The sequence below is a fragment of the Glycine soja genome, chromosome 4 (assembly GCF_004193775.1).
Source record: "Glycine soja cultivar W05 chromosome 4, ASM419377v2, whole genome shotgun sequence".
NCBI lineage: Eukaryota > Viridiplantae > Streptophyta > Magnoliopsida > Fabales > Fabaceae > Glycine > Glycine soja.
In genome coordinates this window covers 3,564,636-3,623,744 of record NC_041005.1, presented here as the reverse complement: position 1 = coordinate 3,623,744, position 59,109 = coordinate 3,564,636, and the positions used below count along the sequence as shown (strand labels likewise).

The 59,109-nt window shown below is 32.2% G+C and overlaps 6 protein-coding genes across 11 annotated transcripts; 1 reads left to right on the top strand and 5 right to left on the bottom strand.

The window, feature by feature from the left end:
• Window positions 1–13,434: 13,434 nt before the first annotated feature.
• On the top strand, window positions 13,435–16,029 carry LOC114408768 (cyclin-D5-1-like). The gene is made up of 5 exons (XM_028371929.1): window positions 13,435–14,020; window positions 14,140–14,226; window positions 14,346–14,637; window positions 14,760–14,893; window positions 14,998–16,029. The coding sequence occupies exons 1-5, from the start codon at window positions 13,781–13,783 to the stop codon at window positions 15,181–15,183; spliced, it is 939 nt and encodes a 312-aa protein (XP_028227730.1). The 5' UTR covers window positions 13,435–13,780; the 3' UTR covers window positions 15,184–16,029.
• Window positions 16,030–17,834: 1,805 nt separating this feature from the next.
• LOC114408767 (calcium-transporting ATPase 1-like) lies at window positions 17,835–28,071 on the bottom strand. 4 transcript variants are annotated; one of them, XR_003665933.1, is made up of 9 exons: window positions 27,584–28,071; window positions 26,446–26,500; window positions 24,415–26,363; window positions 23,833–23,991; window positions 23,215–23,386; window positions 22,801–23,099; window positions 22,026–22,294; window positions 18,783–18,898; window positions 17,835–18,222 (listed from the first exon to the last, which is right to left on the bottom strand). XR_003665933.1 is itself a non-coding variant. In XM_028371928.1 (8 exons), the coding sequence occupies exons 1-7, from the start codon at window positions 27,758–27,760 to the stop codon at window positions 22,046–22,048; spliced, it is 3,060 nt and encodes a 1,019-aa protein (XP_028227729.1). In that variant the 5' UTR covers window positions 27,761–28,070; the 3' UTR covers window positions 17,835–18,222; window positions 22,026–22,045. The 4 variants fall into 4 exon arrangements, 1 of the variants encoding a protein (XP_028227729.1); XR_003665932.1 differs by having other exon boundaries at window positions 18,783–18,882; XR_003665934.1 differs by lacking the exon at window positions 17,835–18,222 and adding an exon at window positions 18,508–18,645 and having other exon boundaries at window positions 18,783–18,882.
• Window positions 28,072–32,453: 4,382 nt separating this feature from the next.
• On the bottom strand, window positions 32,454–34,204 carry LOC114408065 (transcription factor bHLH85-like). Its single transcript, XM_028371191.1, has 5 exons — window positions 33,567–34,204; window positions 33,290–33,478; window positions 33,124–33,189; window positions 32,947–33,012; window positions 32,454–32,833 (listed from the first exon to the last, which is right to left on the bottom strand). The coding sequence occupies exons 1-5, from the start codon at window positions 34,140–34,142 to the stop codon at window positions 32,735–32,737; spliced, it is 996 nt and encodes a 331-aa protein (XP_028226992.1). The 5' UTR covers window positions 34,143–34,204; the 3' UTR covers window positions 32,454–32,734.
• A 5,174-nt stretch (window positions 34,205–39,378) lies between these two features.
• LOC114408766 (F-box/kelch-repeat protein At5g43190-like) lies at window positions 39,379–40,946 on the bottom strand. Its single transcript, XM_028371927.1, has one exon. The coding sequence runs from the start codon at window positions 40,813–40,815 to the stop codon at window positions 39,736–39,738; it is 1,080 nt and encodes a 359-aa protein (XP_028227728.1). The 5' UTR covers window positions 40,816–40,946; the 3' UTR covers window positions 39,379–39,735.
• A 1,353-nt stretch (window positions 40,947–42,299) lies between these two features.
• On the bottom strand, window positions 42,300–50,001 carry LOC114408765 (activating signal cointegrator 1 complex subunit 2-like). 3 transcript variants are annotated; one of them, XM_028371924.1, is made up of 9 exons: window positions 49,527–50,001; window positions 49,230–49,389; window positions 49,080–49,141; window positions 48,337–48,431; window positions 46,827–46,940; window positions 45,742–45,807; window positions 44,791–44,888; window positions 44,166–44,584; window positions 42,300–43,896 (listed from the first exon to the last, which is right to left on the bottom strand). In XM_028371924.1, the coding sequence occupies exons 1-9, from the start codon at window positions 49,864–49,866 to the stop codon at window positions 42,719–42,721; spliced, it is 2,532 nt and encodes an 843-aa protein (XP_028227725.1). In that variant the 5' UTR covers window positions 49,867–50,001; the 3' UTR covers window positions 42,300–42,718. The 3 variants fall into 3 exon arrangements, with proteins under 3 accessions (XP_028227725.1, XP_028227727.1, XP_028227726.1); XM_028371926.1 differs by lacking the exon at window positions 49,527–50,001 and having other exon boundaries at window positions 48,337–48,420; window positions 49,244–49,376; XM_028371925.1 differs by lacking the exon at window positions 49,527–50,001 and having other exon boundaries at window positions 48,337–48,420; window positions 49,230–49,302.
• Window positions 50,002–51,368: 1,367 nt separating this feature from the next.
• On the bottom strand, window positions 51,369–55,972 carry LOC114408764 (adenine phosphoribosyltransferase 1-like). The gene is made up of 7 exons (XM_028371923.1): window positions 55,783–55,972; window positions 55,578–55,679; window positions 55,390–55,500; window positions 54,580–54,672; window positions 54,201–54,350; window positions 53,564–53,622; window positions 51,369–51,721 (listed from the first exon to the last, which is right to left on the bottom strand). Exons 1-7 carry the CDS (start codon window positions 55,919–55,921, stop codon window positions 51,665–51,667), a joined length of 711 nt encoding a protein of 236 aa, XP_028227724.1. The 5' UTR covers window positions 55,922–55,972; the 3' UTR covers window positions 51,369–51,664.
• Window positions 55,973–59,109: the final 3,137 nt, after the last annotated feature.

Genomic DNA, 59,109 nt, shown 5'->3' with positions numbered 1-59,109 from the left:
TAAAATTAAAATTAAATAAAAAAATATTTTAAAAATAATAACATTAAATAAAATAAAATTAGTTAGATTTGTAATATATAAGATTAACTCTTTCCTTAAATATGAGTTCCAAGGGAATAATATGCAATTCTTCTCAATAAAAAAAAGTATGCAATTTTTGTATGACAATAATACTTAAAAGGTTATTAAATACTAATTTGAATTCGCATTTATCTTTATGTGAGTGGCTTGGTGGGATAAGTTCTTAATTTCATTTTAGAGCTCTAGATTCATTCTGGATAATTTTTTTAGAGAGTGTGTTTATGTGTATAAATTTATTTAGTGGAACAATAAATTTATAATAATCTAACCGTAGATAAAAATCTCTTAATGAACTATTTAATATTATCATAATCCCATTCTCATTTAAATATTTGTATTTTATATATATATGACAATGATCATATTTTTACCTCTAAAAAATGATCACATCTTTAATTCTCAATTGATAATATAAAAGATAATATAATAATTATTAATTGATATTAATCTACAACAAACATTGGTAAACATATATAAATAAATAAAAAACTACTTATTGTTGTACAAAAGTAGTTGGACATGTGTTATTTAATACTATGTTTAAATGTTTAGAGCAAATTCAAACTTCAAGTACTCGTAGCTCTAGTTTAAATATTAGAACCGGTTTGGACAAAAATATATATAGAATATCATATAAGATGTCAGATATGGACCCAAAAAATTGCTATCAGAATATATAGTGTGTACTGTACGCCTTTTGTTATTGGGCTTTTTGCTCTCTTGCTTTGGGCCTCTTTGTATTTTCCTCGTTGGGTTGTCCAATACATTTTCCTCGTCAATTGGGTGCATGGGCATGCCTCTTGGAGCCTCTGGGTGATCCGTCCCTGATGCTTGTGGACATTCCACGTGGCAAAAGGAAAATGACTGACCCAAAACAAGAAATTGGAGTGCTTGGCAATGGCAACGTAAGGAGTGGAACATGTACTGTCCATGTCTATAAGGGAGGACTTGCGTTTGTGTTTTTGCCAATTGAGAATATGCATGTCATTTGATTATTCAATTTTCATCAACAATTTAAATTAAGCACACATAGCCGCAGAACATCTTCGCGCATCACATCTTTAGGTAGGAGAGAAATTTTTTAAGTGTGTTTAAGTTTGAAATTGATAATTAGTCTCATAACCTACCAAAAAACCAATGTTAGTAGGGATATATTGAGACCTCAACGGAACGATGGTTTAAAGATAATTAAAATTACTAGTTTGATCCTTTAAAGGGTTAAATTCTCGTGTTAGTGTAAATCTATTAATTTGAAGTGGAAAGGGGAGAAACATATATTATTTTTTATTTTGTTTATATTATTGTGATGATTTAGTGAAATGCATAAAATAACAAGATGTTATAATATTCAACATTTCTTTCAAAACCAAAAAAAAATTAAAAGTAAAAAGTTAAACAAAAATACGGGGGTGACTTTTTATGACGCATATCAACTCAACATAAAAAAAAAAAAAAAAAAAAAAAACTTGCACACCTTAATTACATTTTCTCACTATATTATATATTTTGATTGAATGAAGAAAGTAACACTTGGACGGAAAAAGAGTTGTAGCCCGTAGGTACAGAAACAATGATGGTGATACGGGTCCATGAATGATAAGTAAATCATATGGTATGGGGTTTGCTCATCTTATCTGTGTTCAATAAGCCCTAAGCGTTTGGGAGGGATGCTGTTGTCACAAAGTTGTTGTTTTGTGGTGCTACAACACATGCAAACACGTTAAAATGTGAAGGCCCGGGTGTTGGATTTGAAGGGGGAAGTAATGGTGGTTGCAAAATAGGCATGTGAGCACACTGCCCGGTGGGAAATTTGAATAGCAAGAGAAAAGGAATAGTGACAGTCAAAGCATTGGCATTTGGGAATGAATATACCAAACTCCCATAGTATACCCTCTTCTCCTCTGAGTTCCCTGTGAAAACATATACAAGGTAATTTGAACAGCCACTTTTCTTGATAGAATCGGTATGGGAGTTAGTAGCTGTGGGGTTTGCGTGTCAGAAAATTTATAAGGCACCCACCACCACAACACAATCATCCCACCCCTTCTCCCTCCCCTCACAGCCCTAAAAATACGTACACATACATCATTCAATTTTTTTTTAAAAAATTAAATTATATTAAACCTAAAATGATATAATAATAAACGGGACATACGCAGCTAGAGAAAATAAAAAAGTCTCTCTAATACAAGAAGACTTATATCAAGATGCTAAAACAAATGTAATAAATGTGTTTGTCTATACATAAGAAACTTAATCTTGCTAATAACCTCTATTACAGAAAATTGATAATCTTCAAAAATCAGCTTGTTCCTAGACAGCTAGATGCAGTAGACTGTAATTGCTATAATCAGATAACGTAATTTTTCTTGAACACCTGATGTGGATCTGTCCCTACTTAAAGAGTTAGTAGTAATGCACTGTAAAGAAGTGAAACGCCTGCGGAAAGGAGTCAAATCACGGATGTGAACCCAAACTTGGATAAATTTCCTGCAAGAAAAGAACAAATGAGCATTTGACTCAGCCTAATTTGAACATAAAGGGCAGATGAAACCTTTGTTCAAAAAAACAACTTTGCCAAGAGTAAGCAGCCGGTTCCTTTTAGCAAGTCACAGAATCAAAGAGGGGGGATTGTTGGGTTCCATATAACAGAACACCAACCAATAATAGGCTTGACACCTCTAATGTATTCATAGACTTTGCCAACAAGCAATTGTTAATTGGTGCTCTAAGATTAAATCATTTTTTTGACCTCTACCAATAAAGTCACTACATCATTCCGTCTTACTTTTACCCGTGCATCACACCTCTTTCCACCTTCAATTCGACATCCCTAATTCACCAACCTCCATATATGTACCTTTAATCTTAATTTACCCTCTATTAATTTTTATATTTTCTTTCCCCATGCTAATAATTTATTTTTTGTGCAATAATTTGGTGACATTAATATTGGTATTGTCATCGATGTAACTTAATTTGGACGTATAAAATCAGTTGTAGGAACCACCCGACTCATGTGTATATAAATGTGTTAAACATTGAATGAGAATTTTATCACTCATAACAATTTTACATGATTTGTATAAAATTGTCTAGAACATACTCGCAATCTAGACAAGAAAAAAATAGTTAGAAGAATAACTTCTCTCTCCCTATATATATATATATATGTCATTATCTGTTTTATTTTTTTATAAAATAGTACAACCAGTGTCATTGACCAGACAATGAGGGCAAATTAATGTGTATTTTCTGCAAGGTGCAGCTTTCAGCAGGAGAGTAGTTCCAAATTGAGTTGTTTGTTCTGGGCTCCTGATCCTCTTTTTGTGCAGGGTTCAATACATGAATATCTACTCGAAATCTAAGTATACTTCTGGAAAATAATTAATTTCAATAAAAAGGAGAATTCTTTTATTGCACGACAAACATATTCAAATAAAAAAAGAAATAGAAGAGGGGCATGTAGCCACTTCACATAATTTCCCTTCCGAGTTCTGTTTACTATGATTTCCCCCCCTTATTGTACATATAAGCGATACGTCTGCTAATCTCTGCCTCATCATCAACCAGATAGCTACGTAGATGATTAGCTCAGCTATGCATGTAATCCTTCAATTCTCTAGCTTAATTTCTAAAAATTCCCTACACCATTGTTTTTTTACCCACCAACATCAATTATTAATTTGTTAATTTTTATTAATAAAAAAATCTGAATTTATGATTTCTTTCTCCTCGATCTTTTTTAACCTTTTAATCAATTTTATAACTTATAACTTGTATGTCTAGCATAATTAGGTAAGACAATGAAACTAGCTTATCCTGATTTTGACGAAAAATACCCGAGTTGATCGGGTACGGGTTTGGATTCACTTTTTAATCGGGATTGGAGTCGGAGACAAGAATGTTACTACCTGTCCCATACTCATTCTTGTATCCGTCCCGATGATGAAATTATTAAAATTTTATTAATTACTTGTTAATTTGTTTATAATTTTTATATAATTTAAGATTCTTTTATTGATGATTTTTGTAGATAAATGCGTTGCAAATACAAGTAGTTAAAAATAAATGTGTAACAATCAATTTTTTTAATTCAGATTTTCAATTAATATCCGATAGGTACGAAAATGAAATAACAAATTTTAACTCATTCAAAAATGAGTACCAGTAAATGTGAAAGAGTCAGGATAAGAAACTGAAAAAATAATGTCTATCCTCATCTTATCCGATTGTCATGTCTAATTATAGTGAAACGGTTTATCTTTTTCCGGGATCCCTTCTTGAGATCAATTAATTTACTCTGCCAACAATGAAAGAATATGATGAATTATTTAGTTTTTCTAATCAAAGATTAGCAATATGTAGCATGAGATAATTGAAGAAAAAAAGGTGAAATGAATGAGCTGAAAAAGCGTAATAATTTGAGTAAATGAAATGAAAGGGAAAGTTGGATGGGCCAGGGAGGTAAGGATGGGAAGTCTATATATGTTGCCCCATGGATCCGTACCTAACATGTCCTTTTATAAGGGTGACTTACATACATGTCATGAGTCCCATGATATATATGTCCCAAGAGTTTTGCGCCAGCCTTTCCTTTTCAATGCGTAAGTAAATCTTCTCAGCTTCGCTATCCATCGATACTGCCATATCACCTCTATGCTCAGCCTAATCGCGATCACTTCATATTTAATATTATATCAGGCTAGGCATTGATATGACCTACTTGAATGTGATGTTGCTTCACTACTCAGTGTCTTCGCTAAATTATGATTTGTGATTTCTATCATTCACTTTTTACTCGTTAACATCAAGTGTGACACGACATCACATCATTTTTGTTAAATACTTCTTGGTGTTGAGAACAAAAATGTATGGAACTTGGTTATTTTTTTTATAGAAAAATATGGCATTCCAAATGTTTAAGGTTCAAATTTTCTTAAAAAGAGAAATATAACATGTCTTGACCAAGATTTTCTTCAAACAATATACTTGTTAAAAAAAGAATAATTAGTAATTTAATTCCTTTTTTAACATATTAATCAAGCTATCACTAAGAAAGTCCACAAGGATAAAAAATTGGGACAATTAGAACAACCAGTCCTTGTTCTAGTTAGGGCAATGAGAATAATTTGTACTAAAAATTAGACCTAAATCTATACAATTAGAATTAAAGTTAGAAGAGAGATCAAAATCAAGCATAAATTAAAGTAAGGAGAATAAAAGTGTACATGTCATTAATAATTTATGTCTTGTCCAAAACTTGTCCAGCTAGGTTACTGGCAAATATCTACTTATTGCAACAGTCTATCGACCAATGGAAACATGTTAAGTTATATACATTGCAAACACCTGTCCATATATATCCAGATCTCGGCAGGTGACCATCATTAAGGATTTTAATTATTCTTGTTGAGTATTGAATAAAAACGTACTATGTGGACTTATTAGACGTTGACTTATAGATTAGCATTCTTCATCGTATTATATATCGAGCAGAAATTTGTTAACTAGTTAAAGAAGTAAAGGTTTCGAGAATAGACTAATTAAATTTAATGTAGACAAATCTGTTTACACTTTAGACGGATTCAAAGAGTAAATTAACATTTAGCCGCAATTTTCTTAATTACTATAAGCACCAAAAACGACGAAATTTGATCACAAAACTAGGTTAATTAATTAAGAAAAGGTTGGAGGAAAAAAAAACACCTATATAAAACAAAGACTATACGACAATAATGCTAGGCTATTATTCATAATACAAATGGGATCAGAATTCAGAAAGAATAATGCGCGTGACATATACATAATATGACTTAACTGTCCCCTTCTCTGCTCTTTGAAGCTATTTTTGCCTCCACAAGTTTCTTCAAAGACTTCAAACACATCAGTTGCCTGTCTTAATTAGTCTTCACTTTTGCTCAAATTATTATAGTCCAAAATGCAACATCATTGAATTGTACCGTTGATTAAGTATCACATTCGTTGGTGAAATGATCCCTATGAGAGAGATTTGTGAACAACTAGAGATATATTATAAGAAGTTAATATTTGCGCTACTTTAGGTGTTTTGGGGATCTTAGTTATTAAAAATAGTGTATTTAGGATGTATTATAAAAATAAGTAAATAATAAATTAAGTTGATGTAGCTTTTCTTAGCCAGTTACCTCACACTACGTGTGTGCATTCAGTAACGTTAATAAGTTATAATTATAAATTATTTTAAAATATATAAATGATGCAGTTTACTAACCTATTTATACAAAAAAAAGGATATATATATATATATATATATATATATATATATATATATATTCTGAACAAAATTAAAATGTTACTATAAGCATTCCGTATCAATATTAAAACTATAACAGATTATATTGATAAATAAATATTGATATAAAAATTCAATATGCTATTAATACACCATATTATTAATATATTACACCGCACTATAAACATAAATTTATAATCACCATATTAACAGTCCCAATTCTATTATAATTCTAAATTTTAACATTTTTTATTTGCAGTGTACAATTAAAACGTCAGTTTTTTTAAAAAAATTACACGGACTTTCAGTGAAGTTTGTTCTTATTATATACGATAATCCTCATTTTTTTTATATTACTTTGAGTTTCATTAAAGGGGTTGGTTAACCATTTCTATGCCTACGAGAGGAGGTCGATGTAACGAAAGTCCAAAAATTAAGAGATTTTCTGATTTAAAAATAGATGAATATTTAGAGTAATAAGGATAAACCTCAATAGGAAGTCGGTATAATTTACTTTTTTTCCAAATAATTACAATAACTCTCTCTATGTATATATTTAATTATCCATTTAATTTTTATAGTTTTCATATCTTTTTTTTATTTTTTATAGAAAATAAGTGAAATTTTTAATTCATGAAATTTATATTTTAATTCTCAAAAGTATTTGTCATTAAAATTCTTCAATTAACGAAATTAAAATATTTTAATGTAAAGACCTTTTGAGGAAGTAAAATATAAATATCAGGAATTAAAAAATATATTTATTAGCTATAAGGACCAAAAAAATAAGTTTAGAAATTATAAAAACTAAATAAATTATTATATATATATATATATATATATATATATATATATATTAATTATCCGCATATTTGGTAAAACGTTTATTATTGATGAATCCACGTTTAGCAGAAGCTATTAAGAGTAGTTTTTGCATTTTTTTTCTAATATGACTAGAAAAATTTGGCAAGACTGTTGGCATACACTATCTGTGAGGTTGAGACTTGAGAGGCCATCGTGTTGAATGTAAAAGTACTATTTAATTTTGCACACATATATACATGATATGCCTCCATTTTGGACTTATTTAGTTTCCAGCTGTGTATTTGAAAAAAGAACAAAGAAAAGTAAAGGCACGTTAAATATTGCAGATAGACTTTATTGTCATTAACTGCAGAAAAAGCTTATCATATAACACAACATCAATGGGTACCCAACCATCCTAGCTGTGTTGAAAATAAATAAATTGAAATAAAAAGGAATACTTTCAATTTATCGTTTTCTTTGCACTGCTTCCGGGCTGGGAACAAAATGCATGTGGACGTTGATAATTTCATTTTTGCGGTAAGAATGGGAAAGAGACGAAAGAGGGATAGCAACATTACATAGCATGAGCAGAGCGTTCTACGTTGGGTGGAAATAGGCCAACCAGCCTGTCATGGACTCACGGTTTGATCTGATAAAGGTCTAACTTGGTCTGATCTTATGATGAAATTTAAGTTTTTTTTTAAATAATTAAAAAGTTCAAGCCATAAATTTTTTTAAAAACTTTATAAATAATGGATCTGTCTAAACTAAATACATCCATATTTTCACTTATAAGTTATTTCACGTGGTCTATCAAAAATTTATCTATAAAATACATGTGATCCACAAAAGTCAAATGATACTTAAGTTTAGAACGGATTCATCATTTTCATTCTTATTTCCATATTCTTACAGCCTTAATACATTTTTACTTCCTTAATTTCATTCTTTTAATAATGAGTCTTTTTTAGACTTTTGATTGGTCACATAACTTATGCAAACTTTCAAATTTTTTGTATTTAATTAGATCAGACATTATATATAAGCTTTCCAAAATTAAACTTATACCATAATAAATTATTTTTAACATATAACATGTCAAACTAACATTTAATGATACTGATGTGAGTTAGATTTACCTATTTCCCCTAGCTGTACGTTTTGCGCAGAGGGGGAAGACTTGCATAATTAAGTTTTGTAGTTAAGTGAACTAAGCCCCACTCACGGGGACACAAACTTAGCTATCACATTCACAAAGTTCGGTATTATGGGAATGCATGGACCATTCTCCCTGGTAGTTTCTCTTCAATGAATTATTCTTCCAACCTCAGTGTAACAATTTTAACTCATGGATCCAGTTGCATTGCATGCGCGACTCCTCTAACATTTCTCTCAATGTATATAAGATACATGTGCATTTTTTTTTCTTTTTACATACCATGGATACATAACATAATTTTACTTGAATCAAATTATTGAAATATAAATATAAAATAAAGTCTCATTTTAGATATAAATAAAAAAGTTAAAAATTATATAAGTAAAGAGAAGATTTATAAATCTAAATAAAATTTTAAATTAAATTATGATGTCAATTCGTTTGTGTGATGACTCGAGATCTATTAGTGAAAATTTATCCAATATTTAATTTTCTTAATTTTTTAACTATTGATATCAAAGTTCATGTTTGAATCTTTTTAGTGTTTACTTCCTTATATGTGCATAACACAAAACTATTATAAATAATAGTATTTAGTTTTTCACATTAATACATACATAAGAATAACAACATTGCAATGTGACAGGTTAAAAGTTAATTAACTAATTAACTAATTGTTTGAAAATTAAATTTTAGTCCTTTATTTGTTTGAAAATTAAACACGAAGGATGGACTAAGGAAGGAAGGAAGAAAAACTCTCAAAACTTTAGTCCTTTATTTGTTTGGTTGAAAGATTCAAAAGAAGAAGAGATTGTTGCAAGGAATGGAAGGAAGAGTGTTTTATTTTAATACAATAACAAAAATATCCCTAGTTATATTATATTTCATCCTTCATTTGAAGTATTTTTGTTATTTTATATATTTTTTATTTTCTTCTCACTTTCTGCACAATCAAATAAAAGGAAAAAAATATTTTTCCTTTCTTTCATTTTCTTTCTTATAAAAACAATCTTAAAAAATCATCAGATTTTCTATTTTCTACTCCTTTTCCTTCCTTACTATTTTGTTTCACTTTCTTTCTTAAAAGAAATATACCATAAAATTTCCTCTTTATGCATTTCTCTATAAACTTTATTTCCCTTTTTATTCAGCAAAGAAGTAAATATTAGTAAATATAAATCGTAGGCAGCAAACTGCTTTGTTGATATGATGTATTAGTTGGGCAATATAAAGTTCGTTTAGTTTCAAAAAAAAATTCTTAACTATATGATATGGGATTATGTATGAAGAAAATTTTCTCCAATTACCAAAATGACTACAATTTGTACTCTGTGAATTAACTTTTTTAAAAAAAAAAAAATAGAATGTGTTTAGCAGCTTTGTTGATATGATGTATTAGTTGGCTTGTATTTACCCGCTCAAAAAGCAAGTTGAGTTGAACTCATTTTCAAAGTGAATTAAAAAATTTAACTCAATTTAATGTGTTTAGCACGTTAAACAAGCCAAATCAATTGATTCAATTCATTTTTCAATCGATATTAAGAATGTTTAATTGAAAGATTGATTTATTTTTTAATGAATAATTAAAATTTTACCCTTTCAATTTCAATCATACTTAAGAATGTTTAATTGAAAGAGTGAAAACTTCCCCCCGCTTAATATAGGTTTACCTGACATTACGGTAAATTCGTAGTAAGGTGCGTACCACGGATGTGGCATGGAAACTTGTGTTAGGCACTGGACCGGGTTTTTATTTTATTTTATGTTGGCTTTTTTCAATGATTTTTTTTTTCTCGTAAGATAGGTTAGTATAGAATATGTATATATTATGTGATAATTAATTTTCATCATAAAATTTAACTATTTTATTTTTAAAGATTTTTTTAATTATATTTTCTTTTATTTACATGATTCAAATCTTATTTAAAAAATCGAATATAATATTTCAGATTAATTTCTTTTTAAGAATTTGTTTTCTTATTTTAAATGAATATCTCAAGCATAAAAGGGATGAGGGTTTACTTGATACCATTTTTATCTGAATATTTTTATTTTAATAATTAACAACTAATTTTTAGACTTGGTAAACTTTGCTAGTCAATCTTTCACAATATATGTAACCTAACTGAAATAAAAATACAGAATTTTTAATTTATAAGTTCTTGGATTTTATAATTTTAATTATTATAAATTTTCAAAAACTAAATCGAATAATTAAAAAATATATGAATAAAAATTGTATAAACATAAACATATGTATGTAAGTTATTTACATAAAAAAAGTGAGTAAATATTCGTCATAAATTATTCAAGTTGGGATACCACGTGCCTAACAAAAACAAAACTTCATTTTATTCCTTAAAAAATATTATTTATGAATTAAGTCATCCAAATACTAGTTTATCAATCCAGTCACTAAAACTTGAAATTCCTTCATACATTAGGTTTAACGTTATGATCATTTTTTTTTTCTGTAAAAAAAAAACGTTATCAATTTTTTAAATTTGTTCCATAATGCTAAACTGACAATATATCATATACAACTCAATTAATTTGATTAAAATAACACTCTCTGAATCGTATATACATCACTAGGGCATGTGTGAGTAACTTTGAGTTTTCTTTAACGTATGCGAAAAATATTAAAATAGTTCCTTAAATAAGATTTTAATTCATATAAATAAGCGTGTTTTTTAAAATTTTTCCCTCATCAATATTTGTTTGTTAGTCTCTATCAATATTTTTTCGTTTTAATTTTTTATATTATTTTTTTAGTTTTTATAAATATTGTATTTTTTTATACAGACGTCTCTCATATTATAGATCGAAGAAGAGTTTTATTTTAACCTCTAATATTTTTTTTTACAGGAACCTCCAATAATTATTTAGGAAGCATAGATTAAACCTTATGAATATAATTACAACTAGGTGCTCACAAATATTGATTTTTTTTTACTTGTAAGCCTTAACTTTAAAAGTTATGTATTTTGAGGAGTTAATCCTTATTTTATAATAAACTAGTTGATTAAGAGTTTGTATAATTTTCACTCTCGTTTATTTTTAAATAAAAATTGAATTTAAATATGAGACATGGAAAGCCTTTGTTTTCAGTCCGGCATATAAGTAAAAAAAATATTATTCAATAATTTTTTTGGTGAATAATTATTATAAAAATATTATTTGAATTTTTTTATCATACAAATTATATTTCATTAAATTTATAAAAATATTTTATTGATGATAATTTATTAAATACTCATTAATATTGCATTATTAACATTAACAAGATATATAGTTGAAATATATAAAAAAACCATTCAGTTATATTTTATTGGTATTTGAATTTTATAAAATTTAATGGATATTTTACCATATTCAATTTTATTTCCATAATATTAAATCGATAAAATTACAAACGAGATAAATTTGTTTTTGTACTTATAACGATGTTAATCAATTTCTTGTATCAAATTATTCATAAACCTTCGCATATTTTTTCCATGTATTTTTTTTAAAGAGTAATCTTATTTGAAACAAGCCGACTGCATACTGAACAATGGCTGAGGTAGAAAAAAAAAGTGCTCAAGGAAAGGAACATATTTCCAGAAATATCTTTTTTAGTCTTTCAATTTTTTTTAAAAATTCTTCAAATTCGTAAAATATTTTTTAGTTCCATTACAGTAAAATTGAAACCGCAAAAAATCAGTCAGTTGAAACTAAAAAATTATTTCACGAATTCGATGACAAAAAAATTTATAATTTGGAAGCCTAAAAATGACAGATCCCAAAATTTAAGAGATTAAAAATACTTAAAAAAAACAACCAGTTTTAAAAATAGATAACTATTTTTTGAAAAAGGTTAAATTAATACGAATATATTTGATATTTTTAATTGAGTGATTCATCTGTAATCTTGTATTAGTTTTTTAATTGGCTATTTCTGTTTAACTATTGTTACGAGAAATAAATTAATTATATGTGTCAATTGTGTGATACTGCAGTAAGATTGTTGTGGGATGGAGTTTGGACAGATTTATGAAAAAGTACTTGAGTCTACTGGATTCATAAAGATGAAAATATTGATTGAAGAATCTAATTGATAATACTGAATTAAAAACTTGCAAATGTAAGAATATTGACCTTACATTGAAAAATGTGAATACTTATTACAAATTTACAAAGATGACAGTATCAGATTAAGGAAATAAGCAAGTTAGTGTCATTAATTTTCCATAACGATAATTGGACAGAAAAGTTCAATTAAAAATTGAATATAAGTTGATAAATCTAATTAAAAAAGCAGTTTAGAAACTTAATTAAAAACTATTAAATAATTCATGAACTTACAAATAAATTAAACCTTTTTGAAATTGATAAACAAAAATAGCCTTTATTTTCTCCATTAATTTTTGCTTGTAAGTTAAAAATAAAACCCTAAAATTCAAAGATTTATTAAATATCTTTTTTCCAATATAATAAAATGAGAAAAAAATTTATGTATTGATAATATAAAAACTTTTTATATAGTTATTCAATCACAATCATAATTTATTATATATGATAAATTTATTAATTTTAAAATAATTTAAATAGTAATTATGATAATATAAAATTATTTTACATAATATATATATATATATTAAACTCATACGTGTAAAAAAAGTTACTAGTTAAATAAAACATTTAAAGGTAGTTAAACTTTCTTTGACCATCATCTTTTACTAGGATGGATTATCTCAGTGTATGTATTTTAAAATTTTGGGTGAATCATAAGAACATGCGTATACTGTACGAAATTTGGCACTTTATGAGGCTGTTGCTATGGATGGATCTCACGGAACATCGAAAGTTGTTATGAATGAACAAGTTTTCTCATTTTATTTGTTGAAACAGAAATGGCCATGTTTGACTGGTCAACCGATCATGGTCACGATTTCCGGACCCTCCGGCATGCTATGTATTAAAAGCCCGGCCCGATTCACAGACTTCAGGTTAAGGAATGGCCCACTTACCCGACCCGCAATGGGCTTTTCTCCACGCGCCGCAAAGCTCGCGTGGCTGAGACAGTAGCACTCAAAACCCAAAGACTTTATGGGTCAAACTGAAATCAAAACATGATCCTCCTCAACACTCACCCAAGCCAACATCACACCTTGAACACCGAAACATAACAACAACAACACACTCACTCACTCACTTCCTCGGAACTAAAATCTCGCCTTTTCTCACTAATCCAAGACAACATAATCAATGTTCCCAAATGGTAACCGCTACAACAGCTCTAAGATCTCCACCTAAACTCTTCATAGCCTCATCTTCCTTAATTCTAAACTCTCCTTAGGTAAAGTGGCTTAATCACTCAATCTTATAAAACACTTCAGAGACGACTTTTTCCGCATTGTTGTTCAATTGGGTACCCGAATCTCTTTTCAAAAAAACTTTTTTTCTTCTTCTTTCAAATGGATGATCTTTCATCCAGCCTTCTGTGCCAAGAAAACGAAACGTGTTTGGAAGAAGGAGGTGAAGAATTAGAATACCAATTCGTTGGATCACAGCATGATTGTGGGGTTTCAGAGGATGAACATGTGGGAATTTTGATTGAGAGAGAGATCGTTCTTGGGTTCAAAAAGGATGAAACTATGGTGATTGGGGACTGGGTGAAACGTGCACGCATGGAAGCAATCAATTGGGTTCTCAAAGTTAGTCCAACGACCCATTTTTTCTTGTACTTTCCATTGAGCTTCATTAATGAAACTGCATTAGGAAAATCGATCTTGATTTTCTTATTTTTTTCCTTTTTAATTTTGTTGTTCATTAGACAAGAGCAACACTGGGTTTTCGCTTCGAAACGGCTTATTTGTCAGTCACATACTTCGATCGATTTCTTTTCAGACGGTCCATTGATGTAAGCCAAAATATTATGCTAATCTTACAATTAATGCCAACATTGAATCTTTGATCACTCTTCATTGATCTTAATTATTCCTTACTTACCCTTTTGGTTGAATGCCACATTTTGTGCAGAGTGAAAAGAGTTGGGCAATTCGGTTGCTATCAATTGCATGTCTCTCTCTGGCTGCAAAGATGGAGGAGTGCATTGTGCCGGGGCTATCAGAGTTCAAATTGGATGATTATTCCTTTGAGGGAAAAGTGATTCAGAAAATGGAGCTTTTGGTGCTCAGCACATTGGAGTGGAAAATGGGAATCATCACTCCATTTGATTTCCTTTCCTATTTCATCAGAAAAATCTGCAAAGAATCCCCACCAAGTCCTATTTTTTCCAAGACCATGCAACTCATCTTCACCACAATGAAAGGTGAACCCTGAGCACTGGAATTTCCTTTCAATCTTTTTTGTCTTTTAAGTGAACTTTTTGACCAATTTTTTCAATGTGTCATATTTCCACATGCATTTAGCAATATTTGTCCCCTTGTGCAGAGGTCAATTTAATGGATCACAAGCCATCAGTTATTGCTGCGGCAGCTACTTTGGTGGCAATGGATCAGCAATTAACGATAGATGCGGTGGAGTTGAAGATGAGTTCAATTCCACAACATAGGCTTCTAGAATCTGTAAGTTCTGTGTTTATTTTTTTTAACTTACACCAAAACATATTTTAGCTAATATGATACTGTGAATTAATTTTAGCCTTTTTTTGTTTTTTTCTTCTTAATAGAAAGATGTATTTGAGTACTACAATCTAATTCAAAGATTATACGAGGAGAATACCAAAAGCGACACGCATACGCCAATTGAGATGACAGAGAGCTCCCGAGTTACTTCTTCTGCAGCAATGGCAAAGAGAAGAAGACTCGCATTCAGTGATGATGAAGGAAGTAGTCATGGGAAGGGACCGGGCTAGCAAAAAATCCAAAATTTTGAATTTTTTTAGGGTCTAATTATTTTTGTGACGATTATGTATTGATATTCTTGATTACTTCTAGCACTAATCTCACCCAGAGATAGAGGGAGTGAAAAGTGAAACGCACATGTATTAGCATTGATTGTGACTGCAAGAAAAATTGTTTAGCATTGATTTGATGTCTTCCTCAGAAAGCAGCAAGGAAAAGAGGAACAAAGGGAGGAAGCAAGAATAAAAATACATGTATTAGTTGAGATGTTCAAATCAAATCACAACAAAAGCCAGGTGCTGATCTAGAAAGCTGCAGAATCAGAAACAGCAAGTTAGGACTTAGGCCATTGTTTTTCCTTTTTACCCCTATATTTTCTTGTGATTTTTCTCCATTCTTACTGTTATTATTATTTTTTTTGTTGTTGTTTCGGTTAATCTTTTTAACCTTCATTGCCTATTCGCAACGGATTTTGTTTTGTCATATCTCTTGCAACCTACCTTTTGATGGATGCTTGGGAAGTTTAGTAATGTCTTCAAAAAGGCTGAAAGGGGGGCGAGAAAACTCTGTTGGTGTGTTTGGGTGCATGCATGGTCTGTGTTGCATAATGGCCATCACAAAAGTTTTGTAAGGATGAATGTGATTGGATTTGTTTGAATGTCTGAGACTACCTTTAAGGCGGGACCTACCCTTTTGCCTGCAAATTTTACATGGCTTCGTTGTGTTCTTGGGTCATGAAACCCGAGATAATAGTGTTTGTGGAACCAAAAGCATTCCTATGTTGATTATGCTTTAAAGCAATGGACTTTTGTATCCTGCCAGTTTTATTCTATAACATCCTAAATTTGGTGTAGCGAGTGTTTGATTTCAAAGTTCAAAAATTGATTGAGTCTAGAACTGATTTTTTTGAATAAATTTATATATGTTTTAGTTTTACGTTGGTGAAAAATTCAAAATTAATTCTGAATTAAAATAACTTTAGAACAATTTTTTATATTAGATCTAAAATTTTATATTAAATTTTCCTCTTAATTTGATTTTATATTAAAAATATCCAAACACAAACTAAGTACATATTTGGATTGATGCTGTCAATTCACATACTCATTTTTTCGGGTAAAAAGGAGTAAAAGACATAGAAGTTACTCTTTTACGTCCTTGAGCTACAAACATGTTATCAAACACTTTATGAATCACTTTAAAATCAATTTTAATCAAAATTAATTTTATAAAATCAATTTCATTTTAAAAAAAAAGTTTTGTAACTCTAATCCAAACACACTTTTAGGATTTTACGACGGCATTTATAATGAAAAGAAGAAAATACTGAACTTAAAGAGTGTTTTGTCCAAAACAAGTTCTTTTACTTGGTTGAGATAGAGAAGAATATCAATGCATTCGGTCGCTTGCATACCTGTAATATTTGCAAATTCGACCACTTATTTTTTGGGAAAGACATAGGACGCTTGCATACAGAAGTTTGTTTGTTTATTTCATTTATTTGATTACGAGTGAGGAAGACATTTTGTCACACTTGAAATTGACTCTTCCACGAGTTTGATATGACTGTAAGCCCAGGGTCAGATACCTAGTTGCTCCTTACTCCATAGTATTGGAACAAACAAAGAATGATGAATTTAGAAATGTTGAAGGGTCAACTTGAAGTCCGTGAGAAATGATTGGTGTCAGCGGTCAAAGTAGTACTTCTACTGAACAAGCTGCATAGGAGAAGCATCTTCGATGTAGATGGTTCGTGGTTGAGCCAAAAAAATAACTATTTATCATGGCTTATTTTACTAACTCAACCAGAGGTTGGTTTGAGATGACACATGATCTTGGTATATACAAACGAAGAACCCGTCTAATGCGGCTTCAGTGTGATATGACTGTAAGTACACTCAAAACCGTGCCCACATGAAATTAACCGCCAAAACATCACAGACACCGATACGGTCAACAAGTTAATAATAGTAACAATAAACCAAATACAGTGCTCCCATTTTAGAAACAATAAAAATTTACTGCCTAATATTCAGCGTAGAAGACAAAAAATATGGTCACCAGAGAGAGAAGTTCAGCTTATCCTTTTTTTTTTCTTTCATTACATTATACCTCCTGAACTCATAAACAAAAAAATAATATTATATTAAATTTAAATATAAACAAATTCATTAATTTTATTTTATTTAATATTACTATTCTTAAAACATTTTTCATTTAATTTTACTTTTATTTTCAATAATTTTTTATCCATAATATCAAGTTCTAATGAAAGATATTTTACAAATAACTTAATTTTTTTATTTAAGATTAATAAAATTAAATAATGTCAACTAACTTTTTTAATTAGTGTGAAATTAATAATTATATATATATAATTATTTATTATTTTGTTTCTTATTAAGGGTGTTTGACTATCATATTCATGTTCTTATAGTTTACGTTAACTCTTCTCATTAACCATCCATCAAAGTAGATTTGCTAATTTAATAAATAAAGTTAATTTGTTAATAGCAAGAGATAATCATTAACCCCATGTACTAAGAATGAAGTTAAAGTAGGAAAGAAAGGGTAGGGACATTAAAATTTGCATTTGAAGTTATCTTTTAACCTGTTTGTAGCCTAGCCTGGTAAAAGCACAAACAAGTTAAGGTAGATCTTGTAAGCTTATCCAAAGAAAAAAGGCAGATCTTGTAATGAGCTGTGTAGAAATCCTTTTAACGGCTTTGTATTTTAGTTAGTTCAAGATTAAAATCTTGACCTGCTACTAATTCCAAACAATCAAATAATTTTGTTCCAACGGCCTCAGCACTGAAAATTTTGAGTGCCGAAGAAAAAATATTAAACCAGATATACTAGCGGTAGCTGCCCAATTCATAGAACAATGTACATTGTGCTGAACTAGAGCGAATGCAATTCTCTCGCAGACCTAATGAACTCCCATCCATTGAGTATCTTACACTCTGAGAAGCCAAAGTTTGCGTCCATAGCCACTGCTCTTCTGGTCTTCACCAACAAAATAATAGGCATCCACGAATTTTCCTGGCTAACTGCATAATCAAAATTATCTTCAATCATACAAGGGAACCAGCCTGCCAGGGAAGAATTCTGATAACGATACGGCAAAGCACGCACACTAAATAGAAAGACCTTCACTTAAACATATCCATGTTCATTTTCCATCATAGTAGATGCCTACCCAATACCTCGAAGCACAAGAACTTTCCCAGTTATAATTGCGCAGTGGTAACTCAAGCAAGTATATTACTCTAGTCTAAAATCCCTAGAAATACGAGTTGCTTTCGCAATTACTACGAGCTACGAGGAGGAAAATGTTGCATTAATTATCTTTATCATTTTAGTTTTGATACATGGTCATCCACAAAGAGTTCAGCGTGAGCTGAAAATCCTAATTGGCATTATCAGAAGTTTTGGTATCCAATCTCAGTTCCTAGAAGAATCCAGCATGGATCCTACATTAAATACCAGAAGCAACCAACGATTGAACAAAGATTCAAAAAAGAATATACACAATAAGCCTTTTCATAAATAACTCTTCTATTCTATGATTTGGACAATTAGGAACATTACAAATGATATCAGAACATACCTTTCTCCCAATACAGTGTGATTCGAGGACGAATCAAGCGAAAGTTGGTGAGCATGTAATACTCCGAACGAATCACATCGGAATGAGAGAGATCCAGAGACTGTACACGTGTGCGACTATATAGTTGAGGATGACTTAAAGAAATTAATTGATATTATCTATACTGATAAGATATATATACTTTTTGTTAGCATATCACTTAAAAATTCCATAGTTAAGCGTGTTTGACTTAGAGTAGTTATGAGATGGGTGACCAGGAAGTTTCTCAGAAAGCGTGTGAATAAGAACAAAACATGCTAAAAATTCTTGTGTTAGTTTATGAGAACAGTCGATCATCCTGAAAGAAGTCGAGTGGTGTCAGAGTTGGTCGTCAATGTCTCAAAAAGAACTACCTACAAAGGATTTTGACTAATGGAGGGTTCTGACCAATGAGGAGTTAAGTGAAGTGTCATCGTATGAAATATCGTAATATGTGAGTCGTCGAGAAGTTGACAATGAGGGATGTTACAAATGGTATTAGAGCAAACTTTTCTCCCAGTACGTTGTGGTTCGAGAACAAATAAGACAGGAAGTTGGTGGGCATATAACACCCCATACGAATCACACCAGAATGATAGGGATCCAGAGTCTGTGCAAGTATGAGACAGTACGGTTGAGGATGACTAAAAGGAATTAATTGATATTACCTATGCCAACAAGATACATCTATTTTAGTAATTTATCACTTAAGAACTTCACAGTTAAGCGTGTTTAGCTTGAAGTAGTTATAAGATGAGTGACTTTTTGGAAAGTTTCTCGGAAAGCGTATGAATGAGGACAAAACATGCTGAAAAGTTTGGTATTAGTTTGTGGGAACAATCATGGATCCTGAAAGCAGCCGAAACAAATTGTCGAGATCTCGAAAAGGACTACTAGATAGCCGAGGTCTTCGAAAAGGCTACCCACAAAGGGTTCTGATTGGTGAAGGATTTTGATCAACGAGAATGTTGAGTAAAATGTCAACGTGTTAAGTGTCATAGTGTGCAAGTTGTCAAGACATCAACAAGCAAAGATGTTACACTTGACGAGGCCACTACTGCCAATGTGGTATATATATATATATTGAAACAAACTGAAATTACAATCTGTATACTTCAAACTCACCTCCTTATATCAAAGGGTTTAATTTAAAGAATATAAATTATTTTGGCTGTGTTTGATTTAGAGGAGATAAATAGAGAAGATAAAAATAGAAAAGGGATAATTTGAAAAAGGAGAAATAGAGTAGAAATAAAATTCAGAGTTGAATTGTTTGGTTGAAGAGAAATAGTGAAAATAGAATGCTAAATATATGAAATTGTTGATTCACCCTTTACAAAGTAGGAACGCACAACCCTCTCAATTATTAGGTAGTGGAAGACCTTTACCGGACTACAAACATCCCCCGGTGTGAGGATAAGGAATTAATGATCTTTTGGATTTTTACGAAGTAGTGGCATGAGGATAAAGCCGCAACTTTTGACAATCACCAGGCACCGGCAGCACCATTGTTATGTGCTCAAAACTGATTCTGGCTTCGAGGGCCAGTGCCTCCTAATAGAATAAAGAAGAAGTTTTGAAGGTAATTTCTCATTGATACTGCCTTATTACAACATTCCTATATTTATACTGATAATGGAATAACAAAATTTGTAATTTTGTGGTAGCAAAATCCTAACAGAATGAAAATGCAATAAGGAAATGGCAGACAAAGCAAAGGTGGGAGCCGACAAGGGTGCCAGCTTAGCAACATTCAGTTAAACGAAATTAGTGAGATAACGTGGGCGAATTATTTGTCGTTTGGGTCATGTAGTGCTTGGTAAGGTACCCAACTGATTCTTCTCTCTCCTAACATTCCCTGACCCATCAAAAACACCTTGTCCTCAAGGTGTTGGGGCTTCAAACCATGGCTTCAAAAGTCAAACCATGATCCCAAATTAAAATGGGTGAAGGAATGAGTGAATGAAGATTAGTGTTGTGGAAGTAGAGTCATTTGGTGGAGTCGATAATGGCGTAGAAGGTGAGGTGGAAAGGGTGGTCAAGTTCCTTGTCTCTTACCTTGGCGGCGAACATGACGGAAGGGGATAAGCGGAGGTCCGAGGAGAGGATGCGGCGGCTTGAAAACTCTGCGCGGATCCGGTGGATGGAAGCCCAAAGGTGGCCGTTGGACAGGCGAAGCTTGCTGTTAGCGAGGAGGTGGATGACAGCAATGGTAAGCGGAGTCGGCAAGGGTGCGGGATGTTGCTGCATGAGTGCAGGGCGTGGAGGTGGAATCGGCATAGGAGGCGGAGTCGGTATGGGGGTGGCTGGTGTCGGTGACTGCACAGGGGAGGAGGATGGAAAGTGTGGAGTAGGATTGCAAAGGTTCAATCGCTGAAGAAGGTCATCCAATTTGGTGGCCATGGTATCTATGTAACGGCGAGTTTGAGTTGACTGGAGGTGAGTTCCGCGATGGCTGCTTCAATGCGGTCCATAGCGGAGTCAGCCATTGATGCTCTCAACGAAAGCACCAAATTGTTATGTGCTCAAAATTGATTCTGGCTTCGAGGGCCAGCACCTTCTAACAGAATAAAGAAGTTTAGAAGGTAATTTCTCATTGATACTAATATTGGAATAACAGAATTTGTAATTTTGTGATAGCAAAATCTTAACAGAATGAAAATGCAACAAGGAAATGGCAGACAAAGCAAAGGTGGGAGCTGACAAGGGTGCCAGCTCAGCAACATTCGGTTAAACGAAATTAGCAAGATAACGTGAGGGAATTATCTGCCGTTTGGGTCGTGTAGTGCTTGGTAAGGTACCCACGAGCAGCAGCATATGGAAGGAGACAACGGAGGCTGCTGGCTGGGTTTACAAAATTGAGAAAGTGAACATACAAAAGGGTAGAAAAGTAAACATGGACTTGCTCACTTTTGTCACGTGATGAAGCATTAGAAAACCCAACTTATTTCTTTTGTAAATAACCTACACCAAACATCCATCCAAAATTCCATCATTGCCCCTCCTTCCTATATCACCGCTACCGAACACAGCCTTTGAGATTTGACAACAATCAAGCAAATCTAACACCAACAACAAATGCCAAATCTAGCCTCTTGTTTGTCAGCCCATGGAACTTCATGCATATAAAACTCTTGTTGGTTTAATAGGTATCTTTTTAAAGAGGCTAGGAGCAAACAAGAGCCTTGATTTACGTGTGAGAATAGAGAATGAGCAAGAATGTACCTAATTTGTCTGCACTGATTTTAGACAGATCCCACAGGGATCATCTTTAGAGCTGCTGCAATTGGCATGCCAAGGACTCCAAAGAGAACACTACCAAACCACTGTTTCAAACTAAGTGGAGATGTGTTTGCAAAGGTTCCCAAGAATTCAACAATTATAATTTGGAAGACGACAGTGCAAGTGAGGACAGCTACGAAGACATAATTCTTCAGTATACCTTGAAAAACATTTACCCTCTCCATATCCCTCGAACTAATCTCATTGAAAACCTGTCAAGATATTTGATCATAAAAAGCACAATCAGAAAACATATCCAGGGAGTTTCACTACTCATACACTCAGATTGGCCTTTAGAAAAGTACTTGACCACAGTATCTTAATATTTCAAAAGTAAGAAGTCAGAACATCATTTTTGAAAAAATATTGTTAATATTTTATAGTTGACAAGAGGAAAACATACTTCCACTATCTGCATATTACAAAGGTAGAAAGAGAAGGCAAAACAAACTTGTCTAGTCTGAACATGAAATCATATCCAGAAAACAAGCATTCTGCATTCAACACAAGATGGTACAGAATTTAAATTTGCCCTATGAGTTTAACAAGAAAAAGAAATGGACAAAGCAAAAGAAGTCAGCAACTTGAACAAAAACAGATATCCAAAGCCAGTGAGAATTTGCAATGGATGTAACTTTTTTCCTTTCAATTTCAGGAGCATATTAGTGAAAAGAAAGACACCAAGTTATGTCCAATACAGTGATGGCTTTAACTTTACCTGACAGAACACAAACGAGTTGAAAATAAGTGTATTCAATATCAGATCAGAATCTGGTCCATCAAGATGAAATGTTACTTTTCCTCTGGTCTGGAGGAACCATATTACAACAAATTGGTATATAGACTGCCCTAAGATATTCCTCCACATCACATTACTGATAAAGTTTCCTTTCCTACCAACAGGTGGTCTTTTCATCAACTCATCGTTAGGAGGTTCAGTGGCTAGTGCAAGTGCTCCAAGAGTGTCCATGATCATGTTGACCCATAGAAGTTGAACCGCAGTGAGGGGAGCATTTCCTAGTAATTCATATATGATGATGGGGAAAATGAGGAAAAAGGTAATAAACTATTGCAAATAAAATAAAAGGATAACTTTGATTAGGAAAATAATAACGGGCAGAATCACAATTACCAGTCAAACAAGCAGAAGAGAAATTGACGATCAAAGCAACAACATTTACAGTTAGCTGAAACTGCACAAATTTCTGAATGTTTATGTAGACCGAGCGGCCCCATTTGGCTACAGTTACAATAGTTGAAAAGTTATCATCTAGAATTATTACATCGGCACTTTCTTTTGCTACCTGAATTTGACAAAAAAAAAAAAAGAAGTATAAAATATATCATCAAGTACAATTTGGCATAACAATAACTCCAAGGACCAAGACCTCTGCTAGCAACCAATGAAACGGTCTGAAATCAGAGTATTATAAATACAAAGCAAAGCATTTGGTTTAGCTTATTTTAAGGAAATAATAACTTCTTTTTGCGACTTCCTGAAATAGATTTTAAAAAATTATTATTCCCAAAATTAAAGATAAAACAAACATACAAATCAAAGAACTTTACATATAGTCCAGTTGCATTTGGAAATAAAGACGGTGAGGCATACACGCCAAATCCAATTATCTAATTCCCCTGTGAAAAGTAGAACCAAATATAACATCTCAAACAAAACCATTCGTGTTTTAAAATTTCTAGAAAAGAAGAATTTTACTAAAACAAGATCAACATAGGTGTCTTGGCATACCTCAGTTCCAGCAATGCCCATTGCAAGTCCAATATCTGCTTCATGAAGTGCTGGAGCATCATTTGTACCATCACCAGTTACTGAAACAACCTCTTGAAATGTTGTCCTCAAGTGTTTCACCAGGGTATGCTTATCCATGGGTGAAGATCGGGCCATTACCTGCAGATATAGACATATCATAAAATGATTGTAGAAGAATTTCTTCATAGTGAAGAGTAATGTAGGTTCCCAAACCCTTACTTTCAAGGTTCGAGAATCACCCAATATATTCTAAATTCTAATAGTCCATCACTGGCATCCATTTATTACAAATATATTAGTTTTAATGATAGTTGGCATAGATTTACATAGATGGGAAGATTTAAATTAATAAAGTGTGATTCACAGCATATATAAAGCAGGAACAAGCAGACCACTAATCTTGCATTAGGCTGTAAAAGAAAATATCAAACTTCAAATGGGAGGTTTGATGAATTGTTCTTTTGAGATATTGGCATGTTCTTAGCAATCTCTAACTAGACTTTTCAAGTCCAGGACAAGAAGTGAGAAGCCATAAAAATTGATTAAATGACATGTATGTACCTGAATTTTTGGAATGATATCAAGCAATTCCACCTCACTCTTCTCACGAAATTCGGGGCCTTCAATTGCAATACCATCTGTTAAAATTCCACATTCTCTAGCAATAGCCTTTGCTGTATTTATGTTGTCTCCAGTAACCATCCTAACAGCAATACCAGCTGACCTACAAATGGCAACAGACTCTCGAACACCAGGGCGAACTGGATCTTTAATGCCTACAATTGCTATAAAAGTGTAACCCCTAGTAGGAATAGGAGTTCCAACAGAAAATTCATCATCAATATCCAAGTAAGCAAGGCAAAGTGTTCGGAGAGCTTCACCAGCAAATGTTTCAATCATATTATTCAAGTGATTTATGGAGTCTTCATTGAGGGGAACAACCTCACCACTTGAGTCAACAACTTTGTCACATGCAGCTAGAATTATTTCAGAGGCACCTTTGCAGTGTGCTCTGAAACCACCATCAGGAAGCTGGAGAACCACCCCCATGCGCTTCTTTGTAGAATTAAATGGCTCAACTTTCACAAGTTTTGACCTTTGTCGTTCCTTTAGAAAATCACCACCAAGGGACAGCCCCAATTCCAAGAGTGCAGTCTCAGTTGGTGATCCTAGAATTTCGATCTTCTCATCTTTGTTTTTGACAACTTCTCCTCCAGTGTTGTTAAATATTGATTCAAGTAGAACTGCCAGAGCAGAATCATGAATATCAGATGAGAAATCAGAAGAGACTTTAGAACCATTTACTTCTTTAATCTTCCCACATATGCAAACTTTTACGACAGTCATATGGTTAGTAGTTAGTGTGCCAGTCTTGTCACTGCAGATAGTAGTGGCAGATCCCATTGTCTCACAAGCAGCCAAGTGACGAACAAGTGCCTTATCATTCATCATCTTTTTCATTGCAAAAGCAAGGCTTAATGTTACAGCTAAAGGTAAACCTTCAGGAACAGCAACAACAACAATAGTAACAGCAACAGCAAAGAATTCCACAATTTGCATTGCATCATCACCAGACCATGTCCATTGGGATCCTTCTCGCAGCTTGCGGCTAAATAACCCTTGGACCAACACAGAGAAGGTCACAACTGCAAAAAAGAGTCCTATTTTCCCAATAATGGTAGCAACACCATTGAGCTTTACCTGCAAAGGTGTTTCATCATCTCCCCCTTCACTTAGAGTAGCCATTAGTTTACCCCACTGGGTCCTCATTCCAACAGTAGTCACAAGCATCTTGCATGATCCATCTTGAACTTTGGTTCCAGACAGAAGAAAAGGATTAAGTTCACTGACATTCACCGGTTCACTTTCTCCTGTCAAGCTTGATTCATTTATTAACACAGAGAAACCAGACACAAAAAAGCCATCTGCAGGGACCTGATCTCCAATATTTAGATGGACAATATCACCAGGAAGCAGATCATATATTGAAAGCTTCTGCCTACAACTATTTCTCGTGACCTGAACTGTAATTTTTTTCTTCTCTTTATCGAGATCCTTAAACTGCAGTGATTGTCTGTAATCACTTGTGGCAGTGACGAACACTACAAGCAATATGCTAGCAACAATACCAATTCCATCCTGTGCACCCTTGGGCCACCCTTCCATTATTATACCAACCACCAAAGAGACCAAGGCACAGACCGCAAGTATCATGAGGGTTGTATCTTGAAGGGCTTCCCATACAAAAACCCAAAATCCACGGGCTGGACTTTCAGCGAATTTATTAACTCCATAAATTTCTTTTCTCTGATTCAGCAAGTGCTGAGATGTTGATATCCCATCATCAACTGAGGTATTGAGTTTGCTTGTGATAGCATCAACCCCACCATGACTTTTCAACTTCTTCAAATCACGTCCCTCAACAATTGATCCCAGCTCATCAGCACAAATTTCAAAGCCTGCAGTTTTAACTTCTTCTGGTACAGTGTACTCAGTTGACAAATTTAGACCTGGAGGAGCAAAGACTTGCTTATTGTGTAAAAGTGAAAACGTCACAATAATATCAAAGCTCATGCAGGTTGACTTTCTTACCATGGATAAACTGAAGAGCAGCTTGTGAAACCAACACTGCAACTCTGAATTTCTCCTGTAATGTATAGTGAGGGCGGAAGAATTAAGAAATTATGGAATTAAGCTATTAGAGTAATCTTGGAATGTACCAGGGCAGTGAGGGGACAAGACTTGTTTATTTATTCAGATTCAGAAAATCGATGTCTTGGAATTCGAAGTGTTATCCGCTCAAACTTAAGTATGATTGCTGAAATATGTAAAGAATAACTGGCTATGCAAGTTTGAGAACAATTGGTAATTTATCACCTACGATACAAATCACAGCCAACGGTGAAGCATAGGATGTTCTTTAACTGAAGATTGCACTTTATAGTTATTCATTGTCATTTGATTATTATTTGTTTATTACCCTAAAATTAAAAGTCATTACTAACAGAACCCCAAAACCAAAACAATATGCAACATAGACTAGTCTTAAAAACGTATATGGAAAGAAAAGGAAAGGGGTAAAAATTGGCAATAAAATGGACCAATGCAAGCATAATGTTTAGACCCACAGCTAATATTCATTCCATTTCCTTCTTTTGCAGACAAAAGGATAAGGGAAGAACAACTTGGCAGTTTTCAAGTAATTCATATTCAAGTAAAAGGTTCTTTATCTCAGTCCAACCAAGCAGAACTGCCAAGCATAGTCAACGTTATAAGTGCTTGGCAACAACGATACTATCCACAGCCATGCCACCAGAACTACCATAAGCATTAGGCATCAACTTTAAATTTCTGGATCAAAGTAACCAATGCTATCTCTACTGGTGTTGAATTAGCATCGAGATAACTTGATTTTAGGAACCATTTTAATCACCGATCATTCCGCTAACAAAAAAAAAATGTCTGGCTCAACTCAAACCATATATCATCAGCCCTTCGTTTAAGATAATCAAAACAATAAATACACTGATTTACCATTTCAACTTTCCAGATTAATTATAAGCACTTAGCATAAAAGCGTTAAAAGAGTAAAAATATGCATATTTGCGGACAGAAAACGCCAAAACCAGGACTGAAAGTACATTTCAGTCTTGGCTTGTCTTGATCTGGCAGCAGGAGAAAACGAAAAGTAAAGTGAGGGAGAAAAAGGTAATAAAAAAATAAAGAAAACCTGATTGGAGCGTCTAATAGCCTCAGCTTCAAATCTCTTGGAGAGATTAGCAGTGAAACGAAACCTCCTCTTGTGATTCTTAACAAGCCAACAAGCCTTCCTCCATCTCTGAAGCGCTTCTTCCGATGAGTTCTTTGGTTTCACATCTCCGAAATTCTCACTCAGGTAACTCTCCATCTATCTCTTGCTTTCAACTCAACTTTCCACTTTAACTCATTCAACCACACAACAAGAACAAAAAGTGTTTTGGAACGAACTAAGCTTTTTTGAAGTACGTTTATTCTTCTTCCGTTGGTGGAAAAGTGGGAGAATATCTGCGGAGACAGTAAGAGACTTGAGTTCCAAGAGAAAAAAGCTTCTTCTTCTTCTTCTATTCTATAGACTTGAAACAGAATCAGAGAGACACGGCAAACAAGGCACAATCGTCAACTTCACTAACTCTAACCCACGCTTTACTCTCCCACGAACACTGTGTGACTCTGGTAAAAATTAAATAAACTTAAAAACAATTGTATTATAATATTATATGCAGATCTGCATCTACCTTGGTATCCCTAATAATAAATCATGATTGCGATTTTGATGCTGATTTTAAGTTCAAAAATAATTTTACAAGTTATTTTTTTTAAGTAGTTGAGTTTTTGTCGAAATATTATTTATGATTTTAAAATATTAATTTTTTTAAAACTCTTTATTGAATATTTTTTTAAAAATAACAAGAATATTTTATTTAGTAATAAAATTTTATTAAAACTATTTGTTACACTTTCATATATTTTACATAATGAATGGTTTATTTTTCAATAAAATGTGTCACTTTCGAGTTTCAAATAATTGTTTCTAAGACAAGATTCAAATACTTAAAATTGATATTGATGTTAACATTTTCTTATAATTATAGTAAAAATTGCTATTAATTGTGCATGAATACTGAACCTAACAGCTGCCAAAGTAACTAAACCTAACTCTTAGGTTATTTTCCTTCTAGTATAAAAATAAAATATATTAAATATCCAAATAAGAGAAAAGAGAGGGAGTATTTTTTATAAATAAAAAGTTTAGGTAAGATGAGTTTTGTTGTCTTACTAGTAAAAGGATAGAACATCTCTTTAAGTTTAAATAATAGTTATAATGATATTTATAGAATGTTTATCAATAAAATTCTTATCAATAACTAAAATCAAATTCACATATGAGATATGAGTATTTTTTTATCAATTAAATCAATATTTATTGGTAAAAGAATCAGAGTATAAAAAAATATAATACACTCTCTAATATGTTTTCGAATACACATTCTCTTATTAATTAATATTTATTAAAAAAATATAAAATAAGAAAAATATTTATTAAGGAAGATGTGAGATCTATAAAATTTTATAATTTTTAATAAACTTAATTAAGAAAAAAAATAGGTTTAAAAGAATGTGTAGTATTGTTGACATTTCTATAAAAAAAAATATAAAATTAAGTTTGATCCTTAATCCAGAATCTTCTAAATGAAAAATTAATCATTAAGAAGAAAGATTCAATTAAATTTACTAGTCAAGTTTTCTAATAAATACTACTAAAGAAAGAGCGAGTTAGGTTCCAAGATATTAAACAATAAAACAAGTTGAGTTTATATTTTTACATTCTATTCTAATTTAAAATTTTCATCCTAATTCATTTTTATTTCGTTTCAGCCTCTAACCAAGCACGCCCGAGTGGAGATGTGAATTGTGAGAAATGAAAGGAAACGACGTTAGAAGGAACCATGCGGGACAGCGCATCCCATGTCAGACATGGGATCCTCGCTTCAATTTTTCTTATTTATTAATTATTATTATTCCAGAATAAAGTATGAGTGAAATACATGTAACAAAAGTGGAATACATGTAACAAAAAAAATAAATGTGAAATACGGTATAAATTTAAAAAACTAACAATAACTTCTTTTCAATTTTTCTATTGTATAACTAACATAAATTAAAAAAACACAATATAACTAATATTTTTGTTTGTATTAAAATTGTTTTAAATTTCTTAATACGATTTTTATGTTATTTTATTTATTAATAATATATATAAAATATTTAAAAATTAGATATAAATCAATAATGGTATCTTGAATTTGTAGATAAATAACTAAATAAAAAAAAATTAAAAAGTGAACAACTTTTTCTAAAGTATAAAAAGGGTGGAGTATAATACCAAAAAAAAAAAAGGTGAGTATGTATGGCGCCTTTCTTTTTTCTGATCAAGTAAAGTATATGCATAGTTGCATACACAATGACAATGCAAAACACGCCTAAAAGTATAATATGATTATTTGTATGGTTTGGTAGGAACTGACTTTTACACCTAACTAAAACCAGTGACATCTAGAATAATTTAGAAGAAAAAAATATCATTTATAAATGTGTGAAAACCCTCATAAAATTGAATTTCAACATTGTCTATCTAAATTTTTCCCATGCGCTCTTTTTCTCCTTCCTCTTCCATCAGCAGGCATATATGCATGTGACATGTGACAACCCTCATATGCATGGAAACCCCTTTGGATTCGTTTCTCCATTCTTCCAATCCCTCTCATTGTATATATAGTAATGTTTTATGCTGAAATGGATGCATGTTAGCTGCTTTCAACATTTCTAGCTAGCTATATTGGACTTTTCTTGACTCCACTGTCTGTTTTTATTTCTTGCTTCACCTAATTATTTCAGTTCACTTTCATGTTATAATTTTACGTACTCATGCTTCAGCGATTTTAGCACTAGAGAAATTCAGTCTGCTGTTTTAATTTCAAACCAAAATTCCAATATATATGGCCTATTTGTTCGATGACAGAGACCTTGACTTGAATATCGATGGTGAGTCAGCAACAGTTTTTTCCCCCCTTGATGTCTAGTTTTACAACAATTTAATTTGCTAATTAAATTTGGTCTGGAATTTTCACACTGGCGAGGGCTTCATTCATGCTGTTTGAAAAATCTCGCCCCTTTTTTAGGACTCTATCCTAACACTGAACCTTTTCAATATCCTCGTGTTTGACCTGTTCAGTAAAGGAATAAAGTTTTTTTTAGCTTTCCGGGCACAATTTATACATACATATACATGATTGGCGGCTGAGCTATAGAAAATTACTAAAATTATAAAATATTTTTATATTTGAATTTTAATGAAGTGTAGGTTAAAATTATTTGTTATTTTGTTCATATAAATTAAAATCAATGTAATATAAACATTTTAAAATACACTAAATATAAATAATTTAATTTAATTTAAATAAAATTTGACATAAACAATCTTAATAATATATAAATATAATTCAAGTTATAAAAAATGATGTAATAAATATTAATATTATAATGTAATTTCATCTCATATATATATATATATATATATATTCTGAATGTGAAGGGCAAAAGCCCTGAAGTGTATTATTCTAAACATTAATGAAGTACAAGAAAAACAAATTATAAATACGGGTCTTTCATTTAACAAATTAAAAATATGATAAAAGTTATAGTATATTGTAATTTATAATACATTTTTATCATCTCGTTTCATTTTTAAAAATATTTAATAAGGAAGTATTATCTTAATTATTAAGATGGTAAATCATTTAAATTGAATTAAAATATTAAAATAACAATTATTTAAAAATGTCTATACTAATTAAAATTTACCTAACTAAATGATCAAGTATGGTTTTTTATACTATTACTTTACAGTTTTCACTGATCAGTTAGTTAAATAATTAATTTTATTTACTATTTTTAATTCGATCAACTAATTTAATAACCAATTTTTAATCAGCTTATTTACGAATTTTACGAAATACATGCTGGTTGGAAATAACGAGATTAACTGTAACAGACTCAAAGGGGGTCGCTTTTTCTTTTTCTTTTTCCTTTGTTCTTTCTGGGGTCAGGAAAACCACTTTTTATTGGTCCATGATAAAGGAAGAAAAGCAACTGAGCTGGCCATTTAGGTTCAAGACTTGTGAACTATGATGCTAATTGGATGGGCTGAACTTTAACATGTGAACACAAAATCCTCATTTATTATTTTGAGGCCGAATTCCTCGTGTTTAAATTTTAAGAGACAATTTTTTACTGCCCCAAAATTGGAGAAGCGACTAAATTAAAAAGAAAAAGTAAGTTAGAGATTAAATTAATCAATTTAATAATACATGGACCAAAATTAAGTTTGACAGAAAGTACTGGGATTAAAATTACTTTTTTCCCCATAAGTAAATAGAAGATTTTTTTTATATAAGAGAAATAAATAATTAAAAAAACTTTGATTCTATAACTATTTACAATTTCTTCTGAATATCAAATCCTTATTAAAGAAAAGTAACTACTATCTCATATTTTTATTAGGACAAAATAAACCAAATCTAACAGTTAACAAATGGACACTTTTCAAAATAATATTATTTATAACTTTGTTCCTTAAATGTTCAATATTTAATAATGTAAATTGTTAAAACCCCACAAGGACAAAATCTTGTAGGACACAAATTAGTAAAAGAAAAATAGTTCATTCTACATTATTTGAACTATTATGCACTGTATAATATTTTATTAATATTTGAACTATCATTTAAAACCCCACTTATAAAAAACAACGGAAAAACATGATTGAATGAAATTATACATTGTATAATAGTATTTGATTAATATTTATTTTAAAGGAATGATATTGAGTCATGTATGTCCTAGTCGCACTGAATAAATGCTTAATATCAAAACAGAAAAAATTTCATGTCCATTGAAGATATAGAATGGAAAAGAAATTCAGTAAAAGAAGAAGAATGGAAAAGAAATTAAAATTTAAACGCTAACATGACCATGCTAAAATTGAATACTACTATACAGAATTGAGTGTTGTTATGCCAAAGACAAGTTACAGCAAAGTCGCAAAAATTTGATTTTGCTTTCATTTTATTTTTAGGCGTCAGATTTATATTGAAACATGCCTTGCAGTAATTTTAACTACAAATTAAACATGCATAGCATTGTATGAACTTTCAGTTACTTGTAATCTTGTATTATATGCATATATTTCTTGCTCAACCATTCATTCCATTACATGCCTTCAAGCTTCCCTTTAATTCCCCAATTAAGTGGAACTTCGACATCTCTTGCGATGTTTATAAGGTCACAAAGGTGGAGAACTCTTAGGATTGAGATTGAGTACGAGGTCAAGTCCATTATAAGCTATCGGAGCGTACATCCACAAATCATCAGAGCTTAAAAGCTACAAAACATTAATTTTTTTCCCAAAAAAAGTTAGTTCGATCGTATAAATGTTCCAAAATCTTTTTAAGAAAATAATCACTTGTCAATTTTACGCTATTTGTCTCGTATTACCTTGTTCTGGAGCTGCAAAAATTTCACGTATTGGACTGCCTCTTCAAGCATAGTGCTTATATCAACCTGCGTGACCATACATGAAATAAATCTTTAGTTACATCGATCTCCAATACACTCTATTCTCCAACCAACAATCCCTTAAAATGAAATTTTTTTAAAAAAATATTATATTACCTTTGTTCCGTTGGGGACAAGATTTTGCAGAATTCTTAGCCTGTCATCTATTCTTTCTCTTCTTTTCTTTAAGATTCAAAACAGACAATATGTTAAGTATGGTATCCAATCGCATCGCACAATTAAAGCAAGAAAGAAATTGTATTTCAAGAGAGTGATTAATTACCCTTGCATAAAGGCTCTGAGGATCTGTTGCTCCCTTACTAGCTTTTGTTTTCCCTTTGAAGTTGAGAGCAGAAGCATTATCATCCTCTCGAGTGTAACTACTAGAACTGTGTCCATCTGAACCTGCATTAATCTCTTCTGCCTGGTTCCCAATTTTGTCAAGTTTCTGGTTCTTCATGCAATGCTGCTCCTGAAGTTGGAAGCCACACGCAAAATGTTACAAATTCACTGCTCCAAATACGAGTTAACAGAGTTTAGATCATATAGATAAAGCTTACATCTTTTGAAACACGAGGTTTTTTGTTACCATTCCCATGTGAGTTTATTTTATCTTCTACATGCACTTTGAGTTCGGGCATATGATCAGACATCCTTTTGAACTTCAAATGTTTGGCAGGAAAAACATTCTCTGATTTGTCACTTCCCTCATCTTCATTCAAACTGGCATTCTCTTTCATGACAATGTCAGATTGGACAAAAGAGCCAGGGTTTTTCTCATCTATCATGCAAAAATCCATGGATGTACTATTTGCTAGCACATGATCAACATGACCAAAATGGTAGTTTGTATGATCCTCCGGATTGGCCATGAAGACACTATGGCCACAACAAGTGCTATTATTGTGACTGCTTTCTTGAGAAATATACTGCAAACTAGAGTTGTGAGAGTCAAAAGAGTAAAACATATTCTTATTTCCCCCAACATCAAGAGTGGAGCAAAACATGGATTGCATTCCAACATTCCCATCATCTTCCTCAAGTAATTGTGGTGAGCAATAATGGGCTTCATTGGCCAACATTTTGCCAAAGCAATCCCGTTCTCCATCAGGGAAGGCTCCAACACCAGGTCCCATTTTCTTTTCTGTATGCTTAGAAGCCTATGGTATTCTTTTGTGGTCTAATGCCACTGCAAAGAGAAGCTAATTGATGCTTGGTGCTTCAGCAAAAACTTGAGACATATTTATACCCAATTCCAAGAAGAAAAAAATGTTGGTACTAGAATTGATTTCCTCTGCAATCTTATTTTAATTAGTAGTCATTGTCAGGGTTGGTCCTAGTTTCCTGTAACTAAACTCAGGAGTCCTCTGTGCGGGGCCTATGCCAGGTACACGACAACTCATACGGGAATTAAAATTCATGCCATGATAATTTAGAATAATGTTACTTGAAACACCTTAGACTCAATAAAAGTTGAAACTGTCATCAAAAGGGAAGTTGGGGTCTAAGCTTAATCATTGAGAGATGGCTAATTGTGATTAATAAGTCTCTTGATTAATGGTTACAGCAGATTGATAGCGACCTTGTTAGAACTCAAGAAAGCTCTCTTAAGTATTGTTGTAGGAACGTGGGAGTCTCCATGAATGTATAAACAGAAAAAAATTCCATCAAGAAATAAACAAAAAGCAGTTCATGGGTGCCACATTGTGGGGATGAGTCAGACATTCTTTAAATTGCTTTAAAGATCGACACATCCCCCGTGAACCTCGCTCGTTGTCTCCTGTATATAAGATTAAGATTAAGGATCAATGTACACTTCGTTCTATGGTTAATACCCAATATTGTAATGACTAGGGTGTAAAACTTGTACAAGCTGCAAACGGCCTATGATTGCCCAGGTTATTCAGCTCTTGCCTTCACAAATTCATGTCACCAAGATCAATCACAAATTTGTTGGTGTGTGTTTTTAATTTCGTAAAAATATGATTTTGTTTAATTTTAATTTTATAATTTTAAAATCTTTTAAAAATGATACTATTTATTATCACTCAATTATAATGTGCCATTCATCTAATTATGTTATAGCAATAATCTTTTTTGAGATGACATATAATATAATAAGATCAATTGCATAATGCATCAATGATAAAGATTTAAGCAAAAATATTAGTAAAAATCAAAATTAATAAATGTTTTTAATAAAAGATAAAATAAAATTTAAAATATTAAATAAAAAATATTTATAAAGATCACTAAAAAATATTTAATCCTTATTTTGTCTAAAAGTGAGAGAGGATTGTGCCAATCATATTTTAATAGATATCTTAATCATAATATATCGCAATTAACTATATGTTTTGTCTAATATTTGGGTATAATAAGTTTATGCAAGCATTTTTTTTGACATGTCACTCATAAAAATAATATATATATATATATGGGATGATTCAAATGAGAATTTTTAAAATAAGAACAATCAATTACTCTCCTTGAATTACAATTAAGATAGATCTAATAAATAAAAATCAAATCCAATTAAAAAATATCACAATTCCTTTCCCTTTTATGATCAACCATCCTTCTTTGTGAACAAATTGATCCTCCTTTTCAATTCATTCATACCACAATATATGTTCTTCTTCATTTATGATTCTCACTATAGTATCGCTTGAGTTATTTATGATCATTTATAATTTATCTTTCATTTTAATTCAAGTGGCACTATGAGGGTTCTAGATGAAAAAGAACAAGTGTTGTGGCATGAATGAATTGAGAAGGATGATCGATTGTGAGAAAAAAAAGAATTGATATATTTTTTAATTAGATTTAATTTTCATTCATTAGAGTTATCTTAATTGTAATTTAGGGGTTGAGATTGATTTTTCTCATTTTTCATTTTAAAACTTTTCTCATTTGAAGCATTATATATATATATATATATATATATATATATATATATATATATATATATATATATATATATATATAAATGCTTTTTATCAATGTGATTTTTTATTTCGTGTTATTATTTGTAATATAGACTAACATTTTAGTTTGTAAATTAATAAATATATATTTTTAGATAATTAAAATTTATAATAAAAATTATTAAAATATAATTTATATTATATTTAAAATTCATAATAAATTGTGATATAAAATTATTTTTAATTATTGATAATTAAAAAATATTAAATTTCAATTTAGAGATAAAAATTAAAGAGTGGATTGGAAGGCGTATATGATTTGAAAAAAAATCAAATATACAAATAATGCTAAAGGAGAATAGTATGAGATGATAGAAAGAATATTTTTTTTTTAACAATTACAGGAACATCGCGTATGAAATATAAATCCAAAAGAAAGAAGATACTTCAAGACAATGAGAAGTGAGATTATTTTTTTTTAATAAAAAGTAAGAATTTTATTTTCTAAATATAAGAGTATATCTGATGCAACTAATTACTACTTTGAAACAACATCACCTTTCATAAAGTTGATATTAAGTTCTTTTTCTTGTATATAACCATTTGATTTCTTGATAAAATTAGAAATATTTTTATAAGTTTTGGTCCTTTAAACTGAGACTAATTATTGAGACTAAATCACCGTTAGAGTTCATCAAATCCAGGTGGTTTCCCCATAAATATTATAGAGTAAATTAGCTAAATATCTCAAAATTGTCTATACAAATAATTAGCATGTAGTATTAGCACACACACAAAAGTATTGGTGGATCATTTCAGGGCATAATATAGGTTAGATGTCCCTTCAATTTTTTCCATTTGCAGAAAGTACAGCATAACATCATATATTCTTTGGGTCTTAATCCTTCGATCCAATAAATATTAAAAATTTAATCTATAAATAAATAAAATCTTACCAAAAATTATTTTTATCAAAAATCAAACTTAATTTAAATAATTTAGCTTTAACATATTAATTACTAATGTGAAATTCCTTGATTCTAGGTAACATCACATAATCCTTCTCGTAATTAATTATAGTTTGGGTTCAAATTTGGAGTCCTTATGATTTAAATGATTCATTATGACCCTTACGTTTCTTTTTTTTTTTTTTTGAAACATGACCCTTACGTTAATATATAATAATCATTTTGCGCGATCAGGATTTCAATCTACATCCCCTTCAAAACAAAGACTTTGGGGAAAATAAAAATCCAAACTTAGAGCGTGGTTTGAATATTTTTTTTATCGTTAATTATGACAGTAATATTTTCATTCAGTCACCTTGATTTTTCCTCCTCAAACTTGGGTTTTGTTCTTACATGAATTTCTCTCTTCTCTTTCTTGGGATCAACACATGCATATTTCTTCTCTTTGGCACAGTCAACCTTTCAATTCTGCATCAATATGAGAATATACATAGTACTCCGTTTGACGTCACCTTCTTCCCTTAAGAAGCCTAACTCTGCAACCAATGACCTTAATTAAACAGCATGCACAGACAATTAATTCGTCATTCATTTGTTAACATTAATCTTTTTAACATGCAACGAGCCAAGCAATATGTTTGACTTGATACAAATTAATTTCGACACTTTAATTTACTGGCGCTTTCTTATATTTTCAACTTTTCATTAAGATCATAAAAATAATTCGGAGTAGTTGGCACTTGGCACAAAATGGTTCTTTGCGAATCGTAGAATTGTATTAAGGATATGTTTGACTCAACTTTTTTTTTAAAGATAAAACTTAAAATAAGAATTTAATAAATAAAAAGTACAAGTTGTTTGCCATTTTTTTAAAAACTTAAAACTCCTTATGAATTAAAAGTTATTTCGACGTAAAAAAAGTTATTTTTTTAAAATATTTAAGGCTTTGATTTAAAATTAATTCTTTTGTCCAATAAAAAAGTATATGTAAAACGTAACTTAATTTCATAAAATTACTTTAATGATAATAAAAAATAATTAACCTACAAATATTTAAAATTTTAATTTTTAAAATATCAAAATTTACTTTAGTAAATAAAATTTTATCTTAACGGTTTTTTTAGAAATAATAAAAATCTCAAGTAGGAATTTGGTTAAGAAAAACACTGGTGGAATATTGAAACAGTAAATTGGGTGTTTTAACTTACGAGAACGAAACTTAATAGGAAAAAAAAAACATGCATGTGTTTTAAAAATTTTAAAAGCCATTTTTTTTCTGCAAAGTTTTTAAAAGCCATTAAAAACATAAATAAAAGTTGGAAATCGAGGGCCGTCCTCCGTAAGAAGTTAGCGAAAAGATAACAAAAAGCTAGTCAAGATAACTTAATTTAAGACAGCAGAAATTAAGCTTTATATTGAATTAATTTTTAACACAAAGCTATTATTTATTTATTTTATGTAAAGAAAAATAAAGTAATTTTTTACTTTCCTCTCCTGTTTTCCTCTTATAAGGTGTGTTTGGGTGAACATTTATGAAATTGTTATTGATTAAAATAGTAATAGTTTTAAATTTTTAAAAGTTTATCTTGTTTCTTTGGATATTTTTTTTCTCCATTTGTTGTTTAGTCTACTTCACCTCTCATTCAATCTTCACTAAAGGTGGTAAAATGAGCAATTGGCTGACCCAAAACTACCAAATGAAACACAAGTCTTTAACTTTAATTTTTTGTTTATAAATTAAATTGAATTTAATGTCTATGCATGATAAGTTTTTATCACTGTATAAAACTTGCTATACTGTCACATGACCCTTTTTCTCAATTAAATTTAGGGCCTTTTATGTCCTAATAACAGCTTATCTTTGATAGTTTTATAAGAGCACACCCGGCAATGGTGTTCGAGTCTAGTAAGCTTTAATAATAAGAATGTGCACCGAAAGGAGCGTTTGACATGTTTCAGTGAAGCATCACCCGCTTATTAAGCATTCATCTTAAAAGTTTTTATGGGCCCTACATGTAATATTAAAAAATAATAATAATAAAAATTGTCAGTATTCGTTAATGTATCCGTTGACATTTTCTATATAATATTGGATGAAATATAACGACAAAAGGTTACTTGAGGAGTCTATTTAGTAATATATCAAAAAGAATTAAAATATTTGTTGAAATAGATAAAATAATTATTTAAATATAAAAATTAAAAAAAATAAGTGATGCATAATTAAAATGCAAACAAAAGGAGATGTTAGATATTGAGAAATCTTCCAGAAAGTTTTTTTTTAAAAATAAGCTATTATTTTTTATAAAAAAAAAATACCAAACATGCATTTTGACTAGAATAAGCTATTATCTTGAAAATTAAGCCATTATTCGGAAAGGAAAAACGAGCTAGGTTTTTGGAGTTATGGTTGAAGATAGCTTCTTAATAGCTTGCAGTAAGCCAGAGCAAAATCAGAAGTCATGCACCTACACAGATCTATCATATAGTCCTTGGACAAAATAAATTCCAAAAGTCATCACACAGAACTTACAAGTTACATGCATTATTATTATATATCCAAAACAACAGCATGAGTTCGTGACTATACGAATCTAAAAGGATCCAATCCAACACTACTCCATATTACTAAACAAGAGAACTTCACTCGCATGAAAAATTACTACATGATCTAAGACTACTACGTACATAAGTTCTTGACCAACTTCTATGTGATACATAATTAAGTCTTATAATTATCTTTGTAAACTGAAAGTTCCAATTATATACCACATGAAGATTGATCAAAACTATAGAAGCACGATGGTCTTAGATTATGTGAGAATTTCTACAACTCATACCGAAGCATAGAGCTTTGGAACAAAAGAAAACCACTTGAAACCACAGCTAAATTTCAGAGGCAAATAGGGGCACCTTGGAAGCCAATCCCAAGTCCTCCTCAGAACACTGTAATACAATATCTCCGGCCACATATAGCAGCAAACGCAGATCATTCCCTCGTGCCAGAAGCAATAAACATGCTCATAGTTATGGTAACAAACCGACACAAATTTTCTACACATAATCTCAGGCAACCCCACCACTTCCACCCAAACCCTTTCACCCTTTATCAATTCCCACAACTTGATGCTCCTCGAGATACCATCGTTCCCAACCCCACCAAGCAGATACAACTTCCCTTCTTCATCACTCACCAGCCTCACGAAAGTGACTTGTTGTGGCAACTCAGCAACGTACCTCTCCCATTCACCACTCTCCAAATCAAAAAACACCACCGAAAACGGTTCAGGGGTGGTGAAATACAACCCCCCATCAAAGAAAGTACCCTGCTGGTGAAAACTGTCGCTGAAAACAACATTAAAACCCTCAAAACACCGCCAAGAGAGTTTACTAGAGTCGTAAACAAAGACACTGGTGTTGGAAGTTGACTTTGAACAAAGAAGCACTATGTAGTAGCCAAGAGGGGTGGTAACAAAAGTGACATGTCCCAAGTGACGAGAGCGAGTTATTGGGGATTCGATTTTTCTAGAGGACCTGACAAAGAGGTTGTGCACAAGAAAGGAAGAAGAGGTGGGGTTGTAGAGACAAAAGAGGCCACCAGAAGAGGAAACAAGAGTGAAGGAAGCAGATAAGTGGAGAGAGTTAGAGAGGGATAGAGAGAGGGTGCGCCAAGAGCAAAGGTTGGAATCGTAGAGACGGAAATAGTGAGGGCACTGAGGGTGGGAAATTAAGAGATAGGAAGAGAAGGGTGAGGAAGAAGAAGAAGAGTGTTTGGAAACAAAGGAAGGTGAAAAGAGGAGAGAGGTGAAGGCCTTGCAAGTGGGTCTGAGATTCAAGAGTGTTTTGAGAGGGAGTAACAAAAGTATGTGTTCCACAACATCAGGAGGTAGTTTGCTCCAGATTCTGGGGTCCATTATTGTTGTTGCTGAAGAAGGGTTCTTCTTTGGAGTTTCCTAATGTTTGTCTTTGGTGTGCTGTTATAAAAGAAAGACAGGCAGGTTTGCCCCTTATGGTGGATGCGGCAGCATGATCAGTTTTGACTAGAAGTAAAACAAAAGCTCGAGGTACGACTCGACTTTGTTTTAAGATTATTCACCCCACAGGTATATGTCATTGAAGTGTATATTTTAATTTTAGTCTAACAATTTTTATTTGAAAAGTAGTTTTTTGATTGAAAAAAATGTATTGTTGACAAAAGTAACATCCACATGACACGACTAAAGATATTTTAAGTATTTGTAAGTAGGAAAAAATTAACGGACATATCTTGGGTGTAGATATCCAATCATGAGAAATAAGAAGTCTACAAGTGTGGCTTAGATTGGACATATATTAAGTTTAAGTTTAGGATTTTGGAAAAGGAACATAGATTTTAATTGTGATTAAGTTTCACTAAAGATTATAGTATTTTCATAGTTAATTCTGAAGTTTGTGAAGATATTTTTGAGATTTTACTTTAGATTCAAAATTCTAATTACAGTTATTAAAAAAATAATAAATGATAAGAAGAGTGTTCAGTGCAAAAGTAACTTGTAGTAACATGTGTTAGACCTGCATTTTTTTCACATACAAGCATGGGTCCAAACATGAGGTGCTATGATTGGTAATGTAATGTGATAATAAGAAAGTTTTAGAGAAATGAATAGTGTCACAAAAGTGACTACTATTTGGGTAGTATGAGAATCTTGAAAGTACACCTTCATTGAAGTTATTATAGCAATTTTTATGTTAAAATATTGATAAACATGTTAAAATAAACTTAATATAATATTTGTAAATTATACTCCTAATGAAATTAAAATTTTAACGATATTTAATATTATATTAATGACACAGTAAAAAATATATATTACAGTTTATTAATCACATGCCAATTGGTGAAAACTAACGTCTAATTTAAGTTTAAAATATCATAGCTCGTATAATGCGTAAAGGAATCTATTAAAATTTTAGTGATTTTGAAAATTTAGAAAGAAGAAATGAACTGTAAGATTATTACCTTCTAAATAAAGAATATCAAAGATAAATTGCAAAGCCATAAACAAAGTTTCATATGATATATCTAATATTATTCTTTTATGAAAAGCTTAAAAAAAAGAAAAGGTCTTTGAACGTGACCCATGATAGGAATCCACGAGTAGAACTGTAAAAGCCTAACGCTGAATACGTAACAGAATTGGTTGCTAATCGTTCGAAAGTACATTAGCAACTGACTATAATTAGTGTCATGGTGGTGCGAACGAGTAAAGTCTTTTAGCCACAGTTGACTAGTGGGGCGACGTTATATATTTTTATATTGAGATTTGAACTGAAATTAATTTGTGTACTGTCAGATGAACACCATCATTGGATAGGAGATTTAACTCGATTGATTAAGCAAGATCCATGAGTTAATGAGTTATTATAAATCTCATGACAATGTTTTCGATTCCCACATATCAAAAATAGATGAACACCGTTACCCAATTATTGTATCTGTAAGAACTATAAATTATTCATATGCCCTACCTGATAGGAAATGTAGGCTAAAATACACCCAAATCCTTCTAAAAAAAATTCGATTCCGGGATGGAGTTAAATTAACCTTTACAGACATTACACTATTCTTTATATTGTAGAGAATTTTGGTATCAAAGAGCTGATTGTGCACTCGATAATGCCACTATGTATGAGCTATGTAACACCATATCTATGCACCTCATTGAACCTTAACCCTGCAAAATATAAGGTTTTAGGCAAAAGCCAAATAGTTACCGAGAAGATTCTGAAGTATGGTATCTTAGCAAGTAAGAAATATGGAATGATTCTCTTGTACCCTTAATAACCACTCATTCCAGAGAAATGCTTCTTCATTGCTCGGTCCTTCTGGTAATGATTGTTTCTTCCTCCTCCCCTTCCCCTCCCTCTTCCTCTCCCTCTCCCCCTTTGATAATTGCTATCCACCTCGGAATCATCGGATTGTTTCTCCTGTTGCTGATGAGATGAAACTTGTTTTCCACCTTCCTTCCTTCCCCTACCAAACGAATTGCCCGAAATCCCTCTCCCTTCCATTTCAGAAACCTGGGATTGGTTATCATCCTCCTTGTAGGAATCAGTCACTTTCTTTACCGCGTCAAGAGGAAGGTTGCCACCACGTCCAAGGCCATGTATCAATTCTTTCTGAGCTTGCGTTATTAACGAAGCTTCATCAGAATTTGCCACTGCTACTGCACCAGCCACTTTGTAGCTGTAGTTCTTACCATCCTTGACATAGTACTGCGGCTTTTTCCTGGAGCCCCATTTTGAATCAGGGGCATTTTTGACAGAGTTTCCACTCCCTGTTGCCCACGAATTCCCTGACTTTGCGTTTATTTGGTCACCCAGTGTCTCATTTTCTTCTACTCCAGAATCTGCTACACTTAGACCCAAGTCATCAAAAGAGTCATCATACTCATCTTCATATTCATATTGTAAAATCATAGCAGCAGTTCTTGATGTATCTTTTTCATCCTTTTTATCCAGAATACTGCGATCAGGCAAGTCAGCTCTAGATTTCCTCACAAATTTTCCCAGTGAAGCAGAGGATGACATCACTGGGCCCTCTGCCTGTTGCTTCCCCCTAACAACTTCTGGATTTGAGGATGCTGGCGTAGAATCAATTAACTTACCTTTTCCTTTATCATTCCCACCCACAGTGGTAGACTTGGCTGGTGGCAATGTCTCTAGTGAGGTGTCCATGTTCTGCAGATCTTCATGAAGGGTTCCCTCTAAAATTCTTTGAATAACCTCTTCTGGATTCTGGTCATAGACCTCAAGACACGCAGCTAAAAAACCTTTACCATAATCAGGGAACAGGTCCCTAATCTGACTGATGTTTGACTCTGAAATTGCAGCATCTTCATCCATCAGCAATGTTTGGTTTGGCGCAGGGGTTGAGGCAGAATACGGCTCCTTATAAACAGAACTCAACATCCCAGATATATATTGAAACTGTTCATCATCAATGAATATCCATCCTGTATCAGAGCAACTGGATTAGAAAAAAGAAAAGGAGCAAGCATACGCTACACTACAAACCATGCAACAGTGTGAAATATAATTTTGAAGGATCAGAGAGATGTAATTCTGCCTTACATCTCATCTCAAAGGGGAATAAAGGTTTAGCCATCTAAAAAACTTTGTTGGATCAAGCTTTTCGCCTTTTTGCCATAAACCATACTAAGCCAGGCAATTTATGCTACAACACATGCAATGATTTATACTACTGTGCAAATAAGATCATTACCACCATCCCTTAATCTCTCAATCCTGCTTAGTATATTGAAATTTCTTTCAACATCTTGAAGAAATGTTTCCTTCAGATGGCTTTCCTGAGAATGTAATGATATCGAATTGATCTCTCTAAATGTTTGAACCAGAATATCTGCTCTGATGACTGGGTCCTCTACATTGGCAGGAAACATCTTTGTGGCAGCTGGAAGAGGGATGCTATCTCTGAACACTTCATCACTTAGATAGCACAAGTGCAATAGTTGCCAACCAAACTTCACCAATCTAATTTTTAACATCTTCAAACTTACTAAGACATTAGATACTGTATCATCTTGTTTGTCAGCAAAAATCACACGGAATCCCTTTTGCAATGATGGAATTAGTGAATCATGCAATCTGGCAAGGAGGCTCAGCAGTTCCTCATTCCCATAACTACAAAATTATACAGAACAGAAAAAACATTTAAGTATTAAAAAAAATCAATTAGAAATCTTAATTATTGATTCTGTTTTGATAAATCAATCAATACAAATATGTAACGCGTGATACACCAAATGCAATGTTTGATAAGTCATATTCTTCCCATGGAAATTTATTGCATTCAACCTAACTGATCATGAAAAACCAAGTTTCAGTACCTCATTTCTACTGGGCAAGAGAAGAAAACAGCTGCTGGTTCGTATACACTAACAAAAGAGTCCATTGATACAATTGCATCATTTATAAAGTCCATTACCTATCACAAAAACAAATGGCATCAATATTATGCTGCATATGCTGAAGAACTAGATAAATTGTGGCTCAACATTTTTCAATGTGAATAAACTAAATGCTACATATTTTAAAGAAATTATGGCAGGGCCAATACACAATTCCCTGGCATGTCATTTGCCACAGAAAAATTCTACTTCAATAGCCTTGAAATATGGGCAGTACTTATTGTACATGAAATATCAGGTTGTAGAAATAGGGCTTTATAAGTGATAGGGAAAATATTATTTATGATTGATTTTCTGTAAATGCCATATATTCAAAGTTTTATGTAGCTATTGTATAATGTCCAGGGTTAGCTGGATTATGCCCAAGACAGTTTGTAGGATTGGCTGCAGTCGCAGGTAACTTCACATATAAGTCAAGGTTAAACAAATGCCTGAGACTAGATTCCACCCGTATAATGGGGAGTATCTGGTTGGAAAAGAAAGTGTAGTCATTCCAGAATCTAGATTGAAGCTCAGCTCAAATGCTAAAGAGCACATGAGATGGTCATTCTCTCTGGTATTCCCACCTTTCTTTACCGCGTCAAGAGGAAGGTTGCCACCTCGTCCAAGGCCCACCTTTCTTGTAAATACTGTCCACTTACAGTTGCACTTGTATGCTGCCTTTCTGTAGATGTATTTTCGCTCTTGGCTCTTTTCCAATAAATGGACCATTAGAAATGGGGAATATAAATTCACTCAAGTTTCTTAGCGGAACTAAGCCAATTAGTTATCCCAGACTGTAGGAGGTTACAAAGATACTGGTTTATCACCCCCATAAAAGAAGATTGGGTTACAACTCAATTTCAGAGGAGAAAAAATAAAGTTGCTCACCTCCAGCAGATCAGCTTGAAGAAAAGCAGCATTATGGTGATCGAAGTTTCCAGAAGAAAACAAGACCTGTACATAATCCCCAAAAAGGAAGTTATCAATTTTAATTGTAATTTTTTCCTTTATACACATGAACTTTCTATCAAGATTTAGACATTCAGCCAATTATCAATGGTTTTCTGAAAGCCATTTCTATCCATTAATGCATTTTAAATAAGTCAAACATTTTATGGAAAGGAGAGAAAGAAGAACATCAGGCACATTATTGGTCTACAGTATGTTCAAAGGGAACTCAAAGATAAAAGTGAAGGAGTCGTACTTAGATACTATATTCTTCTAACAAAAAAATGATGAATTAATAATTTAAATTTATAATATCAAAATATGTATGTTCTGTACATACATCCAAATAATACAGAAACAGTAATGTATGCACATTTTATAAACAAGTTTCTCTCAACACATATCACCCAACAAAGTCTTGTGAAGTATGTCTCTGCCACAGGTCCTATTTCCTCTTCCCACCTTTTCTTTGGATATGTGTGGAGGCATGTGCCTGTCCAAGATTATCTTTTTGTTGTGTTGAAAGTATAAATTCTAACAATAAAATCAAGAAGCTCTTCAGCATAATATAAATAAAACCAAGAGCTGATTATTTTTCTAACAGCAAGACAAAAAAAATGTTGTTGGACTTTATATTATGGTTTCCTTATGAAATGCATTGATCACAAACATACAAATACGAAAAATCCATTTCTATTCTATTTCATTAATCTGCAAATGAATGAATAAATTAAATAACAGCATCTAAACAAACAAAAGAAAAGGGATGAATATTAAAATATTGAGAAGATGTCCATCAAGTAACTTTCATAATTCTTATCAAAGAAAACTGTTTGTTGGACATCAAAACTAAACATATCAATTTAACAAATAATATGATTCATGATGTAATATCTACTTGTGATAACAAGTAACAACCAAAAATAATATTCTCAAAACTAGTTAACCCAAAAAACCTAACGCAGAAAAGAAAGTAGTTTAACATTATCGATATTCAGTTATAATCGGTCAAATTACAAGAATACCTCCAATGATGAACTACAACGTTCATGCATTGTGCTGACAATTCCTAGAAAATGGGATATTACTGCAGTCAGATTATTATGGATCCAAGGCTGAGCATTCAAAGAATTTCTAACCTGAGACACACAGAAGGAGAACAATAAGCAAGGCAAGTTAAATGCACAGCAGGAAGCAGTTCAATTCCACAACAAAGTTTGCATAGAACAACTAATTAGATTGAGATGACTATATGAACATAAAATGTGTATGAGTGTAATGCACACAAATCACAAGGTTGGATTAATATCCTTCTATATTTTTCTTGACCAATAAAGTAATAGGACCTTCTAGAGACAGTACAACTCAAGTGAACCGAAAAACTCACAAAGATTGAGAGTAAAATAAAACAGAGAGAGCAACAGAATTAAACTGACTGGTCTAATTCAGGAGAGGTAGACAGAACACCAAATATTATCATGCATTCCATTTCACAATCAATAAGGAAAAACATCTTAATGAACTTCATCTACTATTTTGTAAAAATAAAACCAAAAAAGCATCAAAGATATAAACTTGCATTAAAGACACCCATGACAAAATACCAAAAACAGAATTTAACTTGTTGCTTAAGTGATTATTAGTTATTATAGATTTCGACATATTACTGTAATGACAACCATCAGTATCAAGAAGTAGACAATGCTAATAAACAATTCATTGTATTGCATACAGAACCTTAAGTCTCAAATCTGTTTTATTCTCAATACTAGGCAATGAAAAATTCTACTAAGAGATTAACATCTGGAAGCCAGATGGCAAATGATCTACTGATTAACATCATGATAATAACGGTTCTGTCCATTCCACAGAAAATGTCATATCAGTTGGTTGATTATGCACCTGCAGGTGAAATAATGCAAATTCCCTTTTCTGTTAGCACAGTTATCAATCTTGGATAGCAGCAGAGAAGCTGGCCCCAAAAACACCTTAGCAAATATTGGGACAGGCTGAACAGCTGCTATTCTAAGGATTATAAATCCAACATAAGTTATAATATATACATATAAACATGGTAATCAATCTCATTCTCAGATAGCAGTGCATAGTGGCCAGCTCAAAAAAATGCTATAGCAAGATAGTGGGAAGTGCAATGGCTGTTATTTTTTATATTATAATACAAACTAAATAATTTATGCTACATTATATACATATATAAGTACTCAAAAAAAATTGCAAAAGTAAAGAAATTTAAAATAAATAACAAGTCACAATTTACACATACAATCACCATCAATCAAGGAGCAATAAGAAGTTAAGAACATAGTAGTGAAGTCAAAAAATGAAAGATGCAGGTGAAATTAATAGAAAAAGAACATAACAAAGGGTTATTGTATGCAACCTTCCCCTTGCATATGCAAAGAGACTGTTTTCGGATTTGAACCCATGACCAACAGGTCACCAAGGCACAACTTCACAGTTGCACCCAGGCTTGCCCTCATACTAAGTAATCCACTGTTAAATAGAAATTCTCACCAGTGATCTTGTCAGTTCTTCATTTTCATGATGGTATATGGCACATATATCCAACAACTTCGGCAATTCAAGCAACTTCTTCTCCTGCAAAAGAACTACAGACAAAATTAGTGAACAACAGTGAATCACAATACAGAAAATCAAAAGGAGGTAATTACCTAATAACATGAATTTGCAATGGAAATAATTTTCCGAAACATCAATAAATGCGATATGTTTAATTATTATACCAATAAATGCACACACTGCCCATACCTAACATGAATTGGCAATGGAAATAATTTTCCCAAACATAAAAAATGCGAGATGTCTTATTATTATACCAATAAATGCACACACCACTAATAAAGTAAGCAGCATGTCCAGACACATTTTTTAATAATCAATTACCACCTTTGCCTGTAACTGACCACTTTTATCAACTACAAGCCAGTTATATGGGCGATTGGGAACTGTACGTTATACATTGTAGCATTCGCAATAACACAAGTCCTGGTGCGGTTCCAGGCATGCCCTATTTCTTATATACACACAACATTTGTGGAACATGTACAAAAACGTTGTTTCAATGCAAGTCCAATCTCTGCCTGTGCCAAGGCATACAAATGAAGCCCACGTGCGCATGCAACGTAAAGTATGGACTGTGTTTCCAAGTAATCAGTAACAAAAAAAACTGTAGCAGAGACTCTAACAAAAATATAATCCATTGTCCACAACATAAACAAGGATAAGGGGTATCCCACCTTCATGGTCTCTCAAACTGAGAGCATCCACAGGTCGTGCACCGGGGTCTTTATTCGAAGAACTGCAAGTCACACGCATCAAAAAATCACAGATCATTAAAGAAAAGAGAGTCCAAATCAGAGCAGGATTCCAACTTATGAGAAACTTACATGCGATACAATACCATGAAAACGCGGCGACTCAACTCGAGCTCCCCAACAATAACACCGGCAACAATCCCTTGCACCCCGCGATGAGGGAAATCATACCACCTGCTCCTGAACTGCAAGAAGCTGTCCAAAAGCTCATGCAGGGAGGTGTCAGTAGCCACTGCAAATACAGTAATAAACAACATTAACACGTACATTACACAATTAAAGAGCAAGTTGAATATTATTAGTATTACAGGAGATTGGGTTTGATTTGATTGAAAAGGATAATTAGAGAAGTGTGGAAGTAGTAACCACCTTGTGTCCAGAATTGCTTGGGTTTCAACTTGAGCAAGCGAGATAGCTGTGTGTTCAAAAGATCTACGACTCTCTGAGATTCGAGGGGATCCAATGCTCCATCTTCGGCGCCGAGACCCGCTGCCACAGCTTCGTCTTGCGGCAAGTATTTAACGAAATTCCCCTTCTGCCCTCTGTTTGGTTGTGTTTGTCTGAGGGAGGTTGAGAGGGTTGGAGTTGGGTTAGGATTGGGATTTTGACTTTGGTTTTTGGGGACGAATTTCTTCTGATTATGGGTTTTGGCGAAACCCTTGTTGTTATTGTTGTCATGTTGTCTACCCTGACTAGATCGATTCGACATTTTAATCGGAAAGGAAATGATCGACCAAAGTGGCGGAAGAGTTGCAAATATGCGGCAGGCAGCGTCTACAGTATCAACTCCTCCATTGAAATACAAAAAGGTAAAGTCACTCTGGATTCATAGGGTGGGATGGGAATGGACAAAAAAAACCTTTTATGAAAATTTTAAGTGTTCTTTCAATATTTTGTAAAAAAAAAATGGTAAATGTATTTAACATCTTAAAACATAAAAAATAAATAAACCGTTTAGCTATGGTTTGGTTGTGTGGAATGAAAAAGAAGAAAAAATATTTGAATTAAAATAATGTATTTGAAATTTGTTTCTCAATTTTTCTGTGTTTAACTAGATCAAACCATAGCTTAATGTTTTTTATATTTTAGCAAGTGGAAGAATTAGGAAGAAATTGGTATTGCAAGATAATTTGGAATTATTCATTTAAAAAATAATTATATTGTATGATGAAACTAGTTAATGGATGGTATCAATTTTTCTGCTGAAAAGATTGTTTTACAACAATTGCCTTGAATGACAACAATTAAGGTTTCTTTTCTATACAAAGTTTCTATAAGCTAGTGTTTCATTAGGGAAGAAAATGAATTTTATCACCCATAGCATAAGTAAATCTAACAAAACGGGTTACCTAGTTCAATGCGGAATGCAGATTATGGTGGATTGGACAAAAAAAATAGATTCAATTCAAGTCTTTAAAATGAAACCCAAACTCTATAAAAGTTGATTTTCGGCTTTTGACAAGCTAATTTCACATTTTGACCATGATTGAATCAAGCTAAAAAGATTCCATTTAATTCAGACTCAAAAATTTAAATCCAAGCTTTACATTTTATTAGACAAATTTAAACTGGTCTGATTAATCCAATTCATTTTGTCACATCTACCCATAAATTAGTTTGCATAGAACACACGAAGGAGATAACAAGTTACTTTCAAAGATGTTTTTGGTGGATAATTCAAGAAAATTTGCAATCCCTAACATGATTTTATTATCCTTCAATTACCAAGAAAAAGGATTGGATACAAGGTCATGAAAGAGAGATTGTCAATGATATAACAATTGCATAGGGTTTGATATTATAGATGTGATAATAATTTTACAAGGTCAAATTTAAAAAAATGATGATAGTTGAGTAAAAATAATATGCAATCGAGCCTATGATTTATTTTATATGTTATTTTATTGTGATTTCTAGATTTATTTCTATAAAACCAGAAATCAACAAGTTCTCTAAAAAAAATGTTATTCTCTATATTTTTTTGTTAGCATTAGATGAAGATTTTTTTCTTTCAACAAAGGAATTTAAAAATATTCAGAAGTTGAAAAAATGTCGAAGCTACAGTGAATTTACGTGCGATTTATAATATTTAAATTTAAGCACGAAGTGATTAATTAAATTAATTTGATGGTGGCTTAAAGGCTAGTGCATATTTGTGGCTATACGTTAAGAGCATATCAGTTTTAAGGAAACAGGGAAAGCACAGTCCAATTGAGCATCAGATGGAGTTCCGTTCCTTTAAGTAAACCTTAGCCCCTTAGGATGTTCCGCAGCCAAGTGGCAAGCAAGTCCTATATTATAGACATCGTTCTCTCAATCGTCATTACCAAACGGGATTCACAGAAGATAATAATAATAATAATAATTGAGCAGAACTGAGCGCGCTCAAACAAAGCACGCTTTCCGTTTCCGCAGCATCAAAATATATCTTAAGGAAATCTAAGCAGTCATCAATAAAGCTCCTAACAAGAGCCAGCTAATAAAAACACAATCACTTGGAAAAAAGATCAGGCTCCCCCATTAATCAAGACAAATAGCGACTTGTCTCCCAACCTTTCCCGCCCCTGAAATAAGCCAGAAAAAGGAAAATTAGTTTATAGCAATCAATTTTCTGTCGCAACTCTTAAGATTTGGTATTTAAATTAGTCATGTAATGCACAACAAAACATTTTTAAAACTAGTCAATAGCCAGACCAAAAGAATGCAAACGTTATGGCATTTCTGCTAAATAAAAAGTAGAAAAACACCTACATGGACGTAGGTTAATAAGAATCATTAGTGCCTACAACACTTCAGGACCAGAGTCCAGAAGCTCTAATAAACCATGTAGAATATAATCAGTAGAGAGGAATTCAAGTGGTGACAGAACTTTCTTTGAGCCTCCTCCAGCAAGATTTGCACTTGTATTATTTTAAAATCAAACATGTTAGGGCAGGACACCACAACTGATGACCTCCAAACCTGTTTGGATAAGCTTATCCAAAAGCACTTATAGGAGAAGAAAAGATATAGAAAAAAAAATGAAATGAGTTTCTCCATAAGCTCAAATTAACCTATGCACAAGCTAATTTGTAGAAGCATTCTCATCTTTAGAGAAACTATATGAGAAATTTCTACCAAATTAGGGGGAGCCCTATCCTAACCTAGGCAAATATAAAAAAAAGGTTGGAAAGTTAAATTATCTCACACTGACAATAACAGACATTTACTTTCATGTTAATGTTGTCAGTCAATCTCTCAATGCACCACGTGATAGTCATTGGAATGCAGTTGTTCAGATCCTGAGATGAATCAAAGGATTACCTGGCAAAGGGCTTATTGATATGGACAAGGGTCAAGCTAACACCATTGTACATAGAAATGCAAATTGGGAAAGAGATGCTAGTGATAGAAGATCCACAATAGGCTATTGTGTTTTTATTGGAGGGGACTTGATATTGTGGAAAAGTAAGAAGCAAATTTAAGCTGCAAGATCAAGTACAGAAGTGTATTGGGCTGTGGCTAATACAACTTGTGACCTACTGTAGTTAAAGCTTATGCTTCAAGAGTTGAAGTTTTGTGAGATGGGCTTCATGGCATTTACTTCAAATGCTATCTTTCATTAGAAGACTAGACATATAGATGTTTTGTGAGCTCTAAGGAACAATTTGCTAACGTGTTGACAAAGTCCTTATGGTCCTAGGATAACTTACATATGTAAGAAGCTGGATCCATCTAACAGATATGCTCCAGTTTGAAGGGAAATATTGAGTGTTATCAGATTTTATTTTTCTTATTAGCTTTCCAAATTACCCGTTAAGAGGACAAATGATTTGATCCAAAATAGTGGGACTAATTATTTTCTTTTTTGGTTTATGCTCATTTGTATAAATACACATACATATCCCTATAAATATAAATGAAGCATTAAGATTCAAGTGGTGCATAAGTTGATTTTTAACTTAAGAGAAACTTGATTCATTTTACTTATTTATTTTTTTCTCCTATAAGTGTCTGTCTAGAAGTTTATTCAAACAATACCTAAAAAAAACAAATAAATAAATCCAATTGATTTGACAAGTCCTGTTAGGTGTGGTCTTAAATTTGTAAATTTCAAATCAAGTCATTATCCATCGGCTTGGTGCACAAATTACTTTGCACACAGTGCCTACACAAGAATTTTTTAGATTAATGTATCTCAAAACAAAATTTTCAAACATATAATTCAACTTTTACTGTCATTCTTTAGTTTTGCTAACATTGCTTGAGTTCCTAAGAGCAAACTATAACTTTCAAAGATAATAGCCATCCAGATTACAGTGTTTATTTAATTAATTTTTAAAGTTACGGCATGTATTATATATGTAAGAAATAAATTAAGCCAAACAATTAGCCAAGGTGAGGATAAGTATATGTTAAGGCTGTACCTTTAACTCTGGCAATTCAATCACACAAGCACACTCCACAACATGCACCCCAACACGTTCTGCAATAAAGAGAGTAACGAACAGAACAACTAAGAATGTATTGAAATGCTGGTAGTGTTAAGCATTAAACACTATAAAACGCACTTCCAGGTTAAACAGTCACTTGAAAACACCATTATTGTGGTAGATCAAAAGGGTATTATTAGGTTCATTGCCCAGAAGCAAGCTTTTGTCTCCAATTAATAATACATCATACATGCATTATTTTTCTGAATGCATAAATAAACAGAAAGAAAAAAGATAATCGTGAATGCTAAAAACATTAATAGGATGATCTCTTTTGTGGCTCAATAGGTCCTATATGTCCAGATTTGGTCATTTGCACAACCTCTAAAGACTTTTTTAATCCATAAACAGAAAAATACAAGTTCTTTCTAATATAAGGTACAACAAAACCTCTCTTTCCTACAGCTCTTATTTTTAAGGAGAGAGGCACATCGTATGAAACCAACAAGTGTGACTAGGATGCCAGTCAGGACCCACTCATGGATAGCTATAAGAAGGCAGAAACATTAACAACTTTCACTCAAAGGATTTTCTTTGCTAGCCCATAAAACATTAGTATTGACAAGTTTACCTAGAAGCTTAATTGCAGCACCTAACGTTCCCCCAGTGGCAATAAGATCATCTATGATTAAGGCTCGTTCTCCAGGTTGTACAGCCCCTACATGCATCTCCATTTTGTCTGTTCCATACTCCAAAGAATACTCTTCTGAGATAACCTCCCCTGTAAAGATAATTGAAACATGACCATTCAAACAAATCAAAACATCTTCTCTGTCATTGAAACTTCAAGAGCATTTACTGACCACAGTGAAGAAGTACAAAACTTAGAATTAGAGGAACATGCACAACACAGAAATTCAAAGATCTTAAACCATAATTATCTGCTAAGTAGGAATTTCTGACAATGTTATATGCAATTACTTCAAAAGAGAGATACAAAACATATATACCAGGCAATTTATTGGGTTTCCTCATGGGGACAAATTTTGCTCCAATAGCTAATGCAATGGGTGGACCAAATATAAAGCCTCTAGCTTCAACTCCTGCATTGGGTCATAAATACAGGCATCAAACACAAATTAGTAACTCATTTTGACAAAAAGTAAAGGAAATGAACCATGCAGAATTTGAGGAACATTATTACTGATAGGTATCTAATTTTGCTTCCACTATCTTCTGATGTTGGGAGTTAAAAAAAAAATTCCCACTTCGGCAATTTGTATGGAACTCAGTGAATTAATGAATTTTTGCTATTCAAGAGATCATTCCAACAAATAGTATCAGTATTGTACTAGAAACAGGTCAAGAGAAAGACATAATTATGACTTGTGCCCATAGACTATCATCATAAATAACAGGCTACATTCCTAGAATTGGAAGAAAAAAAAGGTATTCATTCTTATAATATCAAAAGCTGAAGAACATAACAGAAACTCTTCTTCACCTAGTACTAAACTAGTGGCATAGGAGCACCTCGTGCTTTACATAGGGCCCATTATGTCTTTTTCTTTCGTAACATGATATTGTCAGTTCTTTACTAACATGAAGTCTTAATCCTTAAATCACTACCACACCCTCACTATACCCAATTTTGCAATAAATAAGTTGGCTCCACGAGGCAGATGAAAGATCGTGAGATGATACTGATACACGTAAGCAGAAACAGAAAATGCGAAAAACAAATTCATTTGATGAGAAGTGTGCATTACTACATAAGCATGAAATTATGGATAGAATAGAAGTGTGGGAGCGTAGAGTACCTGCGACAACATTGATGTTTTGATCTCTGTACCTCTCAACAAACAAGTCAATGGTGTCTTTGAAAGCCTTTGTATCAAGAAGCAGCGTGGTTATGTCCTGAAACAAAATTCCTGACAGAAACAAGGAATGCAACATAAGCATAACATAAGCACATGATCGGATCAGAGAAGAAGAGAGTAGTAGCGACCTGGCTTAGGAAAGTCGGGGATGACTCGGATTGCAGAGGCGATTCTCGCTAAGCGCGTGTCTTGTTGAGAATTCTTCGAAGCCATTATTGTAACGTGTTGCGCTGCGCAACCAAACACAAACGAAGAAATCGTATTATGTTAGAATAGTCGCGATTGAAGATTGAAGATTGAAGATTGGAGAGAGAGATGTTGAATGGAAATTACACGAAGCAGTGGAACGGAGGGGTGGAGAATTTAGAAAGCGGATCGAAGAGGGTGTTGTTGAAATTGCGATCAGTGGAGGGAATCTAAGACAACTAGGGAAAGCACTCACGCCTGAATTGGAACAACAAACAACCCGCATTCTCTTCACTTCTTGTCACTTTTTTCATTTCCACACAAACTAAACATTAATTCTGCTTTATTGCTCAATACAATTTAATATATGATTCTTTTTTACTAATTTATAAATAATTCATTTTATTATTTATTTTCAAATTATATTTTTCTTATTTCTTATTAATATTAAAAGAAAGAATATGTAAAAAAAATAATTAATTAATACATTTATAAATTAGTAAGAAATCTTACAAATCTTTTTTAAAAGTAAATCTTATAATTAACAAAGAAAGAAGAAGTGATAAATACGGAAGAATTTTATTTATTTATTTGGTTTTTCTATCATTGAAATAAAAGGGCAACTTGGTCCAACCGTGCGTCTGCTCCTAGTGGTCCCTTTCCCTTCGTGGCTCATGCCTTTCTCATTTACTTTCGCAGCACTCAGTCCACCGATTTGCCTTTGATACGTGGTAGGTGAGGTGCATGTTCAATGGACCTTGGACTTCACGAAAATGACGTTACTTTTTCAGGATTTTTTTTATAAAAAAAAGCACTAGTATATTTTGTTGTTTTTTATAAACTCTCTTTAATTATATTTATTAAAGATGATGCTCACATTTAGATTATTTTAAAAGTGTTTGAAAAATAATGACGATAAATAAATTTAAATTAGTTAAATTCTGTTTATATTTTATTCCACTAAACTTGTGCATTTTTTAGTTTATATTTAAGTTTAATGACTCCTTTCAGGAAAAAAAAATTGAGTATGAAGAGAGTAGTGCATTGACCCACCGAAATCCATTAAAAAAATAATCATCTTAATACCCATAAACTCCTATAATTTTAATTTTAATCAAATAGCAAAATATATATCTATATCTATATATATATATGATATGCTAAGCAAATTCAATTAGCAAGAATAAAAAGGAAACATTAAAATGATATTTGATAATAAAATGATATTTCTCAACACAAAAACAATAGATAATAATATTTCAAGAGACCAAATACTTTAAATAATTACAAATACACTCATAAGTCATAAAAGCAAGTTAATCTAACCACACAAAATTAATCCTTAAAAATGTAAAAATAAAAATATAAAATGATGAATTTATGGGAAACGGGCCAACCCAACAATTAGCCCACCCAACTCATCGGGTTAGGCAGGTTGATGGGTTAAATTACTTAGCCTACCTGTATTTTTTATTTATTTATTTATTGACCCCTACTTGTCATCCCTAAAAGTCTCATTTTCCTTTATTAATTTCTCTATTTTTTTTTCTTTCTCCATCCTAGCAAATCACCAAAGCATAGCTACAAAATTCCTTTCCAATCCTTATTTTTATCCTATTAATACAAGCAGCGAAATACTTTTGGCAGGAGTTTAAGTTATGCCGAATTCTGAATTCAACACAGATTTTAGCACTATAATTATAAGTTTTAGTATATTAGTGATAGGAGCTCAAGTTAAGCAGAATTTAAGACAAAACATTTATTTTATGACTGTGATTAGGACTTTTAATTTATTGGCAAAACTCTAGTACATTTTACAGCCTTCAATCTTTTAAAGTAATTATGAAACTAATTTTTAATATGTGACTTTGATATTGTTAATTTTTTTTTCTTCTCAAGGATGTGTTATGCATAAATCAAAGTCATGTTTTTTCACAAATACTTAAGAGGTGTTTGTTTCAAAGAAAAAAAAAATAGTCCTAAGAATACAAAAAGAAAAAAACAATTAATCATGGATATGTTTTATTCTTAAAAAATTCACAACTTCACATTCATCCAATATTTAATCTCGATAAAAAAATAGAAAAAAATTATTCTCAAATGACAACAATTCCTCAGTGTGTGTGAAAAAAATCAGATATACCTTCCTTATTACTACCTAGTGCTTATCCTCACGATGCATTCAGCACAATTATCGCTTTTAACAGTTTTTTTGGTAGTGTCTTTTAACAGTTTATATCTATTCTTAAATTAAATATGGATTAAAAAACGTAGTACTAACCAGAACTATAACATTTTAGTTTAAGAAAAAAAAGTAAATAGTACGTGCAATGTTCAATGTTTTCCCTTTTGATACATGAATATCAATGTTATTTGGTCAACGAATTTTGGTTCTTATTGACAATGAGTAGGGCCAATCTAGAAATCATAGAAAAATGTCTTGGCAAGTGCACGTGCGACTTTGGATGCTTCGCGTTGCTTTCTAAAATCTCATTCCAATAGTTTCTTACTTTCTAGATACTTATCAGAACGGAGGATTTCAAAAGCAGTGGTTGTTCCTCGTTACCCAATTGGTTAATCGGCCTTGTACTAACACTAAAAGTCAAATGCCAAAACTCTCGTAGCTCCTACAATTCTATCATCAAGTAGTAACAACAAGATTAAATTTTCATCCACGTGAAAATTAACATTGAATGGTAAAAAATAAAATTCAATGACACAGATTCTAATAACATTAGTCACAAACAACTTCCTTTCCTTTGTGCTTACTAAAATAATTCAACAAGATGAATAATGAAAAGCATCTTTATGGTATTTTTTCACATGTTTTAAAAATGTAACTATAATTTATTTAAATTTTGGTAATGAAAATTGACTTAAGATTGATTTTAGGTAATTGATTAAGATTAAACTTTCACATCATACAAGTTAATGCTTGAAAGATTGTGAATTGTCTAACTCGGAGGTTGAAAGAGATTCACATCCAGGAACAATAAACACTTAATTTCTTGTTGTGCTTAAAAGGTTGTGGACTATTTGATCTAGAGGCCAATCCACGATGGTAATTGGACAAGTAGTCATTAACCAACTATCATTAACAATGATCCCGACTAACATACCTATTCAAAGCATATCCACTTGCTTATGATGAAGATGAGACGTATGCCGATTGGTCGACCAAGAAGAAATGTCAAGCACTTCTTAAAAATAATACCATGAATCCTCGTAACTCTTTACTACTAGTTGATATGACCACCAAACCATTGGAACATGGTAACATGTGAGAAGATGCATTGTGTTTTGTGACATGTCAACCAAGCAAAATAATCATACACTTGCGTACCTAAATACAGAGCTGACAGGATCAAGTGTGTAGACGTGAGACCCCATGAGCTAATTAGATAGAGACACATGTGAAAAGCTTTCTTGGAGGATTCCCAATATAAACAGAGGAGGGGATAACATCCTCCTTGA

What these genes read in the sequence shown, in the direction of transcription:
- LOC114408768 (XM_028371929.1), top strand. Translation starts at nt 13,781, where the DNA reads ATGGATGATCTTTCATCCAGCCTTCTGTGCCAAGAAAACGAAACGTGT. An exon ending in CATCTTCACCACAATGAAAG is followed by an intron (nt 14,638 to 14,759) that starts GTGAACCCTGAG and finishes CCCCTTGTGCAG; the next exon opens with AGGTCAATTTAATGGATCAC. An exon ending in AACATAGGCTTCTAGAATCT is followed by an intron (nt 14,894 to 14,997) that starts GTAAGTTCTGTG and finishes TCTTCTTAATAG; the next exon opens with AAAGATGTATTTGAGTACTA.
- LOC114408767 (XM_028371928.1), bottom strand. Translation starts at nt 27,760, where the DNA reads ATGGAGAGTTACCTGAGTGAGAATTTCGGAGATGTGAAACCAAAGAAC. An exon ending in TGCTCTTCAGTTTATCCATG is followed by an intron (nt 26,364 to 26,445) that starts GTAAGAAAGTCA and finishes TTGCTCCTCCAG; the next exon opens with GTCTAAATTTGTCAACTGAG. An exon ending in ATATCATTCCAAAAATTCAG is followed by an intron (nt 23,992 to 24,414) that starts GTACATACATGT and finishes CTATATCTGCAG; the next exon opens with GTAATGGCCCGATCTTCACC.
- LOC114408065 (XM_028371191.1), bottom strand. Translation starts at nt 34,142, where the DNA reads ATGGGACCTGGTGTTGGAGCCTTCCCTGATGGAGAACGGGATTGCTTT. An exon ending in AACCTCGTGTTTCAAAAGAT is followed by an intron (nt 33,479 to 33,566) that starts GTAAGCTTTATC and finishes TTCCAACTTCAG; the next exon opens with GAGCAGCATTGCATGAAGAA. An exon ending in TTTTGCAGCTCCAGAACAAG is followed by an intron (nt 32,834 to 32,946) that starts GTAATACGAGAC and finishes AATGTTTTGTAG; the next exon opens with CTTTTAAGCTCTGATGATTT.
- LOC114408766 (XM_028371927.1), bottom strand. Translation starts at nt 40,815, where the DNA reads ATGGACCCCAGAATCTGGAGCAAACTACCTCCTGATGTTGTGGAACAC.
- LOC114408765 (XM_028371924.1), bottom strand. Translation starts at nt 49,866, where the DNA reads ATGTCGAATCGATCTAGTCAGGGTAGACAACATGACAACAATAACAAC. An exon ending in CAGTTTGAGAGACCATGAAG is followed by an intron (nt 48,432 to 49,079) that starts GTGGGATACCCC and finishes TTTTGTCTGTAG; the next exon opens with TTCTTTTGCAGGAGAAGAAG. An exon ending in TGAGAGATTAAGGGATGGTG is followed by an intron (nt 43,897 to 44,165) that starts GTAATGATCTTA and finishes GCTCTGATACAG; the next exon opens with GATGGATATTCATTGATGAT.
- LOC114408764 (XM_028371923.1), bottom strand. Translation starts at nt 55,921, where the DNA reads ATGCGGGTTGTTTGTTGTTCCAATTCAGGCGTGAGTGCTTTCCCTAGT. An exon ending in GAAACCCAATAAATTGCCTG is followed by an intron (nt 54,351 to 54,579) that starts GTATATATGTTT and finishes TTATCTTTACAG; the next exon opens with GGGAGGTTATCTCAGAAGAG. An exon ending in TTGAATTGCCAGAGTTAAAG is followed by an intron (nt 51,722 to 53,563) that starts GTACAGCCTTAA and finishes GGCTTATTTCAG; the next exon opens with GGGCGGGAAAGGTTGGGAGA.